This window comes from Gossypium hirsutum, chromosome A01, assembly GCF_007990345.1.
Source record: "Gossypium hirsutum isolate 1008001.06 chromosome A01, Gossypium_hirsutum_v2.1, whole genome shotgun sequence".
Lineage (NCBI taxonomy): Eukaryota > Viridiplantae > Streptophyta > Magnoliopsida > Malvales > Malvaceae > Gossypium > Gossypium hirsutum.
In genome coordinates, this window is record NC_053424.1 from 80,540,934 (window position 1) to 80,613,022 (window position 72,089).

Consider the following 72,089-nt stretch of genomic DNA (forward strand, 5'->3'; position numbering starts at 1 on the left):
TAGGAATGTAAATTGTCAATTATAGTATTTTTCTAGTTAGGTAATTTTTCAATTCAATCTCAATTCTAACCATCTCTTTCAGCTTATGACCACACCCCCTAACCAAAGCCATGTTACAACCCTCTAAAGACCTTTTTATTGTTGTATCATCTCAATATATAGTGGTGGAGATTTGATTTTCACACAAGCCTCTGGTAATAACTTTTCATATTGACTGTTGAGTGTTAAATTTCTTGTCCTTAAACACCTCGAGTGATTTGAGTGAATCTTTAGTGAGGATGTGAAACTCTATGATATTTTAATCAAAGGTGATTACTTAAATGAGGGGAGACACCTAGGTTTTCGTGATAAAATGCTCAACTTGGAATATTTGAAACTTTGATGTTCTTCGAGTTGAATTTTCAATGTATGATTACTTATGGATTATTTTTTGAGATACTATTGATGAGAATTATAAGTTGAGAAGAATTTATTTTAATTGTTAGTTGAGGATTTTGCTTGAGGAGAGGCAAACGCCTAAGTGTGGGGGTATTTGATAAACCGTAATTTATGCATATTTTTATCCCATGCTTAGCATATTTTTGGATGAATTATCCTTAGATTTGGTGAATTCGATGCTCCTAATCCTTTAATTTCATGTAAGCATAAGAGAGCAAAAAGATCGATAAATGGGCCAAAAATGGAGAAAATGGGTCAACATGGGAAATCAACACGGCCTGGGCTTCCTCACATGGGTAGTTGACACACCTGTGTCCATTCAATAGACTCAAACACGGTTTGAAGTAATCGTACATGGGCGTGTCCCTGTTGAACCCAAGTCTAGTCCTATTCGAAAAAGGCCACTCTTGAGGGTTTAGAAGCATTCTAAAGCCTATATAAACACCTCAGGAGGTACCTGAAAGAGACACACGGAGTAGGAGTATAACACCCCAAACCCAGCCCAGACATTATGGCCATATCTGACGTGTCACGTGGACTTATGACTTAGTATGCTTTCGCTGGTTTAAGTGATTGGGGTGGTCTTTGTAAAAACAGCGGTTGAATGAAAAACCGGTTTATCAATCTTTAGGCTATCCATTTGTTGTGCTTGTTGAGTCTTGAAAATGTTCATTAATTTTGAAAACCTGTGCAACCTAACACTAGCAGTTTCGTCATAGTGTAAATATAATCAGAAAATAAAACCATAGCGAAAAAAAATTTAAATAGCGGCCTTATTACAACTTAAAACCCAAAATTAAATCAGAATATAAAAATAATAAAAATAAACTAACTTAGAAAAACCAACTTTGCAGATGATGTGGCCACTCCGAATCCCTCACAGCTCCAAGCCCACTATGGTTGGGGATTTCCTGCAGAGATGAAAATAAAAGGTGAGTTCGGTAAACTCAGTGTGTAACATAACCCAACCATAGCCCAAAACAGATCAAACCTTAGAGTCAGACTTATCTGGGCCATGGCCCAGTATAGAAATCAGAATGAAACCCATAAGCCCATAGCAGATACAAAACAAATATATCATGAATGCAGAAATCCCAACCCAGAGCCATCCATAACACCCCCGTACCAGCCTTACACCATGGGGGGAGACTACTCGACCCACCCAACCGCTACACACCACAGAAATTGCAGCGAGGCTGCCTGATATTGTGACGAAGTCACTAAATACAGATATTGTGGCTAGGCCACCAGAACAGATATATATATGTGGCGAAGCTACCAGATTGAAGCGAGGCTACCAGATATTGTGACGAAGTCACCAGAACAGATATATGTGGCGAGGCCACCAGATTGCAGCGAGGCTACCAGAACGCTTCCTCCATCAATATAAACCCATGTCCCATGCAACAGAAATAATATGTCATGGCATACGTATACAGAAACAGAACATCATGCTTTTCAGAAAAAAATAAGCTTAGGGGTAAAATCGTAATTTTGCATGCATAAGGGTATTTCAGTAATTATTACCTATTACTAAGGTTTCATGCTCATTCTAACGTTTACCAAGTAATCAGGAGTACTTACTTCGTCTTTTTACCAAAGTGGGCCCGTTGGCCCATTGGCCCGTTTTCGGCCCATTAAGCCCAAAAATACCGTTGTGCACGAAAATGCACACTCCGCACTCTAATCATCCAAATGCACCATATTCATTAACAACTGTCTTACGAGCACTCCCATGCTCGCGAGTTCACAAAATACCAACATTTTGGTATTTCAGCTTTTACCGATTCAGTCTAAGGGAGGGTGTCGTTTACACACCTGGTTGATAATGATTGATGACGATATCTCCCACGCGATAATCCTAAGATCTATCACTAACACATTAGACTTACGAATTAATGATAACTAACATAAATCCACGTCAACTAACCCAATCATCACACAAGTTAGTCATTTACGCACGAGGGGCAAAATAGTCATTTAACACCCTAGGGGCAAAATGGTAATTTTACCCCACAAGGGTATCTCGGTAATTCTACCCTACAGGGGTATTTTGGTAATTCTACCCTATAGGGGTATTTTCAATAATTATACCCTACAGGGGTATTTTAGTAATTCTACCTTACAGGGGTATTTCAGTAATTCTACAACTTATCCACTTGGGTCTACGGACCCATTGGGACCACATGGCCTATTTCAGCCCATCGCGGCCCGAAATAGCCGTCCTACTACTAGAGTAATGAGAAATACACACCTGTTAGGAGACTGCAGTTAATCTGCGCTCCAAACACTCTTAGCTGACGCCCAACCCAAACGAACACGTCACAAAGCGAAAGGGATCAGCCAAGAAGGGTATGCCTACACTCCTCATGGTTTGCTCTATTTAAAGCCAGCTCTCCATCTACTCTTATGTTAGCTTCCCGATGTGGGATCCCTCTATCACCAGAGTTTAAAACCAACACCAACTCTTGCCATCCCAACATAGCAAAATAATCAACCTTTGCATGCCAAGGGATTCGAACCAAAGTCCTCTCACATGCCAACTCACGCCACCACCACTAGGCCATCAACTCATTTGTGTCATAAATCCAACACATTAAACTTTAAAGTGCACCTACTTGCTTCCAGATTTATTGAAAAGAAAAACCAAAATATATTGCAAGAGCCAAGACTTGAACCTTGGACCCCTTGCTTCCTCTATGGCATCACTTCCTTGTCCCCTAAGTGGCGCCACCTTGCCACTACACCACACTCCTTTTTGTGTCATCTTTTACCCCTTTACTCTTAAAAGCCCAAATGCCAATTGCATCACCTGTTCATAAAATTAAAATTCCGAAGACTACCACGGATTTAACTTAAGTTTGGGCCTTCCAAAGGCCCACTAACCTACTAAAATATATATATTAACCAACCAAAACACACACAAATTTTAAAAAATCACAGAAACACAGAAAACCCGAGAATTGGGGCATTACAAGGAGGCAAGGTGTAACACCCCGTACCCGAGACTGTTACCGGAGTCGAACACGAGGTATTTACGGACTTATTTCATTGACTTACACGGTTCATTTTTAAATTTCCAGACATGCTGGCTAACTGCATCACAGCCACTTTAAAAATCATATCTCGAGTTCCGAAGCTCTAAAACTTATTCCGTAAATTTTACCTAAAACTAGACTCATATATCCATCTACAAATTTTTTTCTAGAATTTTTTATCGGTCCAATTAGTACATTTTATTAGTTAAAGTCTCTCCTGTTTCAGGGTTCGACTGCTCTGACCTTCATGCATTACAACTTATATATCTCTCTGTACAGGGCTTCAATACTTATGCCGTTTATTTCTAATGAAACTAGACTCAAAAAGGAATCTATACATATATGGAATGACTTCTAATTATCTCTGGTTAATTTATAATGAATTTTCAAAGTCAGATCAGGGGGATCCAGAAATCGCTCTGGCCCTGTTCCACGAAAACTTAAATATCTCTTAAAATCCGACTCATATGACCGTTTCGTTTCTTCCATATGAAAGTAGATTCATCAAGGTTTGATTAAATAATTTATTCACTATTTAAATCCATTCCTACTATTTTTAGTGATTTTTCAAATTCACACCACTGCTGCTGTCAGCATCTGCCTTTAGGGTAGACTTTACCTATTACATAGTTTCCATGATTTAACTAACCCTTTAGCATATATAGCACAAAATATGATTGCGATTAACCATTCCAATGGCCAATCATTGCCAAGCATATTCGCACCTCTCAATAACCATATACATACAAGATGATTATAACATTATGCTCAAAATATATATATAAGCCATTTTCGCATGGCTATCCAAATTTGTACAATACCGAAAGGTACATGACCAACATCAAAAAGGGTAGTCCTATACATGCCATTTCAAAGTTCAACCAAAAGTGTACCAAAAGGGGCTTTGATAGTGTGGACGACTTCGACTTCGACAATCCCGAGTCCGATAGCTGACGAACCAAAATCTATAAAACAGAGATTCAAAGAAACGGAGTAAGCATTTAATGCTTAGTAAGTTTTGAGCCATGAAATTAGACACAACTAAAGTGTAGCATTCATATGGCTAAACGGATAATTTCATATGCACAAATTCTCAATATCATACTTACTTTACATTACCAACCCTTATATTCATACACAAAAGATCAACTTAGCCAAAGGCCGGTAGCTCATTTATCGACTGAGCGAATACTATTTGTAAGGGATCAACTAATTTAATGCATATATGAAACATACCTCATCACTGGCATTTTATGAGCGTATTAATTGAAACTATTACAGCAAGGTCGCTCATTCCCAAGCCAAGTACCTTCGGGATTTAACCGGATATAGCTACTCGCTCGAATGCCTTTGGGACATAGCCCGGATATAGTAACTCGCACCAATGCCTTCGGGACTTAGCCCGGATATAGTAACTTGCACAAATGCCTTCGGGACTTAGCCCGGATATAGTAACTCGCACAAATGCCTTCGGGACTTAGCCCGGTTATAGTAACTCGCACAAATGCCTTCGGGACTTAGCCCGGATATAGTAACTCGCACAAATGCCTTCGGGACTTACCCCGGTTATCATCCAAATATTCATGCACATATCAATAAATCATGACACATCTATATTTCATTTTCATAATTAGAGTTCAAACACAAGTCACGTATTAAGCAATCCCATTTTCGGCTCACTAGCCACATACAAACAGCATGGTTTAGTTTGCTTTATGACACGATCTCTATGCACATACGGCTACCCGTCATACGTATAGACTAATTAACTCAACATATAATTCAAGTAGAATCATCATATCACCGTATATTTGTTATGCTCATACGTCATGACTTAATCAAATCGTAAACTAAGTCTTGTTACTCGAAAACTTACCTCGGATGTTGTCGAACGATTTTGATGGCTATTCAACCACTTTTTCCTTCCCTTTATCAGATTTAGTTCCCCTTTGCTATTGAGCTTAATTTAACAAATAAATTGATTTAATCATTTGAGCATCGAAAAGAGGAACTCAAGGTACTTAGCCCATATATATACATTAGATATTAAAGTCACATACATATGAAATCATGAATCAACTCAACATATTAACCCACACTCCCTTTTAGCCGATTGTCTAAGCCAAGATAAAAGCATCAATATGCTTACCTCTAACCAAATACATGCAACACCAATCTTCTTCCTATGGCCGAATATGCATGTCTATGTTGAGGCCGATTATATGCTTAATACTTCCTACAAGTATGGTTACTTGTATTGATTATATATCATTTTGTTTCAAGTTCAAAACTCGGCTAATACGCATATATACACTAGTAATCAAATACTAACATTTTGCACTTCACCTTACTACCATTTCACATCTACTTTCTACCATGGCCGAATGCATCAAGACACCATACCATTCAATTTTGGTCATGGGTTACACAAAGAACTTAATGTCTAACTCAAAAATGCCAAAAAGAAAATCCAAGAGTCATCAATCACCATCACATGTATCATTACAAAGCTTCACACTTAGCATGCAAATGGCATCAACACAAATCCACCTTAGCCGAAACTTAACTCATCTTCATGCCTCATCACCACAACATCAAACATCAACCAAGAAGACAACACCCATGGCCGAATATCATCTCCATCTCATAGCAAAGATTTAAACCATGGGCTAGGTAGAACTCAAACTAACAACTAAAAACATGCATGAACCTCATGGACAACATCAAACATACCTTAGTCTAGCAAACCACCATAGCCGATTTTCTCAAGCTCTTCCCCCTTCTTCTCTTTCTTCTATTCGGCCAAGAACAACATGAGAGTTTTTTTTTCTTTTTCTTTCTCTTTTCTTTTTTCATCATCATTTACCTTCCCATTATTATTTTATTGCCCATACTCCTTATTTTATTTTTCCTAACATAAATCACTAACATAACATGTTTATGACATGTTTTGCCCATAACATTTTGTCCACCCTCCTTGTCATGGCCGGCCACTACTAAATTAAGGGGGAAATTGACATGCAAGTCCACCCTTTTATTACATGCACTAATAGATCCTTATAGATTAACCTATCACATTTCAAAAGTGTCACACATAAGTCCTATTAGCTGAATTCACATGCAATCGACTAAATCGAAGCTTAAAACTTTCACACATTCATATTCACATATTTTAGACAATAAATATCATATTCAAATAATTTGGTGACTCAGTTTAGCGGTCCCGAAATCACTTTTCGACTAGGGTCACTTTAGGGCTGTCACACAAGGAATTTCTCAAAGAAAGCCGATTGATCCATCTTAGAAGCTGGACTATCCTTCAAGACTAAAGATCTCCCTTCAATTTCCTTCAGGAGTTTTTAGGTTTTCTTTATGTTTTGCTATCATTTTTCTTCTGAGATGTTTTCTTTTACACTTATGAACTAAATCCCCTAAATACCTAACGGGAATGAAACCTAAGACGGATCTTGTTATTATTTTCTGAATTATATGATAAATATTTGACTTGTTCTTAATTATGAGTTCTTAATTCTTGCTTTAATATTCTAAGATATTGATTCAAGTATTAATGTGATTATTCAGAGGAGCAAAAGTCACTGTCTAAGAGTAGATCTAGCATAATTAAGTGGAGTTGGTTACACGCCTAGACATAGGGTGACATAATTTTTTTGGATTAGGGTGAAACCTAATAAAGGAATCCATAGATCGAGTTAATGCAACACTAAGGGTTTTAATTAGGAAGAGATTTCAATTAATCAACCTAGGGTTAGATGTTGTTAGTCTCGAGAGAGATAATAATATAACTTAGGGATTTCTACGGATCAAGTCAAATGAATAAATCGTCTAATTCAGAGTCAATAACGAGTGAAGTCTAGGTGGATTTTTCCCTTGGGTATTGTCCAAATCATTCAGCTTTCCCAAAAGTTATTTCCCCAATTTACTTTCTGTGCATTCTTAGTTTAGTAATTAGTTTAGATAAAACAAACCCCTTTATTTTTAGGCTAGATAATAAAAAGAAAGTTAATACTAGTACTTTTAGTTCCTTTGGGTTCGACATCCTGGTCTTGCCATAAGCTATACTATTGTTCGATAAGGTGCACTTTCCTTTGTTCAATAATAGTTAGTTTTCAAGAACGGACATTAATAAATTATAAAACTTATCACGATTTACATCACATCACCCATAATCCCTTACAACTTTATAGACGTCATAATCATAATTCATAGCAGCATTTTAATGATTAAAACACTCTTTATTGTGACACAACATGACATTTTCAAGGCATCATACACGTTTTACATATTCTCACATTGTACCAATTCTAGGCATACCATATCTCATTCATTTGACCAAACCAAATACTTTACCACTTATTCTATTATATCATGATTATCAACTTATCCATCAAGCATTCACATTCAAGGCATTATGATCTCACTTGCCATATTATATCTTAAACATGGTCATGACTACTTCGAATGGTCATGAAGCATTCATCACACATGCATGTCACAACACCAATCTTTCATGGCTAACCATCATGTTCACATTATTTCATCATAAACATTATAACATAGCATGGATAGATATATTTACAAACCATACTCAATATGAGCCACACCCTATGGCCATTTTCAAATAAATCAAAATGAGCTAATACATTTGGCCAAATCATAGAACACATATCATAAAAACTAATCCCTATACATGCCACTCACTTGAAACTTTTCAACCTATGTATCAATATCCCAAGGTGACAACTTGGTAGTGTGATGTTGTCTCTGACTTTCTCTAGCCCCAAGCTGGCCTGACAACACTAAAAGAAATGGAAAGGAGGGAGTAAGCTTTACACTTAGTAAGCTCGCATGAAAATAATAAGCAAGGAATTAATATGCTATTTCAATTTCTCTCTATTTATTCAAAATCCAATCAAGCTGTTTTCTTGAGTCACAGTAACTGAATCATTTATATCTGGATCCAGAACTCCAAATTAAGACACGTTAATTTTTACAAAAACTATACTCACATATATCTTTACCATAAAATTTTCAGAATTTTTGGCTCAACCAATAAGTACAGTTTATTCATTAAAGTCACCCCAGTTTTGCTATCTGACAGTTTCGACCTCTCTTCACTAAGAATTAATTATCTCTAAGTACAGAGCTCGGATGATGTTTAAGTCTATTAATATTGAAAGTAGACTCTATAATTATTTTAATAATATAAATTATATCACATAAATATTTTCCTACAATTTTTAATGATTTTTCCAAGGTTAAGACTGGGGAGCCCGAGATCACTCTGACCCTATTTTATAAAAATTTAAATATCTCATCATATGAGATTCCTTTGCTTACATCGTTTCCTTTATCTGAAACTAGACTCGATAAGATTTAATTTCATATTTTATTCAGCCTCTAACTCAATTTCCACTATTTTTGGTGGATTTTTAAATTCAGACCACTACTATTGTCCTAATTTGTCTTAGTGCAACATAATGATAACCATCACAAATTTGTCATAAAAATTATTCTCATAAATATCACTCATTTATTTGCACTCTTATTACAAGTCCATTTCATTTCACATGTCCAACACATACTCATAGGTTTCGAGTACGTACTTGTGCTATCTCTTAGCACAACCACTCATTCAAATAGGACAATCATATACATGATACTAGTATCAACTAAGCATAGATGAGTTTATCATTTCAAGTATTTCCATTCCATTTCTCATATTAATCCCGTTGAACTCCTTGGAATCTCGATGGATATCCTATTTACCATCAAATCATGCAAGTGATCATTATCAAGTATACACTCTCGCGAACCTCGCTCTTACAGCGGGATTACCAGTCCAAGCTAAATCCCCCGTAGTATAAACTCATAGAGTAAATGTCGGGATTACCAGTCCAGGCTAAATCCCTTGTGACGACAAATTACTTTTATGATTTCGGATCTAAATTACCAGTCCAGGCTAAATTCAGACCCTAATCGGATTACCCATCCGGGCTAAGTCCATAATGAAGACATATTCTTCGGGAGGCTTGATCACTATAGGAACACCCGTCCGGGCTAGATCCTTTTTACCTTCAATTCATTTCTAGAAATCCATCAGTTATCCTTTTTATTCAATCGGGATTTTCTCTTTTCATCAAGTATGTCAATATGCATAGATGATCATGCAATGTACATTCAAATCAACACATTTTAATGTTTATTTGAGCATAAATCCATACAATCAAAATAACATGTCACCTTGTTTCTATACAAACTTAGTCATTTCATTTAAATATCATATTGCACCAAATTTCTATAAACATCAAATTCAATACAATCATAGCAAGATATATTTCATGTATAACAATAATAACATGAATAATAGGCTTATTAAATCACGCGAACTTACCCCGAATACGAAAACAGCAAAGTTACCATTTTAATCCAAAACCTTGTATTTTCCCGATTTAAGCCCGAATCTCGATTTCCTTGATCTATCATTTCAAATATAGCCTATTTAGGACTCACATTGTTCAAATTGACCCAAAAATCATATTTTGGAAATTTTACAATTTTTCCCCTAAACTTTCACATAATTGCAATTTAGTCCTTAGGCTCGTAAAATGAAATGTGTTCAATGTCTTGATTACCCAAGCCTAGACAAACCATATTCAAGCTTATGGCAGCCCACATTTCTCATTAAAACAGATTTTTAGTTTCCTATTTTACACCTTTTTCAATTTAGTCCTTTTTAGGCTTTTTCATGAAAAATCATTTAGAAAAAGGTGTTAAACACACTCCAATCTTTCATATTCTACCATTACACATCAAAATACTAGCATGTCATGCATGGGTAAATTTTTAAACATAAACCTTAGCTCAAAATAATGGTAGAAATGAGTAGAGCATGTTATCGGGATTTCAAAAATGCATAGAAGTTAAAAAAGGGAACGGGATCACTTACTATTGAGCTTGAAAGCTTGGAAACCCTAGCCATGGCTCTCCTCTTGATTCACACAGCCATGGGAGGAAGATGGACACATTAGGCTTTTAATTTTTTGTCTTTTAATTCATTTTACCCCTAAATGACCAAAATGCCCCTTTTACCATTCTTTCAAATTTTAACCTTCCAAGCTCATTTTTGTCCAAATTTTTAGAACTTGGTCAAATTACTCTTTAAGGACCTCTAATTAATAGTCTAATTCAATTTCATGCAAATTTCTTCTAGAACACAAGTTTTACAAATTATTCGATTTAGTCAATAAAGTCTAATTAAGCACTTTTCGCATAAAATTTCCTCGTGAAATTTTCACACAAGCATAGAAACATATCATAGACTTTATAATAATCATAAAATAATTATTACCATATCTGATTTGTGGTCTTGAAATCATTGTTCCGACTAGGCCCTAATTCGGGATGTTACATACATGTTTACTACAATATGGACACATTTCCCAACAACTTGACGATACTCGGTAATTAAATCCTTAGATATCGCCAATGGGCAGATACTTTACGTCAGTATGCACCAATACTCTAATTCATCAACAAGTTAGTAGGGTGGTGGATTATGCTACCATAGTGCGCCAAAATAGTTAACATTCATAACTTACTAGTCTTTTTGAATCTGTCGTTTTTGGGGTGTGACATGCATAATTAGCATCGAAATTATAATATTTGGATTCATAATCCAAATAGCATGTAGCTTCAATTATAAAAAATTATATAAACTTAATTTGGAGAAAGATTTATGCTAGATTCTATATCTTTTTATAATGCGTAAATTAAGTAAAAATAATATAAACCTTATACTGGAGAAAGATTTATGTCAATTGGGGTGCTCCAATTACACCCAATTCGGTGGGACCTAGACTCATTCATGGGTCGGGCCACTAGCCCAAGCCCGAAGGCCCGCTCAAAAAGTAGAAAGGTTTGGGAAAAATATAAGCCTGAAAAATGAGTTTGGACAAAATTTAAAGCCCATTTTTTAAACGGGATGAGCCTGATAAAAACAATTATATTAATTATAAAGTTGTATATATTAAATCACTAATCCAATGATAACTAAATCTATTACCCAAAAGTTAAAACCTAAAAAACTATCCAAACTCCTTATCTTAAACCCAACCCGAAATATAAAAGTTTTATAATAATATTTAATGCAATAAAAGTTAAAACATAAAAATAAAACCAAAACTTTCTTCATCTATTTTACTCTCTTTGAACGAATCCCTAAATCCCTGACAAAGTAATGATAACTTTGTTGTTCTCCACTCCACCAACACCCACTAACCACCATCATCACTGTTCACCAATCACCAACACACACCCTATGTTGCTTCCCTCAACACACATTGCCAGTAGGTCGGGCAACACTATTCTCTATAGACATCTATTGTGGTTCTCTAATATCCACCAACACCCACTGACCACCACCATCATCATTCACTAGTCACCACCACACGGTCACTGTCACTTCCCTCAACATGCACTTCCAACAGGTCGGGCAACACCGTTATCCATTGATATTTGTTGTGGTTCTCTAATCTCCACCGACACCGATACTACCACTAAATATTGTTGTGGTTACTTTTTTCGGCATAAAAGATTAGTTGAAAGAAACATAAGCGAAACAAGTGCCAATCGGAGACCATAAGTAAAACCTTAATTCTTACTCTTACTTTTTTTAGTTTCAATTTGTTAAATATTTTTCTACGGCTATTATAGAAATATTTATGGTCTAATGACTCAACTATAGTCTAAAAATTCCAAATTCATTGTAGAGAACCAATATTTGAATGATTGCTTTTTATTTTTCCTTTCTTAATTCCCAAGATTGTTTTGAAAGAGTCCAAAGAAAACATATAGTACAATAATGCTAATAAATTAAACAAAATTGGCAACTTATGAACAATGAGGCAGAGGTAAATTTTTTCCATGGTCAAACTAGTTGCCATATGGAATGGATTAGAACTCAGAATTTCTAATTTCAAACTTCCAACAAGAATTGTTTGTCTTTTAGCTCAGATTATTTAGCACTAACAAATAAATTTTCGGACAGGCAATGTCAGATTATGGGGAGAAGAAAATAAGGTCAGTGAACTATCCCAAAGAAATGGAATCTCCGTATGTTGTTATACTGCTTTTGGATTAATTGTTAATGATGTTTACCTTTTTTTCAGTAAAGCAGTAAGCACAATATAATTTGATCTCTCTTGTTTTCTACAGCATTGCTTTTTGTAATTTTTCAAGACCATGAATTTTGATTATTTGAGTTAATAAAATTTGAGCATGCTTTGAGTTTTTACTTTTAATTGGGTTTTATTATTGACTTCGTCAATAAAAATGGTGGAAAGTGGAAAGTGTCACCCTTTTGGTTAATTTTTTTCCTTTCACCAATGATTCAAAGATTCCAGTAAGCGTTAGTGCAGTAAGCTCTACAAATGAATTTCGTTTAGACTTTTCACATATTTCTCAAATTTTTATTTGTTTAAATGAATCCAAAATTACAATTTGTCCAATTACCACCCATTTTTGTTATTTTGGGTAAATTTAAAAAGGAAAAAACTTTAAACTGAAATTAAGTCGAAAAGATGATTACGAAATAGTTATTTTAACTTTTAATTTATCTAAATCAATTAAATATTAAATAAATAATGAAATATATAAAATGAAAGTAATAAAGTGTGAATAATAAAATAAAGATAATATTATATAATAAAATTATATAATAGTTAAAATTTAGTATGAATTTGTATGTTAATTGAGTTTTTATGATTTCAAGACTTGAGTTTTTGTGACACTGGTTAGTTCGAACATTTCAATACTTGTAGACGATGGATTTAATAAATATGAAAGTGCTCTCAAACATCAAAAGTGTGACACCCCAAATCCGATCGAGACGGACCAGATCGAATTCGAAGCGTTACATTAGCCACCTAATTGACTCTTCAATTAACGACCTCCCAAGACACACCCCGACCTTATAACACCTCAATCTTATCCATTGATTAGTTATTTATTAATGTGGAAGCAATTTGTGAACCAAGTTTAAACTTTTTATAAGTAATTTAACCCAAGGGCATTTTTGTCATGTTACCAGCTACGGTTAAACTAGCTCGTACCAACCCTCTTTTAGTCAATTTATGTAAGCCCTAAAAATTTGAGTTTAATCTGAGTTTAATTCAACTTTTATCATTAAGGACTAAATCGTAACAATTTCAAACAATCAGTACTATACCCGAATATTAAATTGAGTGCGTTTCTAACAAATTTTATCAATTACAAGACTAATCCTAAAATTTTATAAAGTTTCATTATCATTTAAGGCTCTAATTAGATTTATCAAGTTACATAACTAATTTGTAATTTAAACAGACTAGAGAACTAATTTAAAAAGACTAGAATTCAAATCCCCAACAGTCCACTTCAGTTTTTTTGTGCAAAAAATTGATTTTAAACCCGATTTTGAGTATTTTAATGGCCAATTAAACCTGATTTAGCTACAATTAAATACTATACATATTCATACACCTTTAATTGAATTAATTAACACTAATTAAGCCTCAATTAAATAGAATTAAACATTCAATTTCATGCATATCACCTACCGATTAATTCAAACATGTGGCATACCTTAGTCACTAATAAACCACTCCATGGAAACTTCATTTAAACAATGGTTAGTGTAAACATCATGCCTCACACACCATGTTATCAATCATCGAGATACCAAACAACAATACACCGTAAATTATTCAATAATCAAAATCAAACATGCATATATGATATTATAAAACCATCCAAAATTGAAAATGTCCAAGTCCAATTACAACAAAAATTAATCTAAGTCCTGCAAGTTCCACAATGCTTGATTAACATCTCTAAAACGTGTAACTAAATCTCTACTGAACCTTAATCTCTTGGAACTCTCTTACTCAGCTCTTCAGCTCCTCAATCTCATTGATTATCTGCACGAATGTGAGGGTGTGAGTTTAAAAAGCTTAGTGAATGTTAATAAAACGACGAGTAAATTAACACCCAAATCATGCTTAAATTGAAACCAATCAAATACGAATTTTCAATCACAATATCAATCCATAATAATTCAATGTCATATGCTCAACCATGTATCAAAAATCATAGTTAATCATGGCATATAATCATCAATTTAGCATGTAACATTTCATACATTTATATTGGCATATACAATCATGGTTTAATCGGGTGATCATACATCGGATAAATAGATCTCCTTACTCCCAAATAGAATCACAATCAGTCTCGGATTGAGTGGTCCAAGGCCACACGCTCCCTTATATCGTCTCAAATCAATCCCATTGAATGGAGATGTAACACCCCTTACCCGTACCTGAGACTGGGACAAGGTACGAGGCATTACCGTACATAAATAGGGCATCTCCGCAAAATACGGGTCATAAAATTTCATTCCAAATTAAAACTGATCAAACAAGATCATATTATCCTTATTATGGACCTGCGAGGTCCAAAACATACATCAAAAGTAATCTGAAACTAAATCGAGAACTTAAAAAAAATCTAAGAAAAATTTCTAGGTTTAAGCCTCACACGCCCATGTGGAGGTAATGCACATGCCCATGCGCTTTGGGACACGCCCGAGTCCCATACCCATGTGGAATTTCTAGAATTTTTTTTTCATTTCAAACCTACAGAGGTTTTCACACGGCCTAACACACGCTCGTGTCCCTAGCCCATGTCCCTCACACAGGCTAGACACGCCTGTGTCATCGCCCGTGTCTAAAAACTTGGACATTCTGTTTATGATGTCACTACTTATTTAGGGGCACACGCCCGTGTACTAGGTCGTGTCCTCCATACGGTTGAGACGCACAGCCGTTTCTATACCCGTGTGTTTACTACCATGCATACTGACTTAGGAATTTTAGGTGCAGAGGACACACGGCCATTCAACATGCCCATAGGGTAGACTGTGTGTCACACACGGTCTAGACACATGCCCGTGTGTCTACTCGCGTGGACCATTTAAAGGCTATTTTCCAAGCCAATAGTCACTCATATCACCCATACATTCAAACATACTTTATAACATGAAACATGACATATTCAGGCACTCAAATATTCCCCACTATGGCACTCTCACATCTTTATAATGTCATTGTATTTCACATTCATTTGCTGTACCATTTAAAGGCATTCCACAGCAATTTCATGCATTATTAAACTTGTTACCATAACTTCAAATTTAGCATTCATGCATATAGTCATTTAAAGCTATTAGGTCACCCCTTATTCTTTAGCACCAGATTCGTACTTTACCATACATTCATCGATCAATAACCTAACACATCATTATCTTGCACTCACCAAGCAATAACATATCCTACCATATTTTCACATATTTTCACTTTGACCCCTAAACTTTCACATATTTTCACTTTGGCCCTTAAACTCGTAAAATGAAATGCATGCATTTTCTTGGTTACCCAAGCCTAGCCGACCCTTTACTAAGCTTATATCAGCCCATATTTTCACTTATTTCCCGTTATTACTATTCTCTTTTACACTTTTACAAACAAGTCCATTGTTTAGGTGTTTTCACTAAAAATCACCTAGCAAAAGATGTTTATCATGCATCAAACATTCATATTCCTCCAGTAATCATCAAAATACATGCCTGTTACATATGGTTTAAATTTTATACATGAACCCTAGCTCAAAATATAGCTAGAAATGGGTAGATCATGCTTCAAGGACTTCAAAAATGCAAAGAACATTTAAAACAAGGCTAGGATGCACTTACAATCAAGCTTGAAAATGTTGAACAAGCCCTAGCTATGGTGACTTGCAAATTTCAACAATGAAGGAAGATGATGGACACCAATTTTGACTTATTTTCCCTTTTTATTCTTTTAATTACCAAATGACCAAAATGCCCTTAGGGTTTTTCTTTCACATTTTTCCTATGCATGTCCATTTTTCTCCAAAATTATAAAAATTGGTCAAATTGCTAATTAGGACCCTATAATTCAATATCTAATGCAATTTCATGCTTAAAACTTCTAGAATGCAAGTTTTGCACTTTATTCAATTTGCTTAAAACTTCTAGAATGCAAGTTTGCACTTTATTCAATTTTGTCTCTAAAATGCAATTAGACATTTTATGCATGAAATTTCTTCATGAAACTTTCACACAAGCATGCATTCATAACATAAACCTCATAAGAATCATAAAATAATTATTTCTATATCTAATTTGTGGTCTTGAAACCACTATTCTGACTAGGCCCTAATTCGGGATGTTACAACTCTCCCCCCTTTGGGATTTTCATCCCCAAAAATCTTACCAATAAAAAGGTTTGGGTATTGTTTCCTCATAGCCTCCTCGAGCTCCCATGTAGCCCCTTCAACCTCATGTCTTTGCCATAAAACTTTCACAAGAGCAACAATTTTGTTTCGTAATTGCTTAACTTCCCGAGCTAAGATCTTAACAGGTCCCTCACCACAAGTCATGTCTGATCTGATTTCAACTTCAGTTGGTACAATCTCATGTGAAGGGTTGGATATATACCTGTGTAACATAGACACATGAAACACATCGTGAATCTTTTCTAATTCAGTTGTCAAAGCCAATCAGTAAGCAACAGGCCCTATCCTTTCAGTAACTTCATACAGTCCTATAAAACTAGGACTCAACTTGCCTTTTCTACCGAATCTCAAAACCTTCTTCCATGGGGATGCTTTCAAGAATACCTTATAACCAACCTGATATTCAATTTCTTTCCTTTTCACATCCGCATACAACTTTTTTCTATCTGTCGCTGCTTTCAAACAATCACGAATTACTTTCACCTTTTCCTCGGTTTCCTTAATCAAATCTATCCCATGAATCTTATTCTCCTTACGCTCAAACCAATACAATGGTGTACGATATTTTCTTTCATACAATGCTTTATAAGGTGTTATCTTTAAACTCATCTGATATCTATTGTTATATGCAAATTCAACCAAAGGTAGGTACTTTTCCCAACTACCTTGGAATTCAAGAACACAACATCTAAGCATATCTTCAAGTGTCTAAATTACTCTCTCGGATTGTCCATCAGTCTGTGGATAAAAAGCAGTACTAAAATTCAGCTTTGTACCCAAAGCTTCTTGTAACTTCTTCCAAAATCGCAAAGTGAACTTTCAGATCCCTATCCAAAATAATTGATAATCTCAGAAATTTACAGCTCGGCTAACTTATCAAGTGAATAATCAATGCGTACCGGTATAAAATGAGTAGACTTAGTCAATCTGTCAACTACTACCCATACGACATCTTTCTTTCTTAGTGTCAACGGTAAGCCTGTCACAAAGTCCATAGTAATTCTGTCCCATTTCCATTCAGGAACTAAGATAGGCTGAAGTAAACCTAAAGGTACCTAGTGTCCGACCTTTACTTGTTGTCCAATTAAGCATCTCGATGCAAATTCAGATATATCTCTTTTCATGCCATTCCACTAATAAATTTTCTTGAAATCATTGTACATTTTTGTGCTACCCGGATGAATTGACATACCTCTATTATGAGCCTCATGCAAAATATTCCAAATCAACTTAGCATTTTTCAAAACACAAATCCTTCCACGAAACCTCAGACAACCATCAGGATCTCTCTGGAAATTTGATTCACTACTAGATTCACACTGAGCTTTCTTAGCTTGCAACTCTTTATCAGCTTTCTGAGCATCACAAATCTATTGAAGAAAAGTAGGCCTAGCTTTTAACTCTGCTAGAATAGCACCATCATGAAATAAGGCTAGTCGTGTGTTCATAGCTCTCAAAGAAAATAAAGACTTTCTGCTCAAGGCATCGGCAACCACATTTGCCTCACCGGGGTGATAATCTATCACAAGCTCATAATTTTTTAACAATTCAAGCCATCTTCATTGCCTCAAGTTCAAGTCCTTTTGAGTCATCAGATACTTAAGACTTTTATGGTTTGAATAGACATGGCATTTCTCTTCGAATAGGTAATGCCGCCAAATCTTCAAAGCAAATACAATAGCGGCTAATTCTAAATCATGCGTAGGATAATTCTTCTCATGGGGCTTCAGTTGCCTCGAACATAAGCTACTACCTTACCTTCTTGCATAAGGACATAACCTAGTCCATTCAATGCATCACTATAAATCACAAATTCTTTCCCTGATTTTGGTTGTACTAACATTGGTACATCAGTTAACAATGCTTTCAGTTTCTCAAAACTCTGTTGGCACTTCTTCGTCCATTGGAACTTAACATCCTTTTGCAACAACCTCGTCATTAGGGTGGCTATCATCAAAAATCCTTTCACAAACCGTCTGTAATAGCTGGCTAAACCAAAAAAGCTCCTAACTTCGGTTACATTCCTCGGCGGCTTCCATCTGACAATAGCACAAATCTTAATGGGATCAACTCGTATACCATCCCCTAAAACAATGTGGCCTAAAAACCCAACCTCTCGAAACCAAAACTTGATTTGACTAAACTTGCCATATAACTGTTTATCCCTCAGAGTTTGTAAAATAATTCTCAAGTGCTCAGTATGCTCTACCTCATTTCTAGAATAAATCAGAATATCATAGATAAACTTCACAACAAACTTTACTAAATATGGTCGAAAAATTTGGTTCATTAAATCCATAAAAACGGTAAGAGAATTTGTTAGTCCAAATGGCATAACAAGAAACTCATAGTGGCCATATGTGACAGCCCTAAATTGACCCTAGTCGGAAAGTGGTTTCGGGACCACGAAACCGAGTCTTATTAAAGGTTATATTCTGTGTTTATGATGTGCGTAAATGCTTGTGTGATAGTTCCATACTTTAATTTGGTCAGTGTATGTGAAATTTATTAGTAGGGACTTATGTGAGACAATTTAGAAATATGCTAGGCAAGTGTTAAAGTGGCCTATTAATATATGTGGGAAAGTGCTTGTCCTTGCATGTCAATTTAGCCAAATTAAAGCATAGTGGCCGGCCATGCTATGGGTGGAAACATGTCACAAACATGTTATGTTAGTGATGTATGTTAGGAAAAATAAAATAAGGAGCATGGTAATAAAATAATGAAAGGGAATATGATGAAAACAAAGAAAAAAAAAGTGTCCATCCTTTTTCATTTATTTTGGCCGAAAGTTCTAAGGAAGAAGGAAGGAGCTCTTGCTTCATGTTTGGCTTGGAAGAGGATTAGGAGGAGGTTCGGCCATACTTGTATCTAGGATAAGGTATGTTTGATGTTGTGCCATGAGACTCATGCATGTTTTTAGTTGTTAGCTTGAGTTCTAACTAGCCCATGGTTCAAATCTTTGCTATGTCATGGAGATGATATTCGGCTAAGGTGGATTGGTGTTGATGTCATTTTCATGCTAAAAGTGAAGCTTTGTAATGATGCATGTGATGGTGGATTGATGACTCTAGAATCTTCTTTTTTAGCATTTTTTAGTGAGACATTAAGTTCTTTGTTTAACCATGACCAAAATTGAAATGGTATGGTGTTGTGATGCATTCGGCCATGGTAGGAAGTAGAAGAGAAATGTGGTTGTTGTTCACGTTATTTAGATGAGAAATGGTAGTAAGGTGAAGTGCAAATGTTAGTGTTTGATTTACTAGTGTGTATATGTGTATTAGCCGAGTTTTGAATTTGAAACAAAATGGTATGTAGTCAATACAAGTAACCATATTTGTAGGAAGTATTAAGCATATACTCGGCCTCAACCTAGACATGTATATTCGGCCACATGAGATAGGTTGGTGTTGCATGTGTTCGGTTAGAGGCAAGCATATTGATGCTTTTATCTTGGCTTAGATAATCGGCTAAAAGAGAGTGTGGGCTAAAATGTTGAGTTTGATTCATGATTTCCATATATATATATGTGACTTTAATGCCTAATGTATATATGGGCTAAGTACCTTGAGGTTCTCTTTTGATGTTCAAATGAATTGTGTTAAATTGCTTAATGTGATTAAAAATGCACATGACCATTGTGTATTTGAGCTAAAAGGTGGCCGTATGACCTATCAAGCTCCTTGTCATATTCGGCCATAAGCAAGCATAATGAGACTTTAATAAGTTAAATTTGTTTGAATTAGCTCAAGAGCTTAGAGGACCACAGTTGGATGAGGGAAAGGAAAAAGTTATCGAATAGCCGCCGAAAACGTTCGACCACATCCGAGGTAAGTTTTCGAGTAATGGAACTTAGATTATGATTTGATTAGATCATGTTTTAAGCAAATCGAAATCATGCTCTTTGTATATGGCTATTGAGCCGAAAATGATTATGCTCGATAAGCGACTTGTGATTGAATCCTAGTTAGGAAAATGAAATATAGATGTGTCATGATTTATTGATATGTGTATGGAAATTCGGATGATAACCGGGCTAAGTCCCGAAGGCATTTGTGCGAGTTACTAATTCCGGGCTAAGTCCCGAAGGCATTTGTGCGAGTTACCAACTCCGGGCTAAGTCCCGAAGGCATTTGTGCGAGTTACCAAATCCGGGCTAAGTCCCGAAGGCATTTGAGCGAGTAGCTATATCCGGTTAAATTCTGAAGGTACGTGATTTGGGAATGAGCGATCTTGCTGTAATAATTTCAATTAATACGCTCGTAAAATCCCAACAATGAGGTATGCTTCGTATGTGCATTGGAATAGTTGATTTCTTTCGAATATTATTCGCTCAGTCGAGTAATGAGCTTCCGGTCTTTGACTAAGATGATCCCTTATGTATGAATATAGGGGTTGGAATGTGAAGTAGGAATGATTTGAGAATATGTATATTTGGAATTATCCGTTTAGTTATATGAATGCCATACTTCAATTGTGCTTAATTTCATTGCTCAAAACTTACTAAGCATTAAATGCTTACTCCGTTCTATGAATTTCTGTTTTATAGATTTTGGTTCGTCAGCTATCGGACTCGGGATTATTGAAGTCTCAGTCTCCCACACTATCAAAGCCCCTTTTGGTACACTTTTGGTTGAACTTTGAAATGGCATGTATAGGACTACCCTTTTTGTTGTTGGTCATGGACCCTTTGGTTTTGTATAAATCTGGATAGCCATGCGAAAATGGCTTATATACACTTTGAACTTAATATTATAATCGTCTTGTATGATGTTCATTAAGAGGTATGGAAATGTTTAGGAACGATTAGCCATTGGAATGGTTAATCATGATCATATTTTGTGCTATATATGCTAAAGGGCTAGTTGAATCATGAAAACTATGTAATAGGTAAAGTTTACCCTAAAGGCTGATGCTGGCAGCAGCAGTGATGTGGATGTGAAAAATCACTAAAAATAGTAGGAATGGAATTAAATAGTGAATAAATTATGTAATCGAACCTTGATGAATCTATTTTCATAGGAAAGTAACGGAACGGTCATATAAATAGTATATTATGAGATGTTAAAGTTTTCATGAAACAGGGCCAGAACGGTTTCTGGATTCCCTGTTCCGACTTTGGAAATTCATTATAAATTAACCAGAGATAATTAGAAGTCATTCCTTATATTTGTAGATTCCTTGTTGAGTCTAGTTTCATTAGAAACAAACGGAATCAGTATTGAAGCTCTGTACAGGGAGATATCTAAGTCGTGATGCGCAAAGGTCAGTGTAGTCGAACCCTGAAACAGGGGGGACTTTAACTAATAAACTGTACTAATTTGCTTGACCAAAAATTCTAGAAAAAAAATTTGTAGATGAAAATATGAGTCTAGTTTCAGTAAAATTTTACGAAACTGGTTTTCGAGTTTTGTAACTCAAGATATGATTTTTAAGGCGACAGTGATGCAGTAACCAGCTTGTCTGGAAAAATTTTCAAATGGACTGTGAAAATAAATGTATTATGTCTGTTAGCACCTCGTGTTCGACTCCGGCAACGGTCTCGAGTACGGGGTGTTACACCATACCTCATTCTAAAAGCAGTCTTAGGCACATCAGACTCTTTCACTCTTAACTGGTAGTATCCGGACCTCAAGTCTATCTTAGAGAACCACGTCGCTCCCTTCAGCTGATCAAACAAATCATCAATCCTTGGAAGAGGATACTTATTTTTTATTGTCACTTTATTGAGTTGCCCGCAGTCAATGCATAATCTCATAGAGTTGTTCTTCTTTTTCACGAACAGTACGAGAGCACCCCATGACGAAAAACTTGGTCTTGCAAAACCTTTTTTGGTCACTATTGCAACTATGACTTCAATTCTTTCAGTTCAATCGGGGCCATTCTATATGGGGCAATAGAGATGGGTTCCGTCCCTAGCATTAGCTCAATACTGAATTACACTTTTCTAACTGGAGGCAAACCTAGCAATTCCTCTGGAAATACATCCGTATACTCACACATAACCGGCACTGATTCAATTTTCAATTCGAATTCTTTTGTATTCAATATATATGTCCAATAAGCTTCATACCCCTTTCTCAAGTATCTCTAAGCAATCATTAAAAAATCATCATTGGGACATATCTACATCATCTGATTCAACCTGAAGAATTTTACCATTTTCACTTTTTAATTTCATAACTTTCTGTCTATAATTCACTATGGCCTCATGTAGTGTCAACCAATCCATACCCAGTATGTCATCAAATTCATCAAACGAAAACAACATCAAGTTGACCAGAAAATAATGATCTTTAACCATCAAAGGACATTTTTACATACTTTATCAACTATCATATGCTTTCCTAACGAGTTAGACACCTTAATTACAAATTCTGTAGACTCGACAGGTATATTCATACTAGATGCCAATGTCATACACACATACGAATTATTGGAGCTAGGGTCAATCAAAGCAATAACATTAGTATCATAGAGAGAAAATTTACTAGTGATCAAATCAGGAGAAGTTGCATCTTCGCATGCACGTATGGCATAGGCTCTAGCCGGAGCCCTAGCTTCAGACCTCACTGTTGTAACTTGCGTCACATTCTTACTACTGGACTCATTCCCAGCATTTTTCGAGGGTCTTCCCCTAGAAGCTGCGCCGCTCGGTCTCAAACTCTGAAATCTTTCTTTTTCCATCATCTCGGGATAGTCCTTAATAAAGTGGTCTAAGAACCACATTTAAAGCATGATCTTTCACTCACTCTACAGTTGCCAGAATAACGTCTACTACATTGCAGACATTTAGCCTTAGAAGGTTTAGCATTACCCACGCTTGCCACAGACGTAGCCCGAGATCTAAAACTCGAATTCTGCTTACTACGATTCCCGTATGATTGTCCCGCTGACACATGTGAACGAGAATACATCTCTCTAAATTTCTTAGTCTGGAATGGCAATGACTTATTCATGTACCTCTTTCTTGTATCTCTTGCATTAGACTCACCCTTCTTTCTCTTTTTAACCAAGTTTTCAGCTTTACAATCCCGTTCAACAAGTACCAAAAAAATTTTCAACTCAAGAATACACACTAGTGTCTTAATATCCTGATTGAGCCGATCTTCAAATCTTCTACACATCTTAGTTTCAGAGGGTACACAATCCTGAGCATATTTCCTAAGTCTGACGAATTCTCTCTCATATTCACTAACTGTCATACAACCCTGTTTCAATTCCAGGAATTCCTTACGCTTTTTTTCAATGAATCTTTCACTAATGTATTTCTTTCGAAATTCCTCTTGAAAGAATTGCCAAGTAACCCTCTCTGGTAGTACTACAAATATCAGCGTTGTCCACCAGTGATACGCCTCATCTCTTAACAGGGATATGGCACATCTTAAGCACTCATTGGGTGTACATGACAATTCATCCAATACCCGTATCGAGTTCTCTAACCAGAACTCTGCTCTTTTGGGATCATCATCTGCATTTGCCCTAAATTCTTCGGCACTTTTTTTTTAAATTCTATCAATAGGTGTTCTAGCAAATCTCATGAAATCCATATGTTGAGGCATCACAGGTGCGGGTTGACGATTTGGGGTAGGTGGGGGAGGTTGAACATTCGAGTTTGTTCGAACGAACTCCGTATACCATGCATTCATAATGTAGAGAAAGGCCTCTATACCTCCTTCTCCTCTACTGATAGTTTCGGGCCTACTTTTAGATGGCACTGCTCATTTCGTTGGAGCAGGTGCGTTACATTCTATGTCATCCGCCACCGTTCTGTCGGGATCCATTTGCTATATGAAAGCACATTTTAATATTGTCAAGAGTCGTCACACTATCATTACTTATATATATGTATAGCATGTATAGCTAGACTCAAATACACTAGGTTAGTCTGAGAATCGACTAAACCATAGCTCTGATACAACTAAATGTAACACCCCTTACTTTTACTCGAGACCGAGATAAGGTACGAGGCATTACCGTACATAAATAGGGCATCTCTGCAAAATACGGGTCATAAAATTTCATTCCAAATTAAAACCAATCAAACAAGATCATATTATCCTTATTATGAACCTACGAGGTCTAAAATATACATTAAAAGCAATCCAAAACTAAACCGAGAACTTAAAAAATCTAAGAAAAATTTTTTGGTTTAAGCCTCACACGCCCGTGTAGAGGTAATGCACATGCCCGTGCGCTTTGGGACACGCCCGAGTCCCATACCCGCGTGGAATTTCTAAAATTTATTATTTTTCATTTTGAGCCTCCAGGGGTTTTCGTGTAACAGCCCTTACCCGAGTCTCAGACCGGAGCTGGGCATGAGGTTTTACCTGACTTCAACACGTGCATTCAATCTTTTCTGAAATGTAAAGACTAGGTCAAGTTAAAACTTTCCTTTCATAGTCTATTGATTCCTAATATGGGCTTACGAGGCCCAAATCATACTTCGGAAACAATCTGGGACTAATTTGATCACTTATGAGAACTTTGGGAAAATTTCACTTGAAACAGGGCACACGCCCGTATGGAACGGCAATATGCCCGTATGGCCCTGTTGACCTGGCCGTGCCAAAGGCCCATGTGTTTCACACGGCCTAAGCACAAGGGGACACGCCCGTGTCCCGAGCCCGTGTGAATTAAATTCAAAATTCGAACCTACAGGGGTTTTCACACGGCCTAACACACACCCGTGTCCCTCACACAGCCATGACACGCCCGTGTCTTAGCCCGTGTCTAAAAACCTTGACATTCTGTTTCTGATGTCAGTAACAAATTAGGGGCCATGGCCTAGGTACACGTCCGTGGCCAAAGACCGTGTATTCCACACAAATGAGACACATAGATGTGTCTCTGCCCGTGTGTTTACTACCATGCATACTGACTTGAAAAATCAAGGTGCAGAGGGACACACGGTCGAACAACACACTCATGAGACTGACCGTGTGTCAAACACGGCCTAGATACACGCCCGTGTATCTACCCATGTAGACGATATAAGGCTATCTACCAAGCCTTTTTGCCACCCTAAAACAGAATATAACACCCTCCATCATACCAAAGTCTAGCATGACATGATTTCTTGATCGAGCAACCGTAACTAAGATCTCTACACATTTCACATATGTTTAAGCAACCAATTTATGCATTTTGCTATCCAAACATTGAAATTCACACGGTCAACCATGCAAAAAATTTCTCATTCATAAAAGACCTTCTTGTATTCATAAAACGACTTCAATATTGGTCATTTTCAGGGCCTTATACAAAATGAGTCAAATACTAAAGTGAGCCAACACATTTGGCCCCAAAACAATGTGACACTAAAACAAAATTAAAAGATCCTATACATGCCATAATCAAAATAAAAGAACTAACTATACAAAGTGCTTCAAATGATAGTGTGAATGACTTCTCCGACATGGGCGATGATCCACGAGCTACTTTGGTAGCACTATAAGAAAATGGAAAGGAAAAAAGGTAAGCATAAAGCTTAGTAAGTTGCATGTAAATAAACATCAACTATTTATCATACAACAATATGCTCATAACATTTCATAGCTTGTCCATGAATATAATAAATAGACATAGTACAACTTACTCATCATCATCCAATGCAATTCATATAGCATATATTGTGTCCACATCTCATACATTTCAAGTAGGTACTTGTACCACTCACCACATGATCATAACTTTTCTCATTTCGATATATTTGAGGAATCTTCTGTTGAACTATTTGGAATAGTACAGGATACTCAATAACCCTAAACATGGGATAAGATGCCGATGCCATGTCCTAGACATGGTTTTACACTGGCTAGTACATCAAAGTCAATGCCGTGTCCCAGACAGGTCTTACACTGACTTTCATATATCGAGGCCGATGCCATGTCCCAGACAGGTCTTACACTGGCTCTCATCTATCGGTGTCGATGCCATGTCCCAAACAGGTCTTACACTGACACACAACAAGCTGATGCCATGTCCCAGACAAGTATTACACTAGCTTGTATATCCCGAGGCCGATGCATGTCCCAGACATGTCTTACACTAGCTCTAGTCTCAATGCCGATGCATGTCCTAGACATGTCTTACACTGGCTCACATAATGTGGCCGATGCATGTCCCAAACATGTCTTACACTGGCTCACATGCCACGCAATGTTATGGTACGAATATCCAAGTCTATTCCAAATGTTCAATCGGAAGTCTTTACTACATTAATTTCTCAACATGCATTCTCATAATCACAATCAAACAATTTATGCAATGTAACACCCTTAACCCGTATCCATCGTCGGAATAGGGATTCGGAGTATTACCAAAATTTACAGATCATTTAACAGAAATTTCGCTTCACATAACATTCATACCTGAAATCAATTAAATTTAATCATAGTGTCCCTTATGTGAGCCATCGAAGCCCAGAATATATATATCAGGACTTAACCGAGAACTCAGAAAATTTTTTGAAAATATTTAAAATTTTTCAATACTGTAGGGGTCACAGGCTGTGTGGCCAGGTCGTGTGGTTCACACAATATTCACGAAGTTATATTCATCAATTCACAAGGTAAACAAATCCACAGCATTATTTATACATATCATCTCTAGCTTAATAAGATCTTAAATAATTTTAGCTTTTCCGAGTTTCTTTATTTTCATATGTATTTCTTTACTTTCCACACTCATTCTTTATGTATAACACACTGGTCATAAGCATACCATGCCATCATACCCATAAGCTAGTGCATTTGAACATAACTCTTTTCAATTAATCACATGATAAGTCATTTCATAAGATATTGCATAACTTAAAACTTGCCACTCTTTCACGAGCACAAGTATATTTTCATTTGAGCACTTACCCTTTCAACACATCATACAAAAATAAACATATTACCATTTAACCAATAGCTTGGCACTTGTCTAAGCATCAATAGAAACACTTGTTAGCATACTTGAACATATTCATATAAATTCAAGATAGATAAACTTAGTTTCTTATCATATCACACTTGAGTTTATTGCTCGTCTCAACATACATAATTTCCCTTGTAACAACATATTAAAAATTATCACGTTTTTACATATCATGATACATATCATTCTTTTGATGTTTTTTTATAATCATTTATCATTCATTTCATTATATCAATATTTCACATACCATCATTTCCATATATTTCAGGTATATACTGGTGATAATTCATTTCAAACTCATATTATCTCATATCAGAACTTTACCCCTTGAATCATTTAAATATCAATGGGTACACTTATTTCAGATCAATATCAATAATAACCATAAATCTACCAATACTAATTTCATGTGTCACTTACCAATCTTTGTCAAATTAGAGAACGTCTTACAAATTTGAGTCTGTCGTTTGCTCAGTGCCACGATTCACAACTCAGTATGGTTTTCCTCATTGAAATACCATACCTACATTTCATACTCGGTATGGAAAATACCATACCTACGTTTCATAACTCAGTATGGAAAATACCATACCTACGTTTCATAACTCAGTATGGACGATGCCATACCTACATGTCATAGCTCAGTATTGACGATGCCATACCTACGTATCATAGCTCAGTATGGACGATGCCATACCTACGTATCATAGCTAAGTATGGCCGACGCCATACCTACGTATCATAGCTCAGTATGATCGATGTCATACCTACTTATCAAGCTTGGTATGGTTGATACCATACCTACGTATCATAACTTTGCCACGGGTTAACCATGGTCTTATCCGTCAATTCATCCGTCAATTCCTCACTGACACGTCACGAACGTACTCAATCTTGTGTTTTTCCTTAACTTGAACTTCCAATCCGATCTTGATCTAAATTAATAATTTCATCCAATTTATTAATTTAATCACTAAAACAATTCGTTTTCTTCAATTTGGTCAATTTTGACTTTTTTACAAAATTACCCCTAAAGTTTTACTCTTATTCAATTTAGTCCTTGAACCTAAAACATGCAAATTAGCCACTTTTAAAGTAAACTCATACTAACAGAATATTCATATATTTTTCCTCCTCCTCCTCTCCGTCCACATCCTTAATGTATATAACATTCTTGTAAGTACGATTTCATATTTTACTTATAAATGCTCACATCAAGCTGTCCACACGAGTCATAGTCACTAAATTATTTATAATTCGAGATACAGAGATCCAAATTAAGATCTGTAATTTTTCCTTGAAACTAGACTCACATATCCTTCCACCATAAAATTTTCAGAATTTTTGGTTTATCCAATTAGTACAGTTTATTCATTAAAGTTTCCCCTGTTTTACCATCCGACAGTTCTGACCTCTCTTCACTAAAAACTAATTATCTCACAGTACAGAACTTGGATAATATTCCAATTGATTTCTATTGAAAATAGACTCATTAAGGACTTTAAAAATATAAATTTTAGCCTCTAATTATTTTTTTCCAATTTTTGGTAAGTTTCCAAAGTTATAACAGGGGTACCTGAATTCATTCTGACATTGTCTCACAAAATTCATTATACCTCATAATTTACAATTCAATTGCTTACATCGTTTCTTCTATGAGAAACTAGACTTAATAAGCTTTAATTCCATATTTTTTTTCATCCTCTAATTATATTTCTACAATTTATGGTGATTTTTCAAAGTTAACCTACTACTGCTGTCCAAAACTGTTTTAGTTCAAGATTTTTATTACCATTTTTCCTCTAAATTTCACAGGTCATACAATTCAGTCCTTGCTCAATTAGCCCATCAATTAAGCTAATTTTTCTCAATTAACATTTTATTCCATCATTCTAAGCTATTACACAACCTTTGAAAATCAGAATTTCAACACTAAACCTTAATTCAAAACTTTTTTCACAATTAGGTCCTAAAATCAATTTCTATTGAAATTACTTGATAAAATCATCAAACAACAAAATTAAAGATTCAAATCCATTTTAGTTTATCATAAACAGCCAACATTTATCAATGGTAGCTTTCAATTTTGTCCATAAAATCAAAAACTAATGAATTAAACACTTGGACCTAATTGTAAAAGTCACAAAAACATAAAAATCTCAAAGAAAAGGGCAAGAATTGAACTCACATATGTCAAAGTATGAAAAACCAGCAACTGTCAGACCTCCCATGACGTTTTTTCTGAAGAAAAATGATGATATCTCTAGATTTTTCAATTTTTTCTTGTTTTATATGCTTAATTTGCAAAATTTCCAATTTTGCCCTTGTTTCTCCTTGTCTTTTTGTTGATTTTCTTGCCCAAACCGTCCAGCCCATACAATTTGGGTCTAATTTCCTTTTAAATCCCTCCTTATTAGTTCATTAAACTATTTAATCACTTTACCAAATTTTGCATTATTTTCAATTCAGTCCTTTTCAATTAATTGACTAATCAAACGTTAAAATTTTCTAATGAAACTTTAATACTAACTCAATAACACTCCATAAATATTTATAAAATATTTATGGCTCGGCTTATAAATTCGAGGTCTCGATACCTCGTTTTCAACCCAATTTACTTGATTAATTCTTTTAAAATCGCAAAATTCACTAATTCAAAAATTCTTTTAAATTCACGCTTGGCCCATAATTATTATTTATTAAAATTTCTAAACTTACTCGTCGGATTTAGTGATCTCGAATCACTGTTTCTGACACCACTGAAAAATTTGGCTGTTACACGCAATGTCAATTCAAACATACATCGTAGCAATATAGTTGCATTATTAACACACAACTTATCTCGGATTACAAAATGTAGGCGACTAGTCGATTTACTCTACTTGCTTGGCTTTCCTCCAGTCCAAGTCCAGTTTTCGTGTTTCTTGATCTAAAATAATAAAAATTCACTCATGTAATCTCTAAATAAATTAGGCAATCATAAGTTCACATTTTTGGTAAAATGACCATTTTGCCCTTAGACTTTCACAAAATGACCATTTTACCCCTAGGCTCGAAAATTGATTTTTATCGATTTTCATCAAGTCCTAAGCCTAGTTGGACCCTTTTTACTCTTATAGTGACCCAAAATTCCCATTATTACACAACATTACTCTCTATTTTTGCAAATTTTACAAAACAGTCCTATTAGGATTTTCATGAGAAGTTCTTTCACAAAAGTTGTTTACTACACAACTAAGATTATTTTCTTCCATAAAAAGTCAGCAAACATCATAAATCCTTTCGTGGAAAATCTCTAGACTATCAACCATTTTGCAAAATGGTCCCCCCATTAGCTAGCTCATGCCATAAGGGTTCCAAAAGTACCAAAATTATCAAAAATGGGCATCTAAATCACTTACGTGAGAGAGAGATGAATGGCTGAAAGTTCAAGCTTCCAAAACCCTTATAATGGCTGAAAATTTCAGTGGAGGAGAAAGAAAAAATGAAAAAGATGAAGGCCAGTCTCTTAGGGTATTATTTTATCATACATTACGTCATCAATTTACCTAACCATTTGACCCATTAATTTTCTTGTCCCTATGGCTGGCCATGCCTCTTTAAGGGGTCTAATTGCACTTTAAAGGCCTCCAATTATGGCTCTCTATCTATTAAACACCTTTGGCTAGCAAATCACAACTTTTCCCCTTTGTGCGATTTAGTCCTTTTTCTAAATTAAGCTCACAAATGCTAAAATTACTTCACCAAATTTTTCATGCACTAATATAATCATGTATAACATCAAAATAATAATAATAATAATTTCTCTGACTTCAGATTCGTGGTCTCAAAACCACCATTCTGACTAAGCCCTTGTCCCTAACCAGTGTCCGTCACACGGCCTAGAAATGCCCGTGTCATCGCCCGTGTCCAAAAACCTGGACATTCTGTTTATGACCTCATTGCTCATTTAGGGGCGCACGGCCAAGGCACAAGCCTGTGTACTCGGTCATGTCTTCCACATGGTTGAGACACACAACCGTATCTCTACCCGTGTGTTTACTACCATACATACTGAATTTTAGGAATTTTAGGTGCAGACGACACACAACCATTCAACATGCCCATGGGGTAACACATGGTCTAGACACATGCCCATGGGGTAGACCGTGTGTGACACACGGTCTAGAGACATACCCATGTGTCCACCTGTGTGGACCATTTAAAGGCTATTTTCTAAGCCAATAGTCACCCACAATCACCCATACATTCAAACATACTTTATCACATGCAACATGACATATTAGACATTCAAATACCCCCTACTATGGCACTCTCACATCTTCATAATGTCATTCTATTTTACATTCATTTGTTGTACCATTTAAAGGCATTCCACAGCAATTTCATGCATTATTAAACTTGTTACCATAACTTCAAATTTAGCATTCATGCATATAGTCATTTTAAGCTATCAGATCACCCCTTATCCTTTAGCACCAGATTTGTACTTTACCATACATTCATCGATCAATAACCTAACATATCATTATCATGCACTCACCAAGCAATAACATATCCTACCATCGAAACACAAGCACATGCATGCATGGGTAATTAGATTACAACCCAAATGATCAAATATGAGCCATATCACATGGCCAATACAAAATGAATTACACTTATCATAGGCCTTCACAATTTGGCCAAATAACATGACACATATCAAAAAATGACCAAGTTTCCTACACATGCCATACCCAAAATAATAATTTCACTATACCCAATAATATTTTGAAAGTGTGATCGAATACTCCGACAGCTTTCGATCCCCAAGCTAGCTTGGTGGAACTACAAATGGTGGAAAAAGAAGGGAGTAAGCATTAAAGTTTAGTAAGTCCACATACAAATAATATGAAATGGTAGTAAGGAATCAACATGCAGAAACATAGCAACATATACATAAAGACAATTCATCATTCAAACCTTTTTGCTTACTCATCATATGCACATATATACTTGCTTATCGTAAATTGATCTTTATTAAGGTATTACTCATAGGTTTAGCATACATACCTGTACTCATCGTAAAGTATCCATAGCCATACCTCTTTCATATGTCCTCCTCGAGACTCTCATTACATTCATTACATTACCCGTTTAACACTCAGAATACTATTGGATACGCGAAAACCTTGCACATAAGTGCCACATTTATAAATGTATTCGAGGCTACCATATAAAATGTAACACATCCATAATGAACTCGGACCTCTCAACGAGCTCAAATGCTAGCATTCATAATGAACTCAGACCTCTCAATGAGCTCGGATGCCACATATCTCACAAACCCGGACCACTCAACGAGTTCGGACTTCTTAGTTCCTAGTGACAAGTCACTTGTATCCTAAACTATTCCTAAGGTTCAAACAGGATTTTTCCTTACTTGCATATAGTATCTCCATCGTACTTACTCGTAACGTCGTGGATAACGACCATAATAACATTCATGCTTTCATAACAATCGACAAGCATATAACTCATAATTACAATAAAATATTTATTACAATATATTAAAGCATTAAAACATACTACAACACCAAATTATTTGCATATGTACTTACCTCGGTACAAAATGATGATAATCGAGCCTAATTGTTGTATACTTTATTATTTCCTCGATCAAGTCTTGGTTCATGTTTTTCTTGATCTATAATGCCAAATTTAACTTATTTATTATTCATATTGTTCAAATGGGTCCATAAATCATACTTTTGAAATTTTACACTTTGACCCCTAAACTTTCACATATTTGCACTTTGGTCCCTAGACTCGTAAAATGAAATGCATGCATTTTCTTGGTTACCCAAGCCTAGCCGACCCTTTACTAAGCTTATATCAGCCCTTATTTTCACTTATTTCCCGTTATTACTATTCTCTTTTAAACTTTTACAAACAAGTCCCTTGTTTAGGTGTTTTCACTAAAAATCACCTAGTAAAAGATGTTTATCATGCATCAAACATTCATATTCCTCCATTAATCATCAAAATACATGCATGTTACACATGGGTTAAATTTCGTACATGAACCCTAGCTCAAAATATAGCTAGAAATGGGTAGATCATGCTTCAAGGACTTCAAAAATGTAAAGAACATTTAAGACGGGGCTAGGATGCACTTACTATCAAGCTTGAAAATGTTGAACAAACCCTAGTTATGATGACTTGCAAATTTTGACAATGAAGGAAGATGATGGACACCAATTTTGACTTATTTTCCCTTTTTATTTTAATTACCAAATGACCAAAATGCCCTTAGGGTTTTTCTTTCACATTTTTCCTATGCATGTCCATTTTTGTCCAAAATTATAAAAATTGGTCAAACTACTAATTAGGACCCTATAATTCAATATCTAATGCAATTTCATGCTTAAAGCTTCTAGAATGAAAGTTTTGCACTTTATTCAATTTGGTCCCTAAAATGCAATTAGACATTTTATGCATAAAATTTCTTCATGAAACTTTCACACAAGCATGAATTCATAACATAAACCTCATAAGAATCATAAAATAATTATTGCTATCTCAGATTTGTGGTGTCGAAACCACTGTTCTGACTAGGCCATAATTCGGTATGTTACAAGAGACACAAGCTTAACACTCCCTTATCTACTCCAAATCGGTCCATTTAAAGCCTCATTGCTCACAAATAACATATCAATATGGTGAGTACTCGCAAATCATATGGCATGCCAACTATATCTAATGGATCCACCATGCTATAATACCAATATAATCAATCAATCATAACATAATTTCAGTAAATAATGTGCTTAATTTAAAGTGCCAAAATGCATATGTGAATCATGTAACATAGCCATTTTAACATCAAATTAAATTTAGCATACCAATTACCTATTATCAATGTTCATTTATCAATTGAAATATCAACATACCATGGACCAAAAACTCCAGTATACTTGCTTAGTTCACCATTATAATCAATCAAATCAAGCATATAAAATCACTAGATGCTCACTTGCCACCACTTAACAAAAATTTCATCACCTAAACATATATCAATAATCTTGCAAAATTAACCACCCAAAATTCAATTAAATATTTACAATCAGTAGTTAATCATCCAATTAAGCATAAGTGAGGGTCAATTTACTAAATCGCCCTTTAATAACACTTACCACACAACTAACTCAACCACAACCAAGTGATCAACCAAGTAAATGCAAGCTTCAATTTCGATTAGCTTGATCCTTTTCAAGATTTGGAGCTTCAACAAAGAGGAAATAGATATTACCACCTTTCAAAGGATATAATAAACACAAATTTTCATCAACTAGGCTACACGAAATCCTCACTCAAAGTTACCTTACTGGATTTGTATCATCAAGTCAAAAACTCGTTTTTTTAAAAAATCGATCGCTCAAGCCCTTCTAATCACAGCCAAACATCAATACTAGACCAAATAAACATATACTAAGCATCAATTTCACATTTAAATCAATTTCACACAAATCTGAAAAATCGGTTCATGAATATGATTAAATTCAAATTTCTTTAAATTACCTTACAAAACAAGTTTAATCTTCACAAATAAGATAAAAAAAACTTCTAATAGATCCATTTTAAGTTGGAACATCCATTGATTTGTGGATTTCCTCTCAAAATTCAAGATCCACTATTAATGCACCTTAAGCTTTTGAAGAAGATGACATTGATAAAAATCATGTAATTATCGCTTAAATCATGTAAATATGCTTTTAATCATCATAAAAATAAGTTTACCTTTGATTCATTCTAAATCCTTTGATTGAAAATCTTGATTCAAGAATATTGAGAAATTTTAGAATATTTTTGGCTACTTTTGTGAATAATTTCGGGTGAAAAGAGAGAGTATTTTGATAAGGAAATTTGTTGAATCTATTCTCTGATGATAGATCTTTAAAACCATGCAAAGAAAATGAATTTTATAGCTCTCTAATCTGATGTAAATGGTGTGAAAAGTAGGCTAAATACATTTAAAACTGAAACAACCCACCAGAAATTTAAAAATTAGGAAATTTGGCCAATGGCCACTCCCACATTTCCCTTACTTTACCAAATGATCCTTTCCTTCCAAAATTCTGAATTTAAAGGTTTATTTTCCAAATAAATACTCCAAAATTTCCCTGATTTTACAATTAAATCTAATTTAATTAATATTTAAATTTAACTCAAATTAACCCCCAATAAAAATTATTTTAAAATTTTTCGACCCAAATTAATTATTTTTACTAATAATTATTTAAGTACTTTAAAATTAATTTTCCAAAAATATTTTGTTTTTTCTAGATTATTGTTTAATCAATTTTAGATGAAATTGACCTCCTAAATTAAATAAAAAATTACTATTAACCAAATAAATTCCAAAATTCACACTCGAAACCCGAAAAATATACCCGAAAGTACTAGATCCGGTTTCGGAATATTACAAAAAGCCTACTACTTCAAAGTTGTGGGATGAAATGACAAAGCTTGAATGTAAGAATAAAGATGAATTTAAAGCACAATGTAATCACTGTAAGAGTATCTTCTTTGCTAAATCTTCTAATGGAACCTTCCATTTGAGATGTCATCTAAACTGTTGTTTGAAAAAATTTAGATAAGGACATCATTCAATACACCGTAGCCACTCAAAAATCCTTCGGAGGTAGTCTATTTATAAAAAAAAACTATATGTTTGATAATAATGAGAGTTATCGAGTTGTTTTTACTTTTCGTGAGTGTGACAAACATTCATTTAGGATAATTGAAGAGCCAGGATTTAGATACATAATGAGTATTGTTAGTCTTAATTTTAAGAATACAAGTTGACATACAACTGTTAGGGATGTCCTAATGTATTATGCAAAAGAAAGAGACCATGCTAAAGAAAAGTTGGCTAAAGCACCTAGTTTAATTTTCCTAACTTCTGATAATTGGAACTCTGATCATACTAATGATGAATAAATTTGCATTGCTGACAAATATTGGAAGTTAGAAAAGAGAATAATAATATTTAGAGTTTTATCTCTTCCGTATGATGATTTGAACATAGCAGATGAACTTATTCTATGTTGATCTCAGTGGGTTATAGACAATAAATTTTTTAGCATCACTTTGGATAATGCTTCTTGTAATCATGTTATGGTTTCTTATTCTAAAAATCATTTTTGTACCAAATGAGCTCTTTTGTGAGATGGTACTTTTTTGCAAGTTAAATGTTTGCGCACATATATTGAACCTTATAGTTAAAGTTGGTTTAGCACTTTCTAATGATGTCATTGGTAAGATTCAAAATGGAATTAAGTACAAAAACAAGTCGAGAATTCATAGAAAAATATTTTATGATGTGGTCGACAAAAGTTTTCATTGAATGTGACCAATAATTTTCATCAAGATGTGTGTGTGGCACCCAAGTATCTCTATTGACCCAAAATCTAAGAAAAGTTAAGACTAAATTTAAAGCATTAGCAAATTGTCAAACTCTACTAGGGAATTTAGAAATTTTAGTGGCCCAATTTTAATTTGGTTGGATTTCAATTATAGTTTGGTTAGGATAGAACTGGTTGGTTCCATAGTGGGAGACAAAATAATTACAGATGAATGGCTGTGGCGATCGGTGAAGATCGTGCTAAAGGAGTATATATATAGGGGATGTGTGTGTATGTGTGGAGACAAAATTTCTCAATTCTAGTTACATATTTTTCTTCTCGTAAAATCATCTTCTTTAGTTTCTCTAAAGAATAAAAGGATTTTACCAAAGGAAGATCTGCATGCCTCAACAGTCGTGTGAATTGAAGTTTGGCAGTAAAGAAATTGAGAAACTGGTAAGTTTCCTTACCTCTCGGAACTTGTAGATACAGAAAGAGGTAGAGTAAGAACTCTTAAAAGCTTCCTACAATGATGAATTCTAGGTTTTAAGAGTTGGACATCTTTAGCTTACCCAATAAATATCTTTAGCTTAGCCAATAAATGCTTGTCATGCTTAGCTGTTAGGACAAAGGAGACTCTAGCGATTCAGTCAAGCTAAACTGACAAGGATAATTAAGTGAGGTGAGTTTCTATACCTTACATTTGGATGGTAGATGATGTTGTGTTTCTTGCATGTAACACACACATTGATAATGTTCTGAGGTGTCTCAGATATGGTGTATTATACCTTAAGAAAAAGAAGGTTGCATGCGTACTTGATTCTGTGTGAGTTTTCACCAATTGACCATTGATTTTTGAATGTAGATGATTATAGATAATCTAGCATGATGTTTACTAAATGATAAATTGTACAATATGCTTGATTATTGTATTCATGTTGCGATGAGAGAATTATTGACGAGTTAAATGAAGTTAGGATGGGAAAAGGGTAACACAGTTAGATACCGCGATACGGTATTGCTAAGCGCAAACCATAATATGTGAAGCTCCAGGCCTTGCGAATGAGACACATTGATGTTTAAGCATAAAGTTTAGGAATGGTGAAATAGAGGAATGGACGGAGGAATAAGGAAAACTAGAATTTTGTTAATCTTCCATTCGAGATTGCTAGGAGCAATCACAATATGCAAAGCTCTAGGCCTTATAGAGGAGACACTTCAATGTTTGAGCATCAAGGTGAAATGTGAAACAAGTCCTTCGGGATGACACTGTGGTGATGGTTATTAGGTTCCTTAGAGCAACATTGTGACGATGGTCAATAGCCTCTTTGGAGCGACACTACAACAACGTAAGGTTCTCTGGGGCAACACCTCAAAAGAGGTCTAGTGTGTAAGACCATAGCCTGACTATGACAACTAGTATAGTTTGTAAGGATAGTAAACACGAGGTAGTCCATCAATATAGTAAACACGAGGTAGTCTATCAGGACAGTAAACACGGGGTAGTCCGTTGAGATAGTAAACACAGAGTAGTCTACTAGGACGATAAACACAGGGTAGTCTGTCGGGACAGTAAACACAAGGTTACATTAAGGAAGTCCGCAGATCAACATACTAGTAGAGAATTCACCAAAGATGTTGATAAGAGTGGTGAAGGAAATGTCTTAAACCCAAAAGTGTGAAAAAAGGAAGTGACTCCTTAGATAAGGAGGTATACGTATTATATTCAACTCGAGTCCACCAAGAAAGGTACGGATCGCACATTGTTTGAGTGGATATAGAATTGGAATAAACAGAACATTGATTTTAAAGGTAGACTAACCAATAAGTAGCTGCAAGTTTGGGAAAACCTATCAGAGTCTTCTAGAAAGAAGGTGGCAACCCAAGGCTGAATGACTAATGGAGTTCGCCAAGGCTAGTGAAAGGTGAAAGTCCGTCAGGACTATGAAAAATGATAATGATTTGGTTAATCCACCCCAAGTAGGAGTCTTAGGTCCAATGAAACCCCCTAATAAATGGACTAAAATAGTGGGTGCTATGAAGGTTACTCTATAAACATAAATTTCCCAAGAAGAAGAGAATGTTAAGAAGAGATCATGTTTTGGTAGAGACCCCTATTTACGACAATTATTAGAAAAGACTTAGTATCGCCAGTTTGAAGTAATAAATATGAGTATCAAGGATCATGTCTGCCAATGAATGGCTTGGAGTAATTAAGGCACTAGTTGTACCAACTAAGTTGGCAAACCCTCATATTGAAACCACAGAGTTAGATTCTAAGTCAAATAATTTAATTTTTCAAAGATTTATGCAAATATATATATAAAATATGTGCATATCTCACTAAGGGTGAGATTTGATGGGCGGTGCGTTTACCTACGGTTAGTGTAAAAACAGCGATGGCGGTGAGATTAGATACTGTAGCGACACTGTAGCGTGAGACAAAAAGTAAGCTAAACTGATCACATGATTCGTAACAAGTAATAAATATTTATAATAAAGATCAAACCTAGACTAACTATTATCAAGACAAAAAGGTAAGCACACCTAACGAACAATAGTATAGTAATGGCAAGACCGAGATATCGTACCCAAGGGAACCAAAAGTACTAGTAATAACTATCTTTTTATTATTTAACCTAGAAATAAAGAGGGGTTGTTTATTAAACTAATTAACTAACTAAACTAAAGCAAAGAGAAAATTTGGGAAAAGACTTGAAGAAAAGTAATTGATAAAGACGACACCCAATGAGGAATCCACCTAGATTTCACTTGTTATTTGACTCTGAACCAGATGATTTATTCACTTGACTTGATCCGTGAGACTCCCTAACCTATATTATTATCTCTTTCGAGACTAATAACACCTAACCCTCAGTTGAATTAATCGAAATTTCTTTCTTAATTAAAACCCCTAGGGAAGCAGTAAATCGATCTATGGACTCCCATATTAGGTTTCACCTTAATCCGGCAAAATCTCGTAACCCTATTTCTAGGCGTTTGATCAAATCCGCTTAATTATGCCAAATCTACTCTTAGACAGGGACTTTTTCTCCTCTGCATAAGCACATCAAATCATGAATTAATACCCAGAATATTAACTCAAGCATTAAGACACATAATTAAGAACAAATCAAGTATTTACCATACAGTTCAGATAATCGTAACAAGATCCATCATAGGTTTCAACCCCCTTAGGTATCTAAGGGGTTTAGTTCATAATAAAATAAGAGTACATCTCAAAAGTATGAAAATAACAAAACATAAAGAAAACTCTAAAACCCTTGAAGGAATTCTGAGAGAGATCTTCAATCTTGGAGTAGCTCCGGCTTTTGGGATGGATTGTCTGGCTTTCTTCAAGTAATTCTCAGCCTGTGGTTCTGTATTCCAAAAAAGTTTTGGAGGGGGCGGCTTTCTAAGTCATACTTAGGGTGTTTATATAGGCTTTGGATTGGCTTTCTTCCTTCCTAAGTATCTTTTTCCGTGTAAAATACAACCCTTTGAAAAAGGGACATGCCCGTGTGCCACGACCGTGTGACATGATTGCCAGGCCATGTTCGATCCGTTAAATTACACATGGCCGTGTGGGTCAATGGCCAGGCTGTGTGAATTGTGAAAACCTTGGTCGACACCCTCAAAAGACACGGGCGTCTGTACAGCCCGTGTGGCAAGGCTTAGGCCGTGTCATCTTCTCGATTTGGTCCGTTTTGCCCTTTTCAGCTTGTTTTTGGCTCCTTTTGACTCTTGGTGCACTCTTGAGTGAAAAACAAGAGATAACCAGATTAAGAGCACCAAAATCCACAAATCTAGTAATAAACATCCATAAATATGCTAAGTATTTGGGGTAAAAACATGTATAATTTGGCGTTTATCAAATACCCCCACACTTAAGCATTTGCTTGTCCTCAAGCAAAACTCTCATTTACTGCTAGAATTCATTCCTTTCAATCTCATAATCATTACTGATAATGTTACAAACTATTCCATGGAAAATCATATAGTGAGAATTCAACTATAGGGGCATTAAAAGCCTCAAACAATCTAAATCGAATATTTTGATAATAAAATCATAGGTAATTTCCTTCCTATAAGTAATTAACTTTAGTCCTGAATATACAAGAGATGACATCTTCACTAAAGATTCACTCAAATCACTCAAAGTGTTTAAGGTTCAATATTAAGCACTCGATTGTCTAACATGAGAAGTTATTACTATAGGCTTGCATGAAAATCAAATCTCTACCACTTGTAAATGATATGATACACTAATCAAAAGGTCTTTGCATGGTTGTAATGGGGTTTAGGTTACGGGTATGGATACAAGCTGAAGAGACAAAGGTTAGAATCGAGATAATTTCAATATATTAGCCCACTATCAAAAACTTAACTACTGAATCACAAACAAATATCTAGAACTATATTACATGAGCTCATGACAATTTTAGCTTGCTGAGGATTACAATAATAATACTGAGTTTTTTTTTAAGAACAAATCAAGTCAATACAATATAGAAATCATACTTCATGATTCAGTAACAAAAAATGGTGAACATAGTGAGGTAACAATATTAAATTTAATCTCGATAAAAAAGGGTAAATTAAGTAAGAGGATTTCAACAATAATGGGTTAATGGGTTAATGATGAAGGTTAATCATTAAAAAAAAGTAAGTAGGCTCAGAGGGGGTTCACTAAGGGTTTAATTATGTGGGAAGGCTTTTTATGGAGTAAATGGGTTAAATTCTAAGTGTCTTTATCATCTCAGTATATCAAATCATACGTGTGATCTCGACATGTATAATCAAAGCAAGTTCTAGAATAACAGTTCAATGTTGACACACTCAAACCACAAAAGAAGTGAGCAAGAAAGAAAGCTATATGCTCAAAAGGCTCAAAAATCTCACCAGAAATTTGGGTTTTTGATGTCATTCCTGTATACTTAAGATTTCAAGATAATACCTCAATTGAGGAAAATAGTCTAAAAATTTTAGTTCTCAAAATATCAACTTATCATACTCGATTCTCTAATGTCTTATAATCAAATAATCATGCATAATTCCCATGGTCTAATTCATGACATATCAATAATAATTATAGATCAATCAGAATTCATTCGATCAATATTATGAGAAAATCACTTAAGCACAAGATCAAATTCAGGGATTTGAGAATAATGCAAAAAGTTAGGCATCATGTTCATGTTTACCCCCCCCCACACTTAAGATGTACATTGCCCTCAATGTACAAAGATAGATTATTCAAAATAAAGAAAATCATAAGAGGGAAGAAGGTGAAACTCCCTGTTATATAGATGTGGAGCTTGATTCTGAGGCTAGAGTGTTTGGGGAAAGTGGTAGCTGCCACTGTTCTTAGCTAGATGAAGAAATTGGGTCGTTGAACATGGCACTCGTGAGGTATTGTTTCCCATTTGTTTCCTTATTCTGTAAAATATTCCTAGAAGCTTTGCTTGGAAGTTTGTAGAATCATGAAGAGCTTATTAAGAGTTGGTGTGGAAGAGAGTGTAGTGGGATTACTTGTTAGAGATACCAGAAAAATGAATAAAGTAAAATTTACTAATATAGATATGTCTTTCAAAAGAAATAATAAAATTGAAATGAGAATAAAAATAAAAATAAAAATAAAAATAAAAATAAAAAGATAAGAGGATTCAATGATCCTCGTAGTGGGGCCCTCAGGTGGTGGAGCTGGAGTGGCGATGTGAAAGTGCTGGCACAGCTGCTGCATCATGGCCTGCATGTTGTCCATCTGTCTATCACGTTGCTGATCTAACTCGTGAATCATCTCGAACTGTGTAGTGCAATACTGCTCGAAGTGAGCGAGTCGGTCGGCAAAATGTGCCAATGAAGCAGCCGCATGAACTGGTCGCTCCCTAGGTGGCATTGTAGAAGGCTCCTCGTGCTGTGGGGGGACATCATCAGGAATGTCCTCAAGATCCTCCTCATCAATGGCTTGAGTGAGACGGTACTGAGGAGGATCGGTCCCACGTCGGTGCTCGATCATCCTCATGTGTAACATAGTCGTGATGCCCTGTGGAGACATCTGACCTATTAGTGTAAGCGCTGATGACTGGGCCACGGTGTTGAGGAGGCCAAAGTGTTTGGCAAAGCGCGTCACGTAGGGGCCGATAGAGATTACTCCCTTCCAATGCCGCTCAGTCTGATGGCGAATGGCGAAAGTGATGAAGTATGCCAAGTCAGTCATGTGTGCATTCGTCATGTACTATAAATAGTAGGCGTCGTGGGTGATGACAATGCCAGTGCTATCTCTCTTTCCGGTCAAGGTGTGTGCCAATATGGCATGGAATAGCGTAGGGAAGGGGCGAGAGCTGAGGCCTTCGAGCGGCTAGGGTCGTAGGTGGAAGAGAGTGGTGCCAAAGCTTTCTAGCACGAGGAGGGCGAAATATGGATATTGCATGGTAGTTCATTCATGTCCTCCTCCTCCATAAACTCATTGGTGTAAAGTCCCAAAGCGACTCTAAACTCTGGGACACTCATTGCGCGAACTAGACCGCCTAATCGGAAGTGAATGGTGCTGGGGTCGTCATTGTTCGTCATCACCACCTGTAAATGAAAAGTAGAGCATAATTCTAAAGTTAGCTCTAAATAAGTGGGTTCAGTGATATCGAAGAATCATTCCCATGGGTCAGTGGTCAGGAGGGCGCGGATAGCACCAGCTTGTTGGACTTGCTCTACGACAGCCCAGTCGATGCAGCGACCTGTAGTGAGGGGTCGCACGCGTAGTATCTGAAATAGCTCCTTCTACGAAGCTTGCAGAAACTCAAGGAATGGGTGCTGAACTTTAGCTGTAGCACATACCGAGGAAGAACCCGGTCCCCTACGTCTCTTTGAGGATGGGACCGCGGCCTTTTTGCCTCTCGATGATGACATAATGTACCTGAAAATGTATGAGCATTGATATAGTAGGTCCAAGATGTGTTAACATTTAACTATATCAAGCGAGAGGTGAAAAATTTATATGATTATTGAGAAACATGTACTGAATTCAAAAGTACATCATCAGTTAAGTAAGAATCCTAGAACTAGTATATGCTATTTAGTAGTTTAAACAATTCAAATATAGAAAATACTTAAAGAAAATTCCTAATGTAATTAGAGAAAATTGGTAATATTAACAATATCTTTGTAAAGCATATAGAATACTAATGTAGCAACACAAATTGGAAAAACAAGGTTGAGAAAGTAAACCAAAACTACTATAGGGCAGCACACGGGCGTGTTGGTGGCAAGCACGAGCATGTGGTGTGGGTGTACAGCCGTGTGGAGGAAAAATGGAGGGAAAAGAGAGGGGAAAGTGAAGAGTGATGCAAGGGGAGTGGATTTTAGGGTGGTTTGAGGGTTGGGGAAGTGAGAATCTAGGTAATGGTGGCCGGAATAGGGATTAGGGAGTGGGGAAGGGGAGATTTCGGCTAGGGTTTTGAAAGGAGGAAGAAAATGAACAGTGATTTACTTATATAGGGGAGGTGCACACAGCCTAGGGCCACGCCCGTGTACTCTCAAGGTGAGCCCGTGTTTTTCAAATTTTGCAATTTAGGTCGTGCCCGACTACTATCCCACGCCCGTGTGTCTTGGGTGTTTGTAGCACACGGCCATGTTGCAAGGTCGTGCCTAGCTTTGTTCACTTCTCCCACGCCCGTGTGTTAGGGTACCACGCCCGTGTATTATTGTCCACGACTTAATGGCATGGACACGCTAGTGTCAAAGAAACAGAATCGAGCCTTGCCCTTGGCACGCCCGTGTTTTTCCATTCCCACGCCCATGTTCACCTATCAAGTTCACCCAAGGCCATGTCACACGGCCGTGGGGATTTATCGCATCCCGTGCTTTGGGTAAATCATGTCTTGCTTCCACACAGCCGTATCACACAGCCGTGTTTCTCCCTCTGCTTGGCCACGATCTTAGGCACGCCCGTGTTCCTGGCCGTGTGGGCTGAAAAGCTTTGCAATTTAAAGATAAAGTTAATGATTTAAAGTGTTAGAAATTAAAAATAAAGAAATCAAAATATGTTAGTGCTCAGGTTGCCTCCCGAGAAGCGCTTATTTATAGTCTAAGCTCGACTTACCTCTCTAGTGAATGGTCAGGGTGGTTCGAGGAGTTTATACTCCTCATTCCTGCTATCAATCTCATCAAAATAGGGCTTTAATCGGGTGTTGTTTACCTTAAAAGTGCCGAACTTGGGTGACTCACCTCCACCGTACCGAATGGAAAAATACTAAGTACCGTAGGAGGGATTTCCTCATTAGGAGAGGTATCGGGCTTGCTTTGGCATAGTTTCGGTTTATCATGTGTTCTCGGTTTGTGTTCTCGCCATTCGTCTAGCTCCTCTATCCGTAGCCTTCGTTCTTTATGAATGTTTTCTCTATCATTTCTGGAACATGGCTCATGAACTTCTTTAAAGCTTAATTTCTGCAAAGTCATATTGTCAGTTTTAGTAGATTGGTGTGGACTATTACCTTCAATGTTTGATGTGATGCCAGAATTACGAGCTTGAAGGGTGATCGTTTCGTCTCCCACATGAAATGTAAGCTCACCTGTGCCAACATCAGTAATTTTTTTAGCAGTTGCTAAAAAGGGCCTCCCTAAAATCAAAGAGGTGTTATTATCCTCCTCTATGTCTAGAACAACAAAATCAACAGGAAATATGAACTTATCTACTTTCACGAGTACATCCTTAATAATACCCATAGGGAATCTTATAGTTTTATCTGCCAATTGAATGCTCATCCTAGTTTGTTTAGGTTTCCCAAGACCTAGTTGCTTAAACATTTTGTAAGGCATTACATTAATACTAGCCCCTAAATCAGCTAATGCATGACTTATATCTAAACTACCAATTAAACAAGGAATTGTAAAACTCCCTGGATCTCTCAATTTATGGGGTAGCTTATTCTGTAGAATAGCTGAGCAGACTGCGTTTAGATCCACATGTGATGCTTTATCCAACTTCTGCTTATTTACTAAAAGCTCTTTTAAAAATTTCATTGCATTTGCATCTGCGACAAAGCTTCAATAAATGGTAAGTTAATGTAATTTTTTTAAAACTTTAAGGAATTTACCAAATTGTTCGTCTGAAAGATCTTTTCTTGTCGAGTTAAGGTATGGGACATGAGGTTTATATTCGACAGTTACTGGTTTGTTTGTATTTTGATCTACCTCATCTCTCCCTTTGCTTACCATAGTTTCTTGCTTCAGTTCTGGTTTAGGCTCAACGACTCTTTCATCATCTTGAGTATTAATTGCGTTGAGTTGTTCCCTTGGGTTAGGTTCGGTATTACTTGGCAAATTACCTTGTGGTCGTTCAGAGATCAGTTTGGAAAGCTGGCCTATCTGAGTTTCGAGTCCTTGGATCGATGCTTGTTGATTTTTAAGTGCTGTCTCGGTATTTTGGAAATGGGTTTCTGACATTGATATGAATTTTGAGAGCATCTCCTCAAGGTTCGGTTTCTTCTCTTATTGATAAGGTGGCTGTTGAAAACCCTGAGGATTTTGTGGCTTTTGATTTCCTTGACCACCCCAGGAGAAATTTGGGTGGTTCCTCCAACCTGCACTATAAGTATTACTATATGGGTTATTTTGAGATCTAAAGTTATTATTACCCATATAGTTCACTTGTTCCTCTTCGGTTGTTGGATTGAAGGATTGATATTCTGTATGCACACCTCCTCTGCTTGAGTCACACCTTATTACTGGATGTACCTGTGCAGAACTAAGAAAACCATCAATCTTTTTATTGAGAAGTTCTACCTGATTTGACAGCATAGTAACTGAGTCGACATTATAAACGACGGCTATTTTTGTTGGCTTAATCCTCATGACTTGCCACTGATAGTTATTCAATGACATTTCTTCAATGAATCATAAGCCTCTTCAGGTGTTTTGTTGTTGATAGTTCCGCCAGCAGCTGCGTCAACCATTTGCCGAGTCGAGGGATTCAGACCATTGTGGAATGTTTGTACTTGCAGCCAAAGCAGTAACCCATGGTGAGGGCACCTTCTCAGTAAGTCCTTGTATCTCTCCCATGCATTGTAAAGTGTTTCTAAATCCATTTGCACAAAAGAAGAGGTATCATTACGTAATTTAGCCGTTTTAGCTGGTGGAAAATATTTTAGTAAAAATTTCTCGGTCATTTGTTCCCAAGTAGTAATTGACCCTCGTGGTAACGAGTTCAACCCTGTTTAGCTTTGTTCCTCATTGAAAAAGGAAATAACCAAAGACGAATGGCATCATCAGAAACGCCATTGATTTCGAATGTATCGCAAAATTCCAGGAAATTTGCTAGGTGAGCACTTCATCCTGCAAACCATCAAACTGAACAAACTGTTGTATCATCTGAATAGTGTTAGGTTTTAATTCAAAAGTATTTGCAGCTACAGCAGGTCTAACTATACTAGATTCAGTTCCTGTTAGAAGGGTTTAGCATAGTCATACATAGTACGTGGAGCAGGATTTTGATTAGCCGCAATTGGAGGAGGTAGATGATTTTCTTGGTTTTCAGCCATCTCGTCGGTTGGGAGTTGAGTATCGACTTCTTGCTCGTTCTCCGTGTATCGTAAGCTGCGCCTTATCTCTCTTTGATTTCTACAAACTGTACGATCGATTTCTTCGTCAAAAAGTAATGGTCCCGACGGGTTTCTTCTAGTCATAAATATAAAAATCTGCCAAGAGAAAGAAAAGTAAATTAATAAAATTAAATTAAATTGCAAGAAAAATAAATGGCTAAAGTAATAAAAATTTAGCGTTCCTAATATTTTAAGTTCACCAGCAACGGCGCCAAAAACTTGATCGCGTGATTCGTAACAAGTAATAAATATTTATAATGAAGATCAAACCTAAACTAACTATTATCACGACGAAAAGGCAAACGCACCTATCGAATAATAGTATAGTAATGGAAGACCGGGATATCATACCCAAGGGAACCAAAAGTACTAGTAATAACTATCTTTTTATTATTTAACCTAGAAATAAAGAGGGGTTGTTTATTAAACTAATTAACTAAACTAATTATCTAACTAAACTAAAGCAAAGAAAAAATTTGGGAAAAGACTTGAAGAAAAATAATTGATAAATACGACACCCAAGGAGGAATCCACCTAGATTTCACTTGTTATCTGACTCTGAACCAGACGATTTACTCACTTAACTTGATCCGTTAGACTCCCTAACCTATATTATTATCTCTTTCGAGACTAATAATACCTAACCCTCAATTGAATTAATCAAAATTTCTTTCTTAATTAAAACCCCTAGGGAAGTAATAAATTGATCTATGGACTCCCATATTAGGTTTCACCCTAATCCGGCAAAATCTCGTAACCCTATTTCTAGGCGTTCGATCAACTTCGCTTAATTATGCCAAATCTACTCTTAGACAGGGACTTTTTCTCCTCTGCATAAGCACATCAAATCATGAATTAATACCCAGAATATTAACTCAAGCATTAATACACATAATTAAGAACAAATCAAGAATTTATCATACAATTCAGATAATAATAACAAGATCCATCATAAGTTTCAACCCCCTTAGGTATCTAAGGGGTTTAGTTCATAATAAAATAAGAGTACATCTCAAAAGTATGAAAATAACAAAACATAAAGAAAACTCTAAAACCCCTGAAGGAATTATGAGAGAGATCTTCAATCTTGGAGTAGCTCCGGCTTTTGGGATGGATTGTCTGGCTTTCTTCTAGTAATTCCCGGCGTGTGGTTCTGTATTGCAAAAAAGTTCTAGAGGGGGTGGCTTTCTAAGTCATACTTAGGGTGTTTATATAGGCTTTGGATTGGCTTTTTTCCTCCCTAAGTATCCTTTTTCTTATAAAATACAACTCTTTGAAAAAGGGACACGCCCGTGTGCCACGACCGTGTGACGTGATTGCCAGGCCGTGTTCGATCAGTTAAATTGCACATGGCCGTGTGGGTCAATGGCCGGGCCGTGTGAATTGTGAAAACCTTGGTCGACACCCTCGAAAGACACGGGCGTATGAACAGCCCATGTGGCAAGGATTAGGCCGTGTCATCTTCTCGATTTGGTCCATTTTGTCCCTTTTTGGCTTGTTTTTGGCTCCTTTTGACTCTTGGTTCTCTCTTGAGTACAAAACATGAGATAACCGGATTAAGAGCACCAAAATCCACAATTCTAGTAATAAACATCCATAAATATGCTAAGTATTTAGGGTAAAAACATGTATAATTTGGCATTTATCATAAACGCACTGCACCGCACCGCACCTCCTCCCCAAACCCACCCTAAGTTCTTTTGAACTTATAAAATTATTGCTTGAATATAGTATTGGGTAAAAATTATGGGCATCAAGAGGGACCAAGCCAGTTTTCGCTGGAGTAAGGCACGCTGTAGCTGTTCATGTATATAGAGGGGCACCCATATAGGCATTGCCTCATGGTTTAAGTCGATTGTGTTTGTAAATAAATGTTAAAATTAGAGTTGTAAGAGTTACCCATACATTGTGCATGAGTTTTTGTATTATATAGACTTTCCAAATTTTAATTTAAACAAAAAGTACCATATAAGTTATTCGGGTTAGTGTAGCATCTAGGACCCAGATTTGGTGACTAGGTTGAATATTGGGTGTTATAGTGTGCGAGAGATGGAATTTTACTTATTTTATGCTTGACTCTACTCTTACTATAAAAATGTGTTAGATTATTGGGGCCAAAGGGATAAAGATTATCAAATATTTTTACTTTTTTATGAGAAGTGGAGAAATGTTGTTATTCATTGCAATTTTTTTAAAGTCTTTTAAGATGTGACATGTTTTTTTTTGTTCTAATTATCCAATGACTAACATTTATTTTAGAGGGGTTTGGAAGGTTTAGAAGGTATTGGTTGATACAGCTAAAAATCTTCATTCTTTTTTAACTCCAATGGTTAAGAAAATGTAAGAGAAATTTAATAAATATTGGGTTAAGTATGCTTTGATATTGTCATGTGCTACAATATTAGATCCTCATTATAAGTTATATTATGTGTAGTATTGCTTTACTACAATCTATGGTACTCATGCTTCAAACTTGTGCAAATTATTCTTAGCAATTTTAAACTCTTATTTGATGAGTATGTTAAGAACTTCAAATCCATATCTTCCTCTTTGGTCGAGAGTTCCAATGTTTTAGATAATGGTCTTGTTGATTCTAGCTTGCATTAATCCAATTCTAATAAGGCTTATTTGGGAGGAGATTATGATGAGAGTGATGATTATAAACAATACTTAAGTGAATCCAATATTAATAGTGAAAAGTTTCAACTGGACCTTTATTTAAAGGAACCAAAGCTTAAGTTGAATAGTACAATAGATGTATTGGATTATTGGAGCAAAAATTTAATTCAATATCATGAGCTTTCATTATTGGCTCATAATCTTCTGGAAATTCCAATATTGATTGTAGCTATTGAGTCGACTTTTAGCATGGGAAAAAAAGTTATCACACCTTTGAAAAGTTCACTTAAACCAAAAACAAGTTGAAGCTATTATTTTCTTTGATGATTGGATGTGAGCTAAATGATTTTCAATGAATAACTATTATTCTTGTTTTACTGTTGTAATTTTATAACATTTCATCAATTGATTATCTAACTATTTATTCTTATTTCATATTAGGAATAGATTGTAAAAATGATGATTACGATGAGAACAAAGACTCTTCGATTACGTTCTAGATTACCTTCCTAATAATTGACAATTTAATTTAACTTGTCATTTATAGCTTGTTAAAAAATTAAATATGTTGATTGGTTTGTATATATATAGATATTTTGGTTGGTTGATTACATTTTGTACGTTGTCACTCTTTTGACGTTATTTTGTTGCTATTTAAAAGTCATTTTCTTGCTTTTTTGGCACGTTTTGCTCGTGTTTTGATGCTTTTTCCTTGTTGTTCTAATGCAATCTCTTTGCTAGCTTGTTTCTATTTTTGGTGTTGATTTTGTTGGAAAAATATCCGGTTTGAAAATGGTTTTCTTACATAGCGAAAAATTAAAAAATTGAAAATTGGCCTGGTTTGTGATATTTATAGCTATAAAGCTTAGACCGAAATCATACCTATGTTTTTGAATAAGAGGATTCTTGATGTTTTTCAACTTTCAACCAAATTATCTTCTCCACTATTCTCGTACCATGAACTACTTCGAGTGTGAGCTCGAATCAATTGAATCAAAACACAAAACTAGAAAAAGTTTTCTTTTCCTTTTAGGGTGAAAACGAAAATTATCTTTACTTTAATAGAAACTCGTAGAATTGTTATTATGAAAAAATACATGTAATAGTTGAGAATAAATTCTTTTTATTTTTCGGCAGAGAAACAATCTCTCAAAGTTTTTTTAATAGCTCTATTAGTGTCTTATATTTATTAGAAGAAAAAGTAGGACATTTGTTGAATTGTAGTGGTTTATTTCAAATAGAAGAACAACTTCCTACTTAGAGTGGAAGTATGGTAGAGGCACACCCTAGTATTCCTACTAGGTTTGTCGCCCCCTTCATATCACATGAAGGGATTTTGGGCCTCTTTCATATTGGGTCCAATTATGAATACTTCCCAGACTTTTCAACTCAGTACTTTGTAATTTGATCTAACCTAATTTTTTTTCTATTTTTCAAAACAAACTTCAATATATTTATATTAACTAATTTTCTTATCCAAATTTTACCCCAATAAAATAATGATGATTTTAAACCTGGTAAAATTTAGAGAAAATATGTTTAATAATTCACCACTCAACATGTTAACTATGACTGAATGGTTTATTTTCATTTTCGGGCTTTAAAACAACTCAAAAACATAAACTCATTCTTCCGATCATTTCTTAATAATCCATATACATTTGTAAATGAATCATTTCTCATTTTCATTTTCATTTTAAGAAACCTACATTCATTTCCAAATGATTCCATTTCACCATTTCTGAAAAAACCATAATCATTCCTGAATGTTTTCCCTTTTCCCATTTCTATCCAATCCATTCATTTCGATTCAAACTATAACCTACCAAACTCAACCTAGACATTATTGCCAAATTCTGAGGGCTACATTAACCATGAAAATGGTCTAAATTAAACTCTCGTAATTTCAAACGTATTTTAAAACCTTTGGCTTATTTGTTAAAACTTTAGTGAAATTGGGTATTTATTTTAATTTCACAAAAACACGATAGTTTTTTTATTATTCGTTAGATTTAGTATTTCATTAGTAAATATTTAATCTATTTTCAAAACAATTTGGATTTTACTAAAAACCTTGTTTTTCAATATTGCAGCATAAATGTATTGTTGACAGATTTTGTTTTAAAAATCTAGTTTTATGCATAAACATTTTAAAACATCTATTTAAACAGTTTTAAAACTCTAATGTCATACAATCAGAATAATAATCCCAAAAATAGAGTCTCATGTCACAATCCAAAATAAAATTAATACAGTCCCAAAAACAAGTAATAGAAATAAGTTAACAAAACATCCGAGTCACTCTTTCAAAGGTCGTCCAAGCCCTAATTTCATTGGTTATCTGAAAATAAGTCAAAAAACTAAAGAGTGAGCTAACAAGCTCAATGTGAGTCTTAACTCAAATATACAGTAATAAATAGTAAAAAAATTAATAGTCAAGCTAGCCAACAATAAATAATTTTAAAATAGTACAAAATCACAAATTTCAGTATGCATGAACATGTCAATGCAATATTTTCAATGAGGTTCCTATCCAACTCTACTACACACCATAATAAGAGTTCCCTAGAACTCATCCATCCAATAACACACCAGTTTGTAGAAAAGCCACCAGTAATGTAGATAAACTATCAGTATCGCAGACAAGCTGCGTGTATAGTGAACAAGCCACCAGTAGTGCGAATAAACAGAGCAGTATAGTAGGCATGAATAAAACATGCAATCAGTGGCAGAAACAGTAGGCATGAATTATCATGTGATCAATATTTCAGTATCAATTATTATGATTTTATCATGTAAACGATTTTTAACAGAATCAGTGGCATGTCTTAAACATGCAATCATATTTATTAGTCTAAATGATCATGATTTATGATACTTTCAATATAAATATTAGATCAATAGCATGTTGTAGCATCATAATACATATGAAACATTATCGAATCATACAATGACATTACACACATTTTTGGCAGTACAGATTTCTTAGATCAAGGTACTTACTTGTAGAAAATCCTTAATAGGTGATTTATTATTCACCTTGAATACTTTATGTATTCATTTAATCATAAGTTTGGCAAAGATGTAAATGGTTATTTTTAATCATATACATATAATCTTTTATGGACTAAAAATTCCACAATTTTAATTAATTAAAACTCACACCTTGAATGAAAGTCCACGATACAAATTCTACTCCTTCACATTCCTACACTTTAGATCTATTTAAAGCTTGCCTCGATCTGGTTATAGCATAAAGGTACTAACGCCGAATACACATGTTAGTTTCGACTATAGTCCAACAAAATTCCCTTATGAAAATTGGATGAGAACTTACTTAACCACCCTTTTTGAACGGAGATCCAATTATTTCATTAGTGCTAAAGCAAAACCAAATGATTTGGATTGTCACCTTCAATCGAACAGTAATATATACATATATATTATATCCAACCCTTAATAAAGAAAAGCAAGAATTATGATTAGACTAACTAGTCATTACTTACTTTATACCAGGCTAGATTAGAAATTACGATTCAACGAAAATCTCGAGAAGATGAAGAACAATGGCTATGGAGAAATCAAAATAAAGAAAGATGAGCATGAGTATTATTTAAAAAATTGAAAAAAAATAGAAGAAAGAATCAAAGATTTGGCTATAACAAAATAGATGAAGAGAGGAGGAAAAAGAAAGAAAATGGGTGGTAATGGTGGTGGTAACAACGTGGTGCGGCGATGGTGGAAAATGAAGGAAGAAGGGGAAGAGACGGTGGCAGAATGCTGGTTGAAATGGTGTGATGGTGGCTATTGGCGGTTAAGGTGGTGGCAAAAAATTTTTAAAAAAAATATGATAGTAAAAATGGTGGAGGAGTTAGTGAAAAAGGGGTGACATAAATGGTGGTTTTGGAAAGAAAAAATGACAAAAGAAAAAAAATGAAAGTTGATGGCTTTCTTTTGGTAAAAGGGGTGGCATAACTAGTCAAAGGGGAAAAGAAAGCATGTGAGGAAAATAAGGGAGAAGAAAGGAAAGGGAGTGAACAAAAGGAGTGAAAAGAGGAGAAAATAAAGAAAGAAAGATGAAGAAAATGGAGGAAAGAATCTTAGTGTTGACAACTCATTTTGGGCAGCAAAAAGGAGAGTTGACCAAAAGGTGCCGAAATTCAAAAAAAAATGAAAGAGAAGGGACTCAAACTCGAGTCTCAAGAGTAGCTACACTACTTCTTAACCACTAGGCCATAACAAATTCTAGCTTAAACTCTTACAACATTTATTTTTAAAACAAGGCGTGACACTTACTAGAGTTTCAAGGAAAAATAAAAATGGTGCGAGGGAAGGAATTCAAACTCGAGTCTCAAGGAAAATTTCACTAACACTTAACCCTCAAACTTGTAACTCATTTTATTTTACAAACACACAAAGGTAATCTTAAAAATCGTAGCATGACCACTGTCAGTTCACAAACCCAATTCTAAAAACCTAATTTTTGGGATATGACACAAACACGCAATTCATTTCTGGTTTCAATGAGCTAGTGGAGGGACTAATTGAATATTTGTAATTAGGGGTCAAATGATTTATAATTAAGTTCTGGCTTTTCGCCTATTAATTTGGAACTCATTTAGTCTCGAAATCATTCCACTATAGTATCGTGACTAAGCTCTCCCTAACGACATACCATTATGAAAGCAACTATTTAATGCTTGTCTAATAACCTTCTCATAAGTGTATTACCCTCATAAGATATACTTAATCTCTTTGGTATAATATCTGCTCTTCCAATATGATCCTATTTTATTTCATGGTAACCATTACATCTTCCTTCATGAAAAGTCAATTGCTATTAAATAGTAATCAAGTCATTCATCACAAAGACGAACAACCCATGACCACATTTACTTTTCATCAACCATGTAATGCATATGAGAGAATATCATTTACCTATGTCTCAGGCTATGAATTCTACTATTGTGAATGACACTACTAATTGGAGAAGTTGTACACCTAATGCACCAGCTTTCGGTTCATTATCTATTTGAACTCAGACTTTTACTTACATTAAAGTGTACGAGTCATGCATACATTGTCTGCCATCCACTTAGGATTTAAGTATGTCACACTATGAACTTCAAAACTCAATAAATCCATAAATGGATTTAGGATCTATTCTTGTTTGGTCCTGTCCAATGTATTGTCAGTCCACTCAGTCATATCTATGTCTCTATATTTTAGAAGTTGTCCGTTCCGATACTCAAGACAATGCATCTCCCCAATTGGACTTGATAGGAGACAAATTAGTCTTTCAATCGATTTTCTCATTTCTGATTAGGCTAAACACATGTTTAGGTTTGTCTACTAATACAAGTTGCTTTTTCGTATTACGATCCGACCACATAATATCGCTTAGTATCAGTTTAAACATTAGGCAACCAATGAGCAACATTTGCTTCTATTTTTTTTTTTTTTGCGTACAAAACCATATGGAACAATATAGAAAGTATTAATGTAATTCATGAATAATTTTATTAACCAATCTGTTCAAAAAATTACAAGTGTACTTAGACAAAAATTGTGATATCCCGAATTACGGCCTAATTGGAATAGTGGTTTTCAGACCACAATATGAGATAGAAATAATTATTTTATAATTATTTGGAGGTCTATGATATGATTACATGATTGTGTGAAACTTTCGTGAAGAAATTCTATGCATAAAGTGCTTAATTTGAAATTTGGGACTAAATTGAATAAGTTGCAAAACTTGCATTCTAGAAGTTTCTAGTATGAAATTGATTTGAAATATTAATTAGGAGGTCTTAAATAGAATTTTACCAATTTCTAAGTTTATGGAAAAAAATTGGACATGGATGGAATTTTTGAAAGTTTAGTAAGGAAGGGCATTTTGGTCATTTGGATATTAAATGAAATAAAATGGGAAAAATAACAAAAAAATGATCATCTTCTCCATAAGTTGCTGCTGAATTTTGCTCTCCACCATAGCTAGGGTTTCAACACTTTTAAGCCTTGATTGTAAGTGATTTCTATGCCCCTTTTTAATGTTCTTTACATTTTTGAAATCCTCGTAGCTCGGTTTAACTATTTCTACCAATATTTTGAGCTAAGGTTTATATTTAAAATTTTACCCATGGATGATATGTATGAATTTTGATGTTTTATGGTAGAATATGAAGCTTGAGATTGTATTAAACAACTTTTGCTAAGTGATTTTTCGTAAAAACGAGTAAAATGACATAATCGGTAAAAATACCTAATGTTCATAAATACATGCTAGAGTGAGAATTGGATATTGCTATAGAAGGGAAAAATGATCAGCATGTCATAAAACATAAGAAAATAGGGTGAAGTTTAATTTACGAGATTTGGGGCAAAAGTGTAAATATGTGAAAGTTTAGGGGCAAAATTATAATTTTTCCAAAATATGATTTTGGGTTGATTTGAATAATATGAGTCCTAATTAGGCTATATTTGAAATGATAGAGCAAGGAAAATCAAAATTTGGGCTAAAATCGACAAAATACCAAGTTGTGGACAAAATGGTAAAAATGACGATTTTCGCATACGACGTAAGTTCATGTGTAAATGTAGTAACATAATTGTCATTTTAAGTAATTTAATGTTATTTATATGATATGATGATTAATATCATGAAATATTATGCTTTGTGGTTATTATTGAGTAATATGCAAATTATGTGTGCTACTTGTTAAATATGAATTGCTACCAAGTATCGGTTTCGACATTTCGTGGAAGAGGGCAAAGATGTGTAATCGAGGAAAAAGCCCATTTGAACCTTGGGAATAGATTAGGATACAAGTGACATGTCACTAGGATACTTGAGTTCCGAACTCGTTGAGTTGAGTCCGAGTTCGTGAGATGTAACTAGGCATCCGAGCTCGTTGAGTTGAGTTCGAGTTCACTTATGGATGCGAACGCCCGAGCTAGTTGAGTTGAGTCCTAGTTCACTTATAGGCGGGTTACATGGTAGCTTGGCTACATAATTTCCGCAGGCTATTGAGTTTGTTTAGCTGCGGGTATGGCACTTACGTGCATGAAATCCGCGTATCCGAAATTATATTCCGATATGTTCAACGGGTAAAGTTCTAGTGAAATGGAAGAATTCTCGAGATGAAAGTGACTAGTTGGTAAGTGTTGTGGAATGGATACTTTGTACAGGTATGTACTTAACCCTCGGGTTGAGACTTCAATATAACAATAATATGGTAAGATCATGAATGAGAAATATGATATGAATGCTTTGGTGATATTATGCAAATGTGGACTTCGTATTATTGCATGGTTATGTTACTTGCTATTTACATGTGAACTTACTAAGCATTTATTCTTACTCCCTCCCTTCCATTCCTTGTAGTTTTGACAAGCCGGCTTGGAGATCAGGACGGTCAGAGGCACGCTCACACTATCAACAGACCATCTCGGTATAGTGGCTTGCATATTTTGGGAATATGGCATGTATAGCATTATAATCCTTTTGTGTATATAATCTTATGATATGGTGAATGAGTGATGTGGAAATTCTTGTTGATGATTAGCTATTGGAATGGCTAATCAAAATTTATATTTAGTGTTATGTATGCTTAATGTATTACCTACTCCATGGAAAACCATAAAATGGTGAAATTGGCTATAAAACAGTGTCATACAGCAGCAGTGACGTGAATTTGAAAAATCACTAAAAATAGTAGAAATAGAATTAGATGATGAATAAAATATGTAATTGAATATTAATGAATCTATTTTTAATGTGGAAGGAACAAAATAGGTAAAAAAAGTTGTATTTTATGAGATATTTACGTTTTGGTGAAACAGGGTCAGAGGATTTCTAGATCCCCTATTCTGACTTTATAAATTCACCATAAATTGTGTAAAAATAATTAGGACTCACATTTTATATGTATGGATTCCTTATTGAGTCTATTTTTAATAGAAACAAACGTCATAGTCATTGGATCTCTGTACAGGAAGAAATTTGATTCGTAGTGCATAGGGGTCAGAGTAGCCGAACCCTAAAATAGGGGAGACTTTAACTAATAAAATTACTAATTTGCCCGACCAAAAATTCTAGAAAAAAATTAATAAGTATATATCTGAGTCTAGTTTCAGGAAAAATTTACAAAATTGGATTTCGAGTTTTGTAAGTCGAGATATGATTTTTTTAGTGACTGTGACGCAGTTAGCCAGCTTGTCTAGAAATTCTAAAATAAATTGTTTGAGCTGTTTAATTAATGAATTAAGTCCGTTAACACCTCGTGCTCGACTCCAGCGATGGTCTCGAGTATGGGGGCGTTACAAGAATACTACACTTAGGGCACTAGATCCAACAAAATTGTTGCTATTTTTAGTGCTATTTCACTTCTGCTTTTAATACTATTCCACTGCCATTTTGCTATTATATTACTACTATTTTGTTGTTGTTTAGATATTGTATAACTATTATTTTATTGTTAATTTTGCTACTATTTTAAATGCATTTGCTTGCTAAGTTGCAACTATCTTAGTGTTATTCAAGTATAAAGACTTATTTAATGTATTTTCCATTTATTGAGAAACATTTATTTTAATGTTTTTAGTGTATTTGACGTATTGTATTTTTTAAATTTATTTTTATATAAAAAATAATATAAAAAAAGTTAATATGAGTAGGCTGGGTCGGACTCGGTGTAGCATTTTTAATATGGGTCAGATTTGGTAGAATTTTTTGTCCATTTTTTGGTTAGGCCTAAACCCAACCTGACCCATGATTAGGTCTAATGGGACCCACTAATTACAATGTTTACCTAAACATTTCATCCTTGTATAATTAAAAGCAATTACACCCAAATTCAATTACTAGGTACCTTTCCGAACATTACCAAATAGTACATATTTATGCACTATGCTCGGGATTTATATGTACAATCTAATTCAGAATAAATTGGAGGAATCAATTTTTTTATTAAAATTTTAGGGCTTAAAAAAACTAATCTAAATAAAATCTACCATTCCAATCATAAAATATTGATTGAAATATATACCTCATATGATATTATTATTCTATATTATTTGGTTTAATAAATCATTTGGCATTAAGTTTGACATCTTTTTTCAATTTGGTATTTATGTTTTTTTATCCTATTAGATATTTGTTTTTAATAAAAAAAGTTATATATTTTGGTACTTACTTAAAGGTAATGATGTTAAATTTTTAATATTTAATTAGAGGTTTAAGGTTGATTTGATGAAAAATTATTTCCCTATACTTTAAAAAAAGAGTAAATTACACTAATAGGCACTCAACTTTGGGGTAGCTAATAAAACAGTCACCTAGGTTTCATTTCAGTCTCTCAACTTTTGAAAAATAACAAAACACTCACCAATTTTATAAAAAAGTGACAAAACAATCACCAGTTAACAGTTTTCGTTAGTGTTTTAACGGGACTACTGATGTGGAAAGTTAATTAGCTGATGTGGCTAGTTAACTTGCCACGTTGGATGTCCACAGTGGAAGCCCACCCAATTTAAGAAGTAATTGAAAAAAAAAACTCTTAATAACAGAGAAGAAGGAAAAAAAGAAGAAAAAACTGTAAAAAAAACTTCTTTACCTAATTTGGTGGGGTCTGATTCTTTGCCTCTTCCTTTGTAACCTTCCACCATTGTTGTCCTAACAAGACCGATCCTTCAATTTCTTGGATTTCCCATGGATTCCATATCAAAAAAAATTCTTATCTCTTCAAACAAAATATTCACTATTGGTTTTAAGTCAATGATTTTTTCTACAAATCTCTACACTTACTCTGTTTGGTATTACAACACATCTAGAAATAACACCCTTGTTTGGTCGGCTAATGATGATTATCTGCTGACCTGAAATTTTTCTCTTGTTATCAGCCACTGATTGTGACAGCCCAAAATTGACCCTAGTCGGGAAGTGGTTTCGGGACCGCTAAACCGAGTCACAATAATAATTAGATGTTATATCCTATGTTTATTTCATGTGAAAGTGCATGTGTGAAAATTTCATGCTTTGATTTTGCCAATTGTGAGTGAAATTTTGAAATGTGACTCATGTGAAAATTTTTGCAAATGCTATAGGCTAATTTGTAGTGGCCAAATAACTTATAGTATGAAATAGGTGGATTTGCATGTCAAATTTCCCACCTTAAAACAAGGTGGCCGGCCATGATGGGCATGATGAGCAATTGTACAATTTTTTTTTATGGAAATTATGGCATAAGTATGGCACAAATAAAATATGTTAATTTGTGTCATAAAATGTTGGGATAAAACAAATAAAATAAGGGGCATGGGCATAAAATAATGAAAAGGAGTATGGTGAATACAAAAAAAAAATGTGTGTGTAGTTGTTTGTCCCCCCCATTGCCGTGAGCTAAAGAAAAGAAAGGAGAGAATTTTTGTTCATCCTTTTCTCATCTTCATACTTGCCAAACTAGAAAGAAAAACAAAGAAAAAAATTTATCATCCTTTGGTTCATCCTTGGCCAATAATTTTAAGGAGGAAGGAAGAAGAAAGGTGAAGAGGTTCGGCCATGCATGTAGCTAGGCTAAGGTATGTTTGATGATGTTCCATGAGATGCATGCATGTTTTAGTTGTTAGCTTGAGTTCTACCTAGCCCATGGTCTAAATCTTGCTATGTGATGGAAATGACATTTGACCATGGATGCATCATTCTTGGTTGATGTTTGATGTGGTGGTGATGAGGCAAGAGGATGAGTTAAAATTCGGCCTAGGTGGAGGTTGTGTTAATCCCATTGCATGCTAAATATGAAGCTTGTTAATGATGCATGTGATGATGACTTGATGATTCTTGAACCTCCTTTTTAGCATTTTTGTGTGAGCACATATGTGCATTGGTTGCTAAATGGAGAAGAATCGGCTAGCAAGTTGTGTGCTAAGGCCGAATGTAACTTTGCATGTTAATGAGCAATGCATGTGTTAAATTGATGGAAAGGGGGAGGATGCTTTACTAGTGTGTATATGTGTGTATTAAGTGTTGAAATCGACCCCAAAAATAGACATGCATATTCGGCCAAGGGGGAAAAATTAGCTAATATGTTGTGTTGATGCATGATTTCACATCTATGTGACTTTAATGTCTAATGTATAAATATGGGCTAAGTGCCTTGTGTTCATCTTTTCGATGCCTAAATGATGAAATCAATTTATTTGTTTAATTAAGCTCAAGAGCAAAGGGGAAATAGATCCGATAAAGGGAAGGAAAAAGTGGTCGAATAGTTAGCGGAATCGTTCGACAACACCCGAGGTAAGTTCTTGAGTAAGAGAGCTTAAATTACGATGTGATTAAATCATGTTTTAAGCAAATGAAAATCATGCTCTATGTGTGGCTATTGAGCCGAATGTGCAAGGATGATATGTGCCTTGTGTTTGAGTTTTGCAAATGAAAATGAAATACGAATGTGCCATGAATTATTGTTAGATGTGCATGATTAATTGAATGCTGTCCGGGCTAAGTCCCGAAGGCTTTGTGCTAAGTGACTATATCCGGACTAAGATCCGAAGGCATTTGTGCGAGTTATTAATTCCGGGTTAAGTCCCGAAGGCCTTTGTGCGAGATACTAATTCCGGGTTAAGTCCCGAAGGCATTCGTGCGAGTTTTAAAATCCGGGTTAAGTCCCAAGGCATTGTATGAGTTACTATAACCGGGCTATGTCCCGAAGGCACTTGAACGAGGAGCTATATCCGGTTAAATTCCGAAGGTACGTGATTTTGGTAATGAATGAGCTTGCTGTAAAATTCCAGCTAATACTCGAAAAACATCCCAATATTGGGATATGTTACGTATGTGTTGAATTTAATCGAGCCCTTACAAATAAATATTCGCTCAGTTGATGAACGAGCTACCGGCCTTCGGCTAAGTTGGTCTTTTGTGTATGTACATAAGGGTTAACGTTGTGAAGTAAGTTTGATATCGGAAAAATTGTGTATTATGAAATATTCCGTTTAGCTAAATGTGTGCTATGCTTTCGTTATGCTGGAATTTCTTGCTCAAAACTTACTAAGCATAAATTGCTTACTTCGTTCCATTGCTCCTCTGTTTTATAGATTTTTGGTTCTCCAGCCATCGGACTCGGGATCTTGAAGTCGAAGTCGCCCACACTATCAAAGGCTCTTTTGGGTACTCTTTTGGTTGAATTTTGATATGGCATGTATAGGACGACCCATTGTTGTTTTTCGAGTACTTTATGTGATGTGTAAGTTTTGGATAGCCATGCGAAAATGGCTTATATGTGTTTGAGTATAATGTTATAATCATTTGGTGTGGATATGCTTGACAAGGATTGGCCACGGGGATGGTTAATCACTTTCATAAATTGTGCTATGTATGCAAAAAGGGCTAGTTGAACCATGAAATAGGTAAAGCCTACCTTAAAGGTAGATGCTGACAGCATCAGTGACGTAGATTTTGAAAATCACTAAAAATAGTAGGAATGGAATTAAATAGTGAATAAATTATGTAAACAAACCTTGAAGAATCTACTTTCATAGGAAAGTAACGAAACAATCATATGGACAGTATGTTAAGAGATATTCAGGTTCTCGTGAGACAGGGCCAGAACGGGTTCTGGATTCCTTGTTCCGACTTTGGAAATTGATTATAAATTAACCAGAGATAATTAGGAGTCATACCATATATGTATAGATTCCTCTCTGAGTCTAGTTTCTATAGAAATAAACGGCATCAGTATTGGAGCCCTGTACAAGGAGATATCCAAGTCGTAATACGCAAAGGTCAGGGTAGTCGATTCCTGTAACATGGGAGACTTTAACTAATAAACTGTACTAATTGGCCCAATCAAAAATTCTAGAAAAAAATATGTAGATGGGCATATGAGTCTAGTTTCAGGGAAAAATCACGAAACTGATTTTCGAGTTGTGAAGCTCAAGATATGATTTTTAAAGCGACTAGTACACAAATTGGGCAGTGTCTGGAAATTTTTCAAAGTTTGTTAACACCTCGTGTTCGACTCCGGTGTCGGACTCGGGTTCGGGGTGTTACACTGATGGTGTAATTTACTCGAGCAATACAACCAAGAAAAAAGTGATGACATGCAGGCAATTTATCGTAGTAACAGCTAAAGATGTAGTGGTATAAACAAGGATGATACCACTAATATCCAAGCTTAAAGTTATCCTGAAATCCAAAATTTCTCAATAGTTTATATGATTTCTTCTACTGTAATGGCTGCGCAAAAACCTTAATAGCATCCATAGCTCTTCCTTCTCTACAAAAACCCAATATAACAGTATTATAATGCACAATATCAGGGTTACACCTTTTAACTTTCATTCTATAAAGAAGCTTATAAGCTTCTCTAAGCTTCTTCTTCCTACACAAACTGTAATGCCCCAAAATTTTAAATTTTTGTTTTTCGCAAATGGGTGACACAAGTGTGTTTCTGCTTTAGTGGTTAAGTGTTCTGGGTGTGTGTGTGAGGTCCCAAGTGCAAGCCATAACTTGGGCAAATTTTGGTATTTTTATGAATAAAGCCCAATCTTTGGTTTATAGGCTTTTAATTAAAAGATGGTAAGTAATTATTAGAATGGGCATGCTGGTCTGCTGGTTAAGTGGAATGTCAGTATGCTGAGGGTCTTGTGTTCAAATCCCTGCATAAGCGAGAGAGTTTATTTTTGCTCATTTGATCGAGAGAGTTTTGGTCAAACTAAAAGTCTGAGAAGTGGATTAGTGGGAGAAAAATAGGGGATTTGGGAGTTATTTCAAATTAATTTTGATTTGTTTCCCAAATTTTCTCTCTTTTCCAAAAATAAATGACGTCAGTTTCTCTGCTCCCTTTCTCCTAAATTTCGTGCTATTGCCGATTTTTCTGTGGAGTTTCTATGTTCTTAAGTTTTCGTTATCCATCATTTCTGTAAGTGAACTTTTGATACTTTGTAAGTTGGGATGTGAAAATTTTGATTGGGGTTATATTGACGTTATTGACAGCAACACATCGCGAGGATTAAGGCTCTCTTCGTACTGTTTCGTAGCGAATCGATTCGAAGCTTTGCGGTAAGTGTTCATCGCTTTAGGGATGAGTATTTTGGTTTCGGGATTTTGATTAATCGCAAAGTAAGACTGATTTTGGTGTTGGATTGGTCAATATTTAGGTTCTAGAGTGCTCGAAGTTCGGTTTAACTTCAAACGAAACCAAGTGTGTACCCGAAAACACAAAAAAGGGGATTCAACAAAAGCCAAAAAAGTAAACTGTCGATGCCACACGGGCTTGTGGTCAATCGTGTGGTTGGCCGTGTGAGGGGACAAGGCTCTGTGATGGACGAGTCAGGCCATGCACACGCGACACGACCGTGTGATGGCCAGATGAGGCCGTGTGTGACACACGGGCTGGACCAATTGGGCCGTGTAGGCCCACACTGGTAGTCCACATGTGCGTGTGGAATTTTAGGCCAGGCCATGTGATCTACACGGCCAAGGCTAGTTTAGGCCATGTGGGCCACACGAGGGTGTAGGCCCACACGTGTAGGCCACATAGGTGTGTGAGCCCATTTTTCTAAAATATCCTGTAAGGTTGCACGGGTCACCCAAGTCGACTGTGAACCTACTGTAGGGTCGATAAGCTTTACTTAAACCCCTAATTATGTGATCTGATTGTATGGTGTCTAATTGAGCCTGATATCTGTACTGAACTGAATGTATGTTCTGTTATTAGCATATTTGCATGTCATTTATGGTATGTTGCATTGTATTGGGGTGGGTTGATGATGTTTGGAGGAAGTATTTGAAAGGCTCTTAAGCTTGTTATCTGGTAGCTCAGCTGCAAATTTCTAATTATGTGCCGCAATTCGGTATAGCATGGTGTGTAGGGGTGGGTGAGTTGATTTAATCCCCACATAATGTGTAGGGCTGGACTGAGATGGTGTGTAGAGGCTGGTGGGTAGGATTCTGATTTACTGTATCTGCATTCTGTGTCTGATATGGGCCAAGGCCCTAATATAATTTTGAGATTGTATCTGATTGGGGGTCTGTAATAGGCTCGAGCCCGAATTGTAAATGATTGTATTCTGATGTGTTTATGTATGCATGTTTTCTGTGGGGATTACATACTGAGCTTGCGAAAACTCACCCTTTCTGTTTAATTTGTATAGGTAGTCCTCAGACTTGAGGGATCAGTGCAGTGGAGGACTCGACGGTGGCCACACGTAAATTTTAGACTATTTTTTACAAATTTTCAAATTTTATTACTTATTTGGGGTTTTGAAGTAATTTATAAACTTTGGACCGTCTGGCTTTAAATTTTCGATTTCTCAAATTATTTTACGATTTATTACTACAAGGCATGATAAAACATGGTTTTCCTTATGATCAAACGGGTTTTTCTAAAATAAGTGGTTTCAAATCTTCCGCTAAAAAATATGAATTAGACATTTCGAAAAATATGCGTTTTTACTTTGAAATTAAAGTAAAGGCTAATTAACTGGAACGGTTTTAACTCGACAAACTAGTTTTCGAATTCCATTGCATGTGACATCAACAGATTCGGCCATAACGTCTAGGCCAGGTTTGGGTAAGATACGATTTAAGTTATGATAAGATATAAGCAGCTCGAGGATACGATTTAAGTGTCTAGTCCAGATTCGAAAGCAAGCATGATGAAGTTACGATAAGATACAAGCAGCTCAAGGATATGATTTAAGTGTCTGGGTACAGGCTTAACGTTGAATTCAAGCATTTTGTAGAACACATTGAAAGCTTTCTTAGGTAAATAAGCTTCAGCGTAGATTTTGATGAGGTAAGAAAAGAGAGTCGGGGTTACCCGATATTGATCAGATTTTAGATGAACGAGAAGGCCGTCGACAAGAGAGAAGTAGTTGGAACGGTCGAGTTTGAGAATGAGGACGAGGAAGGAAGAGTAAGAGTGATGAAATCCGAGTTGGGTGGTGGTGACATCGAATATTTCTTTAGCGATGAGAGGGTTGGACTGGGCAGATATCAGTTTTAAAACTCGCGTAGGGGAAGCTATTGGCGACGGTGACAGTTGTCGTTGATTTCAAAATTGGAGGCATCTCATTTTTTTCTCTTTTTCTCTTCTTCTTTTTTTCTTTTATTCTTTTTCTCTTCTTAAACCCTAAATTGGTGCTAATATGGTTGTTAAATTGGTGGTAACTAACCAATCGAAGGGTTTTTTTACACCAAGCACGTCGTCATCTGCCATGTCACTTTGCTGTGATGTTGTGACAGAAAACGACAAAAAGGATTATTTTGTCACTTTTTTAAAGTTGAGTGACTGAAATGAAACTAATGTGATTATTGTGTTAGTTACCCCAAAGTTGAGTTATTGTTGGTGTAATTCACCCTTAAAAAATACATTTCTCTAAAAAAATGAATGACTTTTTGTTATAAAAGAACGCATCAAATGAAATATATATATCTTGCTTATAATATGAAATGGAAGAATTAGGAAGGATGAAGATGAAGATGAAGATGAAGATGAATGGGGAAAGAGGAGAGGTGATAAATATAATATTAAATAATAATTTATTTTATTTTTATTTAATATAAAATTTAAAATTTGTATATAATTACACAAGTTGAATTTTTTTTTTTAAACGGAGGGTGTGGTTGAAAAGAAATTTTGGGCAACTAATTCAAAAATTATAGCTTGAGGGCTTATTCATCAATTAAGTAAAAAAAGGAAAGCTTAAATATCCGGTGGCAAAAATCTAGTACATTCCATTATCCGGCCAGTGAGGAAAGGCCAAGGGAAGTGCCAGTTCTACAGGGAGAAGAACAATATAAAACCTAACACACCCGCAAAACCGCTTCCAATCTCACTGTTTTAGGCCAAAAATGATTGCCTCTGCTACTCTCTCACCTTACTTTAACATTAAGCTGCTCAATCCCCGGCATGTGTTTACAACCACCAAACCCAGGAGAAAATACTCTACCTTTTCTACAAAGTTCCATTTCAATCATCTTTGGAACGGTTTCCTCCAACCCAAGTCGTGCTCGCTCCGCACAGTCCTTAGGAAAGTTAGTGATGATGGTGGTTCCATTGATGCCAACCCACAGGAATCTGCTGCTGTTTCTGTAAGTTCCCAAGTCTAAGCTTCTTGCTTTCCCATCTGGGTCCTCATAATTTGACTTCGAGAGCTTGTTCTGTTTGTTGTTCTTTTCTTTTTATATTGTTTTTTATTTGGTTAATGGGATGAAAGATGTTTCTAATTTAGAAACTAGAAACTGTATGGTTTCAGAATGTAACTTATTGGTCAAATGAAGTGCCTTTAAAACTTGTTAATACTATCATTTTCACTGGAAAACTGTTTGGGGGTTTACTCTATATTCGAAGGAATAAAGTTTTGATTTTGGATAAAAATTGGGAACTTTACTTTTTCAGATAGAACGTAGTAGTTCTTTTGTTTTTTGGCCATGGTGGTCGGCTATACAGATCATATTTGGGCCTCTGTGCCTGTTAAGACCATATCATTAGTGTAGCATAGAGTTTTCACTGTAGATGGGTTTTATGGAGCTTTGGCGAAATTAATCTTAAGAATGGAAGTCAAATAATGGTTGTCTAAGTGTTCTAGATTTTGAGCGATGTTAAAGAACGATAATTGAGCTTGATGAAATGTTACGCATAGAAGGTTTGTAGGTTATTTATTTGAATTGGAATGAGATAATTAGACATTTGAAAGGTGACATAAGGATCGGGCTTATGCTTCCCTGCAGAACAGATTGAGTGTTATCATCTCATTGTTGGCTTCATACAATTTAAAGGGTAGCTGTTAGGAGAGACTTTGATTGCTGACCTCTTGAGCTTTGCCTTTAGACTCTTGCCTCATGTCTTCTTTTTCTTAGTCTTATGTTTAAATTGAAGCTTTTAAGGACCATGAGAAACTTTAGATGGTTACTTTTAGTCTTTGAATTTGCAACTCTTTCCTTTTTTATTTTTCCCATAAGTTTTTGGAATGTACTTGCAATTAAAATTAAACTTTTATTCTAACTTCTCTCTCTCCTTTTTCCCAACTCCTCTTTCTTTTTTATTTCTTATTTAGGTTTCTTAAGATAAGAAATGTTTATTAATTTTAGGTACATAATAATGCAGCTTGTTATACTAATTCCAGGTTGGTGAAGGGACAAGCAGTAGCTCCTCCACTTTAGGTGACAACTACGTGGCTTTATTTGTACGGATGCTTGGGCTAGACCATGACGCTCTTGACCGAGAACAGGCAATAGTTGCACTATGGAAATATTCACTAGGTGGAAAGAATTGCATTGATGCTATTATGCAGTTCCAAGGCTGCATAAACTTAACTGTGAACCTTCTTAACTCTGAGTCTAGTGCTACATGTGAAGCAGCTGCTGGTCTTTTACGATCAGTATCTTCAATCAATTTGTACAAAGATATAGTAGCAGAAAGTGGAGCAATAGAAGGGATAACTGGTTTACTGAGTCGACCTTCCTTGACTTCTGAGGTACAAAGGAGGTATTTCACCTTTGAGAATGTTCATCACATTTATCTTGTTTGCTGAAATTTGAGACATTATGAACTCACTTTTCCAGGTTAAAGAGCAAAGTATGTGTACTTTGTGGAACTTGTCTGTCGATGAAGAACTTAGAGTGAAAATTGCTAACTCAGATATCCTACCATTTCTTATCAATTCCCTCGATGATGATGACATAAAAGTGAAGGAAGCAGCTGGTGGAGTTTTGTCAAATTTGGCCTTGAGCCATTACAATCACAGCATGATGGTTGAAGCTGGTATCATTCCGAAACTGGTGAGGATCTTTGCTGAATGGGGGTAGTTGTTTTCTAATTAATTGACTGAAGGGTTATCTGGTTACATGCTGAATTGTTACATGCAATATAGTGACTTAATGTAAATATGCTATAGCTTTTGTTTTCCTTGAACAAGATGATGTTTGTTTATTGTTATAATCTTTTGTGTGTCTAAAAACTTGTGCATTCTGGTCTATCCTCTTCAGTTATATTGTTTGCAAAGCTTTCTTATTTTTACCCAAATCAAAATGATGTTACGTACCAAATTGTCAAATGCAAATGTGAAGTATGACATTGTTTATATACCTTTACCAGGAAACTTGTATTTTGTTTGCTGTCATGCAGTTACATTCTTGTTTTGTTTATAATCTTCTTTCTTCGCATGCACTGCTTCCTTTCCAAAGTTAACCTTTAAATTCAATTTTTAACTAGTCTCCAAAAAGTTCATAAATTCAATTGTATTAGTAGATGATGGTTGTGTATCTCACAGAAGCAAACTGTATCCATTGTTGTTGACTCATTTTTAGAACGCATTACTGCATCATTGGATTGTAGTGAATTGAAAATGCAACATAGTGAAACTTAGACTAAATTTCAGTGGCACCTGATGAAACATTCTTACTCTTAATGCAGGCAAAGCTATTAAAAACTGACATGGAAGGATCTAAAGTGATTCGGAAGGAAGCTAGAAATGCTTTATTGGAACTCATTAAGGATCAGTATTATAGAATTCTTGTCATAGAGGAAGGTCTGGTTCCTGTTCCCATGGTTGGTGCAGCTGCTTACAAGTCTTTCAAGCCAGGATTATATTCATGGCCTACTATGCCAGATGGAGATTGAGCAGACTTCCAAAGGACCTTCAAAGTTTGGTGCCTCTGAATTACTTCTTGGGTTGAATGTTGGTGAGAATGCTGAGTTAGAGGAAGCTAAGAAGAATGCAATAGTTGGGCGCACACAGCAACAGTTTCTTGCTCGCATAGGGGCTATAGAGTTGGATGGAAAAAGAGAATCTCAGTCTGATATCCCCACTGATAACCGACTTACTCTTCTCCCATGGATAGATGGTGTGGCTCGATTAGTTTTGATACTTGAGCTTAATGATGAGGTTGCCATATCGAGAGCTGCTGAGTCAATTGCCGACTCATCTATCAATGAACATATGCGGACTTCATTCAAGGAAGCTGGTGCTATCAAGCATTTGGTTCGGCTTTTAGACCATAACAGTTTTGCTGTCAGATCAGCTGTGATCCACGCTTTGGAGAGGTTGTCTGTCAGGTATATTTTCTCTTTGTGTAGTCTTGGTAGATAATGCCTTCAGTTCTAAATGGGCAAAATTTTACCAAGTGCAGACATTTCTTGAAGTACACATTGACCCAGATTTTGGCCTTTCCTTTACTTCACAATATTATTTTATGAATTATTGAGTCATTGTTTTGTCTTTCTTTGTTCATGTTTAAAAGACAGTGAGTTTTTAGTGAGCCTTCTTGTGCTTTCTTATATGCTTCTTGAACCCTCTGGAGAAATATAACTCCCAGGGTTACTGTTTGGGTATTGGAGGAAGCTCACATTTTGTCTCTCTACTTTATTAACAGCGAGTTGTCTATATGCATCCATCGTCTCTTGATGGTCTCACCAGAATAGGGCCTAGTCTTATTCTTGTAACATTTTGTTGTAAAGTTGTGGCTCTTAATATCTGTTACAAAGTTATTTTTTTTATTTTTTTTTTGTGATTTCTCAATTTGCTTCATTGGCATTGATGCTGGTAGCATTTAATGTGTCGAATTGGTGTTATGGAATTTCTTTATTGAACATTTGAGTCATGCCAGTAATTTTGACAATATCTTCTCATATTCATATTCATATTCACATCCACATCTCTATCCATGTATCATTTCCTTTTACTTTAGTGGTAGTTTCTGGAACTAAGTAACACAACATGTGCTTCATATTTTAGGTTTTAGATACAATAAAATGTTTCTGAAGTTTCTTGCTGGCTGCAGCCCTTCTCTTTATCATGTACTTGAAGCTGAAGGTATTTTACACCCTTTAGTTTGTACACTGAAACGCTCAGAAACCTCTGGAAGCTTGATGGAAAAGGTGAAGGCAATCTTTGTTTTCTCAAGTGGTAATTTGTAATAATTCTAGTTTGATATTTCTGACATGGATTGTTGCTGGATTTGCAGACCTTGGATATACTTGCTAGGATTTTAGACCCTAGTAAAGAAATGAAGTCAAAGGTTAGTCAGCCAATCGATTTTTACAGCATAATGTAAATGATAAAAGACATTTCCATCTGTTCCAATTTTTAAACTTAGACCCCTTAAGTTTTGCTTCTTTAGTTGCATGGCATTTGGGGTTGTCTTTTTCGGAAAGATCTTTTTGGCCATTTTCATTTTTATTAATATCTTGTTTTCTTATTAAAATGGTTATAACAGCATAAAACAAAGCAAGCAACCTCAATGATTCAAAGTTTTCGAAACACAGTCACCCATACGCTCACAAAGAATAATTTGGGCCCTATATTTTTCTATTGACTTACCTAGTATACTGTTGTATCTAGTTCTACAATGAACCAGTTAATGGTTCAAAGATGGGTATAGATGCTGCAAGGAGCCTTAATGCTTCTGCCGGATTGACTGGAGATAAGCCTGTGTCAATAATGGATTCCAGGTTTTTCCCTCTTCTTTCTGGCATCTTTGTTTATTTGAAAAATGATGCTTCATCATTATGGTGTTCACCATTGGATCTTGTTCTGTTTCCAAAATGATTGCTTACTCTGAAGGAGATACATGGAGATAATCAATTGGGAAACATATTAATTGTTTTCCTCTTTCTGTTGTCTTCTATGTAGATCCACTTATCTTGGTAATGCAGGGTTTCAAAGTTTTATTACTTCTTCTCATCTTGGCTCTAAATTATTTTCTT

General features: G+C 35.4%; 1 protein-coding gene, 1 non-coding gene and 1 pseudogene across 2 annotated transcripts; 2 read left to right on the forward strand and 1 right to left on the reverse strand.

The window, feature by feature from the left end:
- Positions 1–23,566: 23,566 nt before the first annotated feature.
- Positions 23,567–43,397, reverse strand: LOC107948049 (uncharacterized). Its single transcript, XM_016882526.1, has 3 exons — positions 43,317–43,397; positions 42,895–43,079; positions 23,567–24,347 (listed from the first exon to the last, which is right to left on the reverse strand). The coding sequence occupies exons 1-3, from the start codon at positions 43,395–43,397 to the stop codon at positions 23,567–23,569; spliced, it is 1,047 nt and encodes a 348-aa protein (XP_016738015.1).
- A 3,773-nt stretch (positions 43,398–47,170) lies between these two features.
- LOC121206670 (small nucleolar RNA R71) lies at positions 47,171–47,277 on the forward strand. The gene has a single exon (XR_005901776.1). It is a non-coding gene; the product is annotated as a small nucleolar RNA R71 (small nucleolar RNA).
- Positions 47,278–67,035: 19,758 nt separating this feature from the next.
- LOC121206256 (uncharacterized) overlaps positions 67,036–72,089 on the forward strand; it is a 6,431-nt pseudogene continuing 1,377 nt past the window's right edge.

Excerpts from the sequence above, each read along its gene's own strand:
- LOC107948049 (XM_016882526.1), bottom strand. The coding sequence starts at position 43,397 with ATGACGAATGCACACATGACTGACTTGGCATACTTCATCACTTTCGCC. Across the intron at positions 43,080-43,316 it reads CTGAGCGGCATTGGAAGGGA|CACGAGGAGCCTTCTACAAT; the intron begins GTAATCTCTATC and ends GTCCCCCCACAG. Across the intron at positions 24,348-42,894 it reads CAGGCCATGATGCAGCAGCT|TGCCGAAGAATTTAGGGCAA; the intron begins GTGCCAGCACTT and ends TTAAAAAAAAAG.